A 72,089-nucleotide genomic window follows, 5' to 3' on the forward strand; every position below is an offset into this window, starting at 1 on the left:
ATCGGGCACACATGCAAACACTAAGCATTATGTCTGGCCTAGATGCACATAAGTACAATAAAGAGCCAATCATGGAGCGGTATACCTTATGATCGAAGTCGATACCATTTTCATCAGTGCACAGATGGCCATTTGTGGGCATAGGAATTTTGACGCCTTTGCAATCTTGCATGCCGAATTTCCTCAGTACATCCTTGAGGTATTTCTCCTGAGATATGAATATGCCATTGCGTTGTTGATGAATTTGAAGACCTAAGAAGAATTTCAACTCTCCCATCATAGACATTTGATATTATTCACTCATCATATAGGCAAATTCATCACTATAACGTTGGTCAGTACAGCCAAAGATAATATCATCAACATATACTTGGCACACAAACAATTCACCATCATAAGATTTAGTGAAAAGAGTAGGGTCGAGTGAACCGGGTTTGAAGCCTTTCTTCATGAAGAATTCCTTCAAGGTATCATACCACGCCCGTGGGGCCTGCTTGAGGCCATAGAGGGCCTTGTTGAGTCTGAAGACTTTGTCAGGATTCTTTGGATCTTCAAAACCTGGGGGTTGAGCAACATATACTTCTTCCTCAAGCTTACCATTGAGGAATGCACTTTTCACATCCATTTGATATAAAGTGATATCATGATGGTTAGCATAAGCAAGTAATATGCAAATAGCTTCAAGTCTAGCAACAGGTGCAAAAGTTTCATCGAAATCAATTCCTTCAACCTGTGTGTAGCCTTGAGCTACGAGTCATGCCTTATTCCTCACCACAAGGCCATTTTCATCTTGCTTGTTGCGGTAGATCCACTTTGTGCCAATGATATTGTGCTTGCGAGGATCTGGACGTTTGACCAGTTCCCAGACATTGTTGAGCTCGAACTGATGTAATTCTTCTTGCATGGCCTGAATCCACTCAGGCTCCAGAAATGCTTCATCTACCTTAGTGGGCTCTGTGATAGAGACAAAAGCATAGGGCCCACAAAAGTTAGATAAATGTGAAGCTTTTGAGCGTGTGAGAGGACCTGACGCTTTGATTTCATTGATGATCTTTTCAACTTGCACTTCTTTTGCAATGCGAGGATGAGCTGGTTGTCGTTGAGGAATTTGATCAGCATTCTCTTCAGCACCATTTTCTTCAGTATTTTCTTCAGATGCATTAGCTCGACGTTCTTCATGTTCTGGAATGAATTCTTCAGCAGATTCTTCAGTAGGAATGACATCCTCAGTAGCCTTGAACTTGATAGTTTCCTCAGGTGCTGGTTCATCTATCACAGTAGGTAGGTGCTCTATTTGCGAGCCATTAGTTTCATCGAACCGCACATCTACAGTTTCAACAACCTTGTGAAGAATGTTGTTGAAGACTCTGTAGGTGTGCGAGTCCTTTCCGTAACCAAGCATAAAACCTTCATGTGCTTTCGGTGCAAATTTTGAGTTGTGATGAGGATCTCTAATCCAACATTTAGCACCGAAGACTTTGAAATAACTTACATTGGGTTTCTTATCAGTGAGGAGTTCATAGGCAGTCTTCTTGAAGAATTTCTGAAGATATACTGTGTTGATGATGTGGCACGCAGTATTAATTGCCTCAATCCAGAACCGACGAGACATTTTGTATTCATCAAGCATAGTGCGAGCCATCTAAGAAAGAGTCCTGTTCTTGCGCTCCACGACGCTGTTCTGCTGAGGAGTATAAGGAGCAGATAACTCTCATGAGTAATACCAAGTTCATCAAGATAGTCATCGAGACCAAAATTCTTGAACTCAGTGCCATTGTCACTTCTGATGTGCTTGATCTTCACACCAAAGTTGGTTGAAGCCAGTAACGCCCTCGATGCGGCTATAGCTCCCACGTGTCGAGGCACGACTTAGAGACATAACCGCACTGAAAGCAATGTCGCAAGTCAGGCAATCATTACAACATCCCATGTAATATATCATAAAAGGGGGAGGAACATAGTTGGCTTACACTCGCCACATCACATCAGAGTACATAAATAACATCCATCATACAAACACTCATGGCCCGACTACGGCGCCAAAATAGAAGAAAACCCAACATGCGACAAGGCCCTGAATCAAACCCCAACTAGGCACCACTACTGATCATCAGGAAAAGACACGTAGTAACGCTGAGAGTCCTCGTCGAACTCTCACTTGAGCTCGTACTCGTCACCTGGAGCGGAATCACCTGGACTTGCATCTGGAGTTATAGTATCCGTGAGCCACAGGGACTCAACAATCTTGCACCCTCGCGATCAAGACTATTTAAGCTTATAGGAAGGATAAGGCAAAAGTATGTGGAGCTGCAGCAAGCGACTAGCATTTATGGTGGCTAACTTATACGCAAAAGAGAGCGAGAAGAGGAGGCAAAGCACGAGCGAGAAGCTAGAGGAACAACCTGCGCAAGCATTACTCCAACACCGTGTCCACTTCCCGGACTCCGCCGAGAAGAGGCCATCACGGTAACACACTCAGTTGATTCATTTCAATTAATTAAGGTTCAAGTTACCTACAACCGGACATTAACAAATTCCCATCTGCCCATAACCGCGGGCACGGCTTTGGAAAGTTCAATCCCTGCAGGGGGGTCCCAACTTAGCCCATGACAAGCTCTCACGGTCAACGAAGGAATAGACCTCCACCCGAGACACACCGATCAGACTCGGCAACCCGGTACAACAAGACAATTCGACAGGTTAAAACAAGACCAGCAACACCGCCCGAATGTGCCGACAAATCCCGATAGGAGCTGCACATATCTCTTTCTCAGGGCACACTCACATAAGCAATCCGTACAACTAAAACCAGCCCTCGAGTTTCCTCGAGGTGGTGCTGCAAGGGGCTCTAGTTTGGACCAACACTCAGAGGAGCACTGGGCCGGGGGGGGGGGGGGGTAAAATAAGATGACCCTTGAGTCTGCAGAACCCAAGGGAAAGAAAAGGCTAGGTGGCAAATGGTAAAACCAAGGTTGGGCATTGCTGGACAAGCTTTAATCAAGGCGAAATATCAAGGGGTTCCCATTATAACCCAACCGCGTAAGGAACGCAAAATCCGGGAACATAACACCGATATGACAGAAACTAGGGCGGCAAGAGTGGAACAAAACACTAGGAGAGAGGCCGAGCCTTCCACCCTTTACCAAGTATATAGATGCATTAAGATAACATAGCAATATAATGATATCCCAACAAGTAAATAAATGATGTTCCAACAAGGAACGGCTCCAATCTTCACATGCAACTAGCAACGCTATAAGAGGGGCTGAGCAAAGCGGTAACATAGCCAATCAACGGTTTGCTAGGACAAGGTGGGTTAGAGTTTCAACATGGCAATTGGGAGGCTGACAAGCAAAAGGTAGGCATCATAGCATTGGCATAGCAAGAGCGAGCAAACTAGCATAGCAAAGATAGTAGTGATTTCGAGGGTATGATCATCTTGCCTGCACAGTTGTCAGAGATGACTGGATCCTCACAAGCAAACTCAACGGGCTCCTCGGTAGAGAACTCGTCTCCCGGCTCTACCCAACAAGACAAACAAGCAACAAGGATACAATCAACCACGTGCAAGACCAAGCAATAGGATGAAATGATGATATGCTATGCGGGATGCGATGCGGGATGCAAAATGCAAGATATGACAGGAAATGCAAGAACCTGGCCTCAAATTGGAAAACCAAGTGTGCCACTGGATAGAGGGGATGAAATCGCTTGAAAACGATATAAAGATTATCGAAATCGGAGTTACGGTTTGGAAATGGCAAGCGTTTTAAGATATGACACCGGTCTGTGATTTACAGCAAGTAGGCATCTAAATGCAACGAAATGAACATGCTACAGCCAAAAAACATGACAACAAAATACATGGCAGGGATGCACACAAGATTCTTAACAAAAGACTAGCACTGAGCCATGGCCAATTCATCCATTATGAGGTTCAAACAAGCATGGCAAAAATGCAAATGCAAAACAGATTCCAGACTTAGTGAAATTAACACTTGTCTGAAATTTCAGATCACGAAGGCCACTTCGGAGCAGCAAAACAACATGATACATGATCTGAACATGACAATTAAGAACATGGCATGGAGCTACTCAACAAGCTTAACAAAAGACCCAAAGTGACCTGGGGCCAAAAGGGTTCACAAAATATACTAACGGGCACACGAACATGGCTAAAACACAATCAGTTTTCAGACTTAGTGAAAACTGAGACATGCTGAAATATAACTCACGAAGGCATGTAAACGAGCTCGATGCACTCACTACGGTGCAAGTCATGGCAAGGAAAGAATACATTCATTAAGAAGGCACAAAATACAAGCTAGATATGGCAAGAACAAGGGCATAGCATGCACGGATCAACTACAATAACATCGGCAAAATCGCAAACGAGTTGACGATCTGCCCAGATTCACAACGAAGCAAAAGTAGAGCTCGATTGAATCAAGCTAGGCTGCACCAAACTAGCACGTAAAGACATTGATGGATAGAGCATAACATGATTAACAAAAGTCCTTTACTGATCATGCTCAAAAGAGGCACAGATCATTAGGAAACGAGCTGAACATATGGCATCATGAACTAAAAATCCAGACTTAGTGAAAATCACCAAGTCCCTGAAAACAGATTTCCCGGGTGCCTCTCTTTGCAAGCTTGCAAAAGTCACCACACACATCCTAAAAATGCATGGGTTGCACCTCTGGAAAGAAGACAAAATGCTTAACAAAACATATGAAGGACTCACAGGCATAGCATGCACACAATAAACATGGCAAAAATGACAAAAGTCTAAGATGAACTAGCAGATCTGACAATTAACTCACGAAGCCTACTTCTAACAGCATTTCGGGCATCAAGATGAGCTCAAATGAAAATGATGTAATGGAATGAAACGATGTACTCATCGAGAAGAACATTTTGATATATTATATGCCCAAATCGGAGCTACGGATACGGAGATACGGACGGTCAAAGTATGCACAAAAATTATAAGGGAGAGGGGGAAAGTCAACCGCGTCCAGATCTAGGGTTCCTCGGCACGCGAACCGAGGTCAGATCTAAGTTCGCCGGAGTGCGAGGGAGGCCGGAGGACGGGGGCGGCGGCGCCGGCCGGTGGCGGCGAGACGGCGGCGTGGAGGCGGCGGCCGGGCCGGGCGGTGGAGAGGCGGCCGCGGTGGCGCGGTCCGGCGCGGTGGCGGTGCGGTGGCGCGGGCGGCCGGCGATGGAGGAGAAGGGCGGCGGGCGGCGGCTCGTCTCCTCGGGCCGGGAGGGCTGGCGATGGGCCCCGCAGGCCCTGACGGCGGCGGCGAAGTGGGGCTCGCGGGTGCTGACGTGGCGGCGGCGGGTGGATCCGGACGTTGTCCGGCCTGTGCGGACACGTCCGGCGGCGGCGGAGATGTTTTTTTTAGACTAGGGTTTCGGGGAAGGGAGAGATCCGAAAATGGAGGGGCCTATTTATAGGCATAAGTGGAGCTAGGAGAGTCCAAATGAGGTGCGGTTTTCGGCCACGCGATCGTGATCGAACGCTCTAGGACATGGAGCAGGGTTTGGTGGGTTTTGGGCCAAATTGGAGGGGTGTTGGGCTGCAACACACACGAGGCCTTTTCGATCCCTCGGTTAACCGTTGGAGTATCAAACGAAGTCCAAATGATACGAAACTTGACAGGCGGTCTACCGGTAGTAAACCAAGGCCACTTGGCAAGTCTCGGTCCAATCCGGAAATGTTTAATCCCCACACACGAAAGAAAGCTAGAAATGACCACCGGAGGAGAACGAAGCGCCGGAATGCAAAACGGACAACGGGGAAAATGCTCGAATGCATGAGATGAACACGTATGCAAATGCAATGCACATGATGACATGATATGAGATGCATGAAAACGAAAACAACGCACGGAGGCAAAGACCCGAACCCGAGAAATAAATATAACTTAACGCCGGAAACGGCAAGAGTTGGAGTACAAATAGGGAAAGTTACATCCGGGGTGTTACAACACTCCACCACTACGAAAAGATCTCGTCCCAAGATCTAGGACTGAAAGAACTCCGGGTACTCAGAACGGAGGTGATCCTCGCGTTCCCAGGTAGCTTCACGGTCGGAATGGTGTTACTACTTTACTTTAAGAAATTTGATTGACTTGTTGCGAGTCTTGCGTTCAGTCTCTTCAAGAATAGCAACTGGGTGCTCACGATAAGAGAGATCTTCTTGGAGCTCAATGTCCTCGAAGTTGACGGTGCGGTCAGGAGTCTTGAAGCACTTTCGAAGCTGAGAGACATGGAACACGTCATGAACATTTGCAAAGTTTGAAGGAAGCTCGAGTTGATAGGCGAGGTTGCCTCTCTTGCTGACAATCTTGAAAGGTCCCACGTATCTAGGGGAAAGCTTCCCTTTGATACCGAAGCGACGAGTACCTTTCATAGGAGAGACGCGGAGGTAAAAATGATCTCCGATCTCGAAAGCCAAATCACGGTGCTTACTATCATAGTACCTCTTCTGGCGGGATTGGGCTGCTTTGAGGTTATCACGAATGACTTTGCACATTTCTTCTGTCTCTGTGATTAAGTCATTACCCAGCAGCTGACGTTCACCGGTTTCAGACCAGTTGAGAGGGGTACGACACTTCCTGCCATACAGAATTTCAAAAGGGGCCTTGCCCGAACCTGCTTGAAAACTGTTGTTATAGGAGAATTCAGCATAAGGAAGACAATCCTCCCACTTCATGCCGAAGGAGATCACACAAGCCCTGAGCATATCTTCAGGAATCTGGTTGACACGCTCGACTTGACCGCTTGTTTGAGGATGGAAAGCAGTGCTGAAGCGGATGTTAGTGCCCATGGCCTTCTGAAAAGAATCCCAAAACTTCAAGGTAAAGATGCTGCCACGGTCTAAAGAGATCACTTGAGGAATACCGTGCAAAGAGACAATGCGAGAGGTATAGAGTTCCGCCAATTGAGCTGCGGTGATCGACTCCTTGATAGGCAGAAAGTGAGCCACTTTGGTGAGCTTGTCGATGACAACGAATATAGCATCATTGCCACGCTTGGACATTGGAAACCCAGTCACGAAGTCCATTTCAATGTGGTCAAACTTCCATTCTGGAATGGCAAGAGGTTGGAGGAGACCTGCTGGCCTTTGGTGTTCTGCCTTCACTCTTCTGCAGACATCACATTCATTCACGAATTGAGCGATCTCACGCTTCATTCGAGTCCACCAATAAGCTTGCTTGAGGTCCTGATACATCTTCGTGCTCCCAGGGTGGATGGAGAGGAGAGAATTGTGAGCCTCGTTCATGATCACTTTACGAAGTTCACCTTTGGGCACAACAATACAATCCTCGAAGAAGAGAGTGTCCTTGTCATCAAGGCGGTAGCACTTGTACTTGGACTGACTGTTTGCAATCCCAATCTTCACCTTTTTCACCATAGCATCAAGAAGCTGGGCTTCGCGAATCTGGTCTTCTAAGGTAGGAGAGACTTGAAGGTTGGCGAGGAAACCTTGAGGAACAACTTGCAGATTAAGTTTGCGGAAAGCTTCACAAAGCTCGGGTTGATAAGGCTTAAGAATCAGACTGTTGCAGTAAGCCTTTCTGCTCAAAGCGTCAGCAATCACATTGGCCTTGCCTGGAGTATACTCAATACTCGGATTATACTCTTGAATCATTTCGACCCATCGAGTTTGCCTTAGGTTGAGATTAGGCTGAGTGAAGATGTACTTGAGACTCTTGTGATCAGTGAAAATGTCCACTTTTCTTCCCAATAGAAGATGTCTCCAAGTCAAAAGAGCATGCACAACTGCCGCCAACTCGAGATCATGAGTGGGGTAGTTCTTATCATTAGGCTTCAACTGGCGAGATGTATAAGCAACAACTTTCTTCTCTTGCATCAATACTGCGCCAAGACCTTGGAGAGAGGCATCACAAAAGACCTCGTACGGCTTGGATTCATCAGGTGGAGTCAAAACTGGAGCAGTGATCAAGTTCTCTTTCAAAGTGTTGAAAGCAATATCACACTCCGGAGACCAAACGTACTTGACGTGCTTCTGGAGAAGATTAGAGAGAGGCTTCGCAATCTTGGAAAAGTTTTCAACGAATTTTCGGAAATAGCTTGCGAGACCGAGAAAACTGCGGAGTTGCTTCACATTCTGAGGAGGTTCCCAATTCACAATTGCAGACACCTTCTCAGGATTCACGGAAATGCCCTTGGCAGAGATGATATGGCCAAGATAAAGAACCTCATCGAGCCAAAATTCACACTTGGAGAACTTGGCGTAGAACTGATGTTCCCTGAGCTTATCGAGAACCAAACGCAAGTGCTTGGCATGATCTTCCTTGTTCTTGGAGAAAACCAGAATGTCGTCGAGATAGACCAAAACGAAGTCATTGGTGTAGGCGTTGAAGATGAAATTCATCATGCGGGAGAACGTCGGAGGAGCGTTGGCGAGGCCAAAAGACATGACAGTGTATTCATATGAACCAAAGCTTGTTCTGAATGCTGTCTTGGGAATATCTTCTTCACGAATGCGAATCTGGTGATAACCCATACGGAGATCAAGCTTGGAGAATACTTGGGCACCTTTGAGTTGCTCGAACAGCTCATTGATGTTGGGAAGTGGGTATTTGTTCTTGATGGTCTTCTTGTTCACTGGACGGTAATCAACATAAAGTCGGTCCGTTCCATCCTTCTTCTTCACAAAAAGAACACCACAACCCCACGGAGAAGTACTAGGCCGGATGAGACCCATCCTTTCTTGCTCATCGAGTTGCTTCTTCAGCTCCTTCAACTCTTCAGGTCCGAGCTTGTAAGGACGCTTACACACAGGTTCCGTGCCAGGCTCAAGTTCAATAACGAATTCAACTGGCCGGTGCGGAGGCATTCCTGGGAGCTCTTCTGGAAAGACGTCTTGATATTCGCAAACGACTGGAATTTGCGAAATAGCGTCCAATTCACCCTTCTCATTGAGAGAAAACAGACGGACGGAATTATCCCGAGCGGCAAAGACAATTACATCCTCATTCGAATGAGTCAATTGAATCTGCCTGGCTGCACAATCAAGCTGAGCCTTGTGCTTAGAAAGCCAATCCATCCCGAGAATAAGATCAATATCCGAGTCACCAAGAACATTTGGAGAGGGCAAGAACTTATAGTCACCCAAAGTGATAGTAACATCCGGAACGCATACTCGAGATGTCATTTGACAGGCCGGAGAGACGATAGCCAACGGCTTCGGCAACACTTGAGTAACAAAATCATGCTTAGATGCAAAAGGTCTCGACATGAAACAATGCGATGCACCAGTGTCAAAAAGAACTTTTGCAGGAATATCATTAACAGGAAGGTTACCCATGATCACATCTGACGAGTCCTCTGCCTGAGCTGCATTCATCAAATTGACCTTGGCGTGCTTGGGGTTATGCTTGACCACAGCTGTACTTGCCGATCTGACAGGAGGAGGAGGAGGAAGGCGCCTCTGGTTGAGACACTTGTTGGCATAGTGACCCTTCTGTTGGCACTTGTTGCACGTGACCTCTGAAAGCGGACGGTGATACGGAGCACTCGATCTTGGAGGTTGAGACGAAGTCTTGTTCTGAAAGCCAGGGTTGGGTGGGTGGGAAGAACCACTGCCACCTTTGCTCTTCTGCTGATACGGCTGACGGAACGGAGGAGGAGGAAGCCAAAACTTCTGCTGCTTGGCCACTTGAGTAGAGGAAGAAGGAGTAACATCTCTGACTCGCTTCCTGGAAGCATCACACCTCAACTGAGCAGCCTCTTGCTTCAGTGCCATGTTGTAGAACTCATCGTACCTCAAGGGCTCGAAGAGAACAAGAGCGAGCTGAATATCTTCTCTGAGACCACCCCTGAACTGATATATCATGCTCTTCTCATCAGGCACGTCCTGCTTGGCAAATCGGGCAAGCTTCTGGAACAACTTGTTGTTGTCATAGACAGACAAAGAGCCTTGCTTCAGATTGCAGAATTCCTCACGCTTGCTTTCAACCACACTCTGCGGAATATGATGAGCTCGGAAATCTCGACGGAAATCATCCCAAGTGATAACACATCCACCTCTGGAATCCTTGTACTGCTGGAACCATTCTGCAGCTTGATCTTTGAGTTGGAAGGAAGCGAACTTGACAAAGTCCTCAGGCCTGACGTTGCTGCACTCGAAATGCTTACACAGATCCACAAGCCAATCGTCAGCATCGGTTGCCTCAACACAATTGCTGAAAGTCTTTGGCCCGCTAGCAAGGAACTGGTTGAGTGTAGCAAAGTGACTCTGATTGCTGCCTTGATTCCCTTGACTGCCTTGATTGCGCTCTTGGAGAATTTGCATGATCAGCTGAGTGTTTGCATTGGTTGCGGCCATCACAGCTTGCCATGCCTCTGGAGGAGGTGGAGGCGGTGGCGGATCTTGATTCTGGTTCTGACTGGTGCTCTTAGCGGGAGCCATCCTGAAGAGGTTGACCACCATTAGCACATTGACAGATAAATATTGAAGCTAAATCCAACGGAATGAAAATTGCAACATATAGTCTTCACATCCGAACAAAATGAACGAATGCATTCCTCTTCAAATGGTCACATATCCATAAATTGAGAAGCCATGTAGAATTAAGGTACAGAAATAAATCAACAAGGTACGGATCAAGAACGAATAATCTGTAAGAAATCCCAATCTCAAACCAATATCCGTGGAAGAAGAACTAGAGCTACTAGAATTCCCACCTATGAAACTCCCGAACCTTTCCGGTTATGCAATCAGGTGTTGGGGATATAGGGGAAGCATAATATCTCACCCAAACTAGCAAATCCTACATCCAGCTGTATCCATCCTTCAACACATAACCAAGAAAAACTTCGGAAACCATCTACCTCAACCTTCGAAAAGCATCCGTTATACAAGTTATGGCGATACTCCCAAACTCCCACCCCAGTACTGGGTGGCGTCGAGGTTATCTCACCAACGAACTGCATAAAAGAGATTTTCGATGTCGGCGAACATATCTCAAGTATTCTAGAATTGCAACGATAAAATTATGATGACAAAACCTCAGAGCTCAACTCCCCGGGACACTTCCACTAAACCCCTGACAGGAGGCACCAAGACAGTATTCTCATCATAAGCCATCGGAACAAATCCAAGATACTCGCGTGATCCTAAATTTTTTTTAGTGAAATTTGAGAAGAGAAGAGTCAAAACTCTACGTCAGGATGCCTTACCAGAGCGATGAGGAGACTGGGAAGTAAAAAGAATTCCTAAGCTCTCCGATATATAATTCCTAAAAGACTCAAAACATTTTTCTAGACACAACTCGGCTGCTAAAAACGATCAAGCAATGGGGCTCCTAAGGTCGGGGAAGGCTCTGATTACCAACTTGTAACGCCCTCGATGCGGCTATAGCTCCCACGTAGAGACATAACCGCATTGAAAGCAATGTCGCAAGTTAGGCAATCATTACAACATCCCATGTAATGTATCATAAAAGGGGGAGGAACATAGTTGTCTTACACTCGCCACGTCACATCAGAGTACATAAATAACATCCATCATACAAACACTCATGGCCCGACTACGGCGCCAAAATAGAAGAAAACCCAACATGCGACAAGGCCCTGAATCAAACCCCAACTAGGCACCACTACTGATCATCAGGAAAAGACACGTAGTAACGCTGAGAGTCCTCGTCGAACTCCCACTTGAGCTCGTACTCGTCACCTGGAGCGGAATCACCTGGACCTGCATCTGGAGTTATAGTATCTGTGAGCCACAGGGACTCAGCAATCTCGCACCCTCGCGATCAAGACTATTTAAGCTTATAGGAAGGATAAGGCAAAAGTATGTGGAGCTGCAGCAAGCGACTAGCATTTATGGTGGCTAACTTATACGCAAAAGAGAGCGAGAAGAGGAGGCAAAGCACGAGCGAGAAGCTAGAGGAACAACCTGCGCAAGCATTACTCCAACACCGTGTCCACTTCCCGGACTCCGCCGAGAAGAGGCCATCACGGTAACACACTCAGTTGATTCATTTTAATTAATTAAGGTTCAAGTTACCTACAACCGGACATTAACAAATTCCCATCTGCCCATAACCGTGGGCACGGCTTTCGAAAGTTCAATCCCTGTAAGGGGGTCCCAACTTAGCCCATGACAAGCTCTCACAGTCAACGAAGGAATAGACCTCCACCCGAGACACACCGATCAGACTCGGCAACCCGGTACAACAAGACAATTCGACAGGTTAAAACAAGACCAGCAACACCGCCCGAATGTGCCGACAAATCCCGATAGGAGCTGCACATATCTCTTTCTCAGGGCACACTCAGATAAGCAATCCGTACAACTAAAACCAGCCCTCGAGTTTCCCCGAGGTGGCGCTGCAAGGGGCTCTAGTTTGGACCAACACTCAGAGGAGCACTGGCCCGGGGGGGGGGCGGTAAAATAAGATGACCCTTGAGTCTGCAGAACCTAAGGGAAAGAAAAGGCTAGGTGGCAAATGGTAAAACCAAGGTTGGGCATTGCTGGACAAGCTTTAATCAAGGCGAAATATCAAGGGGTTCCCATTATAACCCAACCGCGTAAGGAACGCAAAATCCGGGAACATAACACCGATATGACGGAAACTAGGGCGGCAAGAGTGGAACAAAACACTAGGCGAGAGGCCGAGCCTTCCACCCTTTACCAAGCATATAGATGCATTAAGATAACATAGCAATATAATGATATCCCAACAAGTAAATAAATGATGTTCCAACAAGGAATGGCTCCAATCTTCACCTGCAACTAGCAACGCTATAAGAGGGGCTGAGCAAAGCGGTAACATAGCCAATCAACGGTTTGCTAGGACAAGGTGGGTTAGAGTTTCAACATGGAAATTGGGAGGCTGACAATCAAAAGGTAGGCATCGTAGCATTGGCATAGCAAGAGCGAGCAAACTAGCATAGCAAAGATAGTAGTGATTTCGAGGGTATGATCATCTTGCCCGCACAGTTGTCAGAGTTGACTGGATCCTCACAAGCAAACTCAACGGGCTCCTCGGTAGCGAAATCATCTCCCGGCTCTACCCAACAAGACAAACAAGCAATAAGGATACAATCAACCACGTGCAAGACCAAGCAATAGGATGAAATGATGATATGCTATGCGGGATGCGATGCGGGATGCAAAATGCAAGATATGACAGGAAATGCAAGAACCTGGCCCCAAATTGGAAAACCAAGTGTGCCACTGGATAGAGGGGATTAAATCGCTTGAAAACGATATAAAGATCATCGAAATCGGAGTTACGGTTTGGAAATGGCAAGCGTTTTAAGATATGACACCGGTCTGCGATTTACAGCAAGTAGGCATCTAAATGCAACGAAATGAACATGCTACAGCCAAAAAACATGACAACAAAATACATGGCAGGGATGCACACAAGATTCTTAACAAAAGACTAGCACTGAGCCACGGCCAATTCATCCATTATGAGGTTCAAACAAGCATGGAAAAAACGCAAATGCAAAACAGATTCCAGACTTAGTGAAATTAACACTTGTCTGAAATTTCAGATCACGAAGGCCACTTCGGAGCAGCAAAACAACATGATACATGATCTGAACATGACAAGTAAGAACATGGAATGGAGCTACTCAACAAGCTTAACAAAAGACCCAAAGTGACCTGGGGCCAAAAGGGTTCACAAAATATACTAACGGGCACATGAACATGGCTAAAACACAATCAGTTTTCAGACTTAGTGAAAACTGAGACATGCTGAAATATAACTCACGAAGGCATGTAAACGAGCTCGATGCACTCACTACGGTGCAAGTCATGGCAAGGCAAGCATACATCCATTAATAAGGCACAAAATACAAGCTAGACATGGCAAGAACAAGGGCATAGCATGCACGGATCAACTACAATAACATTGGCAAAATCGCAAACGAATTGACGATCTGCCCAGATTCACAACGAAGCAAAAGTAGAGCTCGATTGAATCAAGCTAGGCTGCACCAAACTATCAAGTAAAGACATGGATGGATAGAGCATAACATGATTAACAAAAGTCCTTTACTAATCATGCTCAAAAGAGGCACAGATAATTAGGAAACGAGCTGAACATATGGCATCATGAACTAAAAATCCAGACTTAGTGAAAATCACCAAGTCCCTGAAAACAGATTTCCCGGGTGCCTCTCTTTGCAAGCTTGCAAAAGTCACCACACACATCCTAAAAATGCATGGGTTGCACCTCTGGAAAGAAGACAAAATGCTTAACAAAACATATGAAGGACTCACAGGCATAGCATGCACACAATAAACAAAATGACAAAAGTCTAAGATGAACTAGCAGATCTGACAATTAACTCACGAAGCCTACTTCTAACAGCATTTCGGGCATCAAGATGAGCTCAAATGAAAATGATGTAATGGAATGAAACGATGTACTCATCGAGAAGAACATTTTGATATATTATATGCCCAAATCGGAGCTACGGATACGGAGATACGGACGGTCAAAGTATGCACAAAAATTATAAGGGAGAGGGGGAAAGTCAACCGCGTCCAGATCTAGGGTTCCTCGGCACGCGAACCGAGGTCAGATCTAAGTTCGCCGGAATCGTGCTCCTGTTCACCGGCGACGACGGGGGAGGAGGCGGCGGCTTGCCGGAGTGCGAGGGAGGCCGGAGGACGGGGGCGGCGGCGCCGGCCGGTGGCGGCGAGACGGCGGCGTGGAGGCGGCGGCCGGGCCGGGCGGTGGAGAGGCGGAAGCGGCGGCACGGTCCGGCGCGGTGGCGGTGCGGTGGCGCGGGCGGCCGGCGATGGAGGAGAAGGGCGGCGGGCGGTGGCTCGTCTCCTCGGGCCGGGAGGGCTGGCGATGGGCCCCGCGGGCCCTGACGGCGGCGGCGAAGTGGGGCTCGCGGGTGCTGACGTGGCGGCGGCGGGTGGATCCGGACGTTGTCCGGCCTGTGCGGACACGTCCGGCGGCGGCGGAGATGTTTTTTTTAGACTAGGGTTTCGGGGAAGGGAGAGATCCGAAAATGGAGGGGCCTATTTATAGGCATAAGTGGAGCTAGGAGAGTCCAAATGAGGTGCGGTTTTCGGCCACGCGATCGTGATCGAACGCTCTAGGACATGGAGCAGGGTTTGGTGGGTTTTGGGCCAAATTGGAGGGGTGTTGGGCTGCAACACACACGAGGCCTTTTCGGTCCCTCGGTTAACCGTTGGAGTATCAAACGAAGTCCAAATGATACGAAACTTGACAGGCGGTCTACCGGTAGTAAACCAAGGCCGGTTGGCAAGTCTCGGTCCAATCCGGAAATGTTTAATCCCCACACATGAAAGAAATCTAGAAATGACCACCGGAGGAGAACGAAGCGCCGGAATGCAAAACGGACAACGGGGAAAATGCTCGAATGCATGAGATGAACACGTATGCAAATGCAATGCACATGATGACATGATATGAGATGCATGAAAACGAAAACAACGCACGGAGGCAAAGACCCGAACCCGAGAAATAAATATAACTTAACACCGGAAACGGCAAGATTTGGAGTACAAATAGGGAAAGTTACATCCGGGGTGTTACAAAGCCCCCGAGGAAAATCGTTTGAAGACTTCCTGCACTTCATGTTTGTAAGTAACAAGGTGTACCCATGTGTAATGGGAGTAATCATCAATAATAACAAAGCCATATTGAGATGCTTCATTTGAAACAATAGAATAATGATTAGGACCGAAGAGATCCATGTGAAGTAATTCAAATGGACGAGTAGTGGTCATGATAGTCTTCGCTGGATGCTTAGCCTTTGTCATCTTCCCAGCTTCACAGGCTCCGCATAGGTGATCCTTGAGGAATTTGACATTCTCGATGCCAATGACATGCTTCTTCTTTGCAAGCGTGTGCAAATTCCTCATGTCTACATGACCAAGTCGTCGATGCCAGAGCCAGCCTTCTGAAGCTTTTGCAAGTAGGCACACGGCTGGTTGTGGTCCTGTAGAGAAATCGACAATATACAAGTCTCCTCTCCTAAAGCCTTCGAAGACTTTGGAATTGTCAGCTTCCATAACCACAACACAATGGTACTTGCCAAAGAAAACAACCATATCAAGATCACAAAGCATTGAGACAGACATAAGGTTGTATCCTAAGGACTCAACAAGCATGACTTTGTCCATGTGTCGATCCTTTGTGATCGCAACCTTACCTAGACCCAATACCTGACTTTTGCCTTTGTCGGCAAAGATGATATGCTTCAGATGCGACGGAGATAATGGAGCATCCATCAATAGATTCTTGTCACCAGTCATGTGATTTGTACATCCACTATCGAGGACCCACTCGGTGGCTTTGGTTTGATCATCCTGCAGATGAATTAGTGCAACTTACGAACTCATATACTTCATCATGAAGAATATGACATCACTTCATCAGATCAATTTCATCAAGCAAAAGAACAGATAAAGCAGTATGAGGAAATGAGAAATGAAAGTTCATTTCTTCATGATTAGCCTGCGTCCTTTCAGGCAACTCAGGTCTCCAGCAAATTCTTCAGACAATTACGTACGTCTGGAGACCTGACCCTGCAGAAGAGATTAGTTCTTTTTCTTCAGCACCCACATCTGAAGGGGTGGCAAAGAGTTCATCATTCTGCGAGCTCCATATGAGAAGGATGGCATAGAAGCCAGTCCATTTCGTTTCACATAAGAGGGGTTAGAGTAAGCATAAGAGTAAGCAGAGAAATTCTTCGAGGACTTATGGACATAATGATTTGAAGAATAATGCACATATCCATAATCCTTGGGTCTTCCCTGCGAAATAGACGGGTTAGCACGATGATGTTCATATGAGGAGTTTGATCCTTTTGAGGAATAGGATCCATGTGAGGAGTTTGGTCCGTATGAGGACTTGGATCCATATGAAGAATTTGGTCCATATGAAGAATTTGATTTGGGGTTCCTATTCTTCATAGGTGGCGTCATCATGACATTCACCTGAAGATTTTCAAGACATCTTTTGGGAACCCAGATTTTCTTCATAGGGGGACCGTTCCTGCAGTTAGTGCCAACATATCTAGCAAATACTTCACCATTCTGATTTTTGAACAGTTTATAGTTGGAGTCAAATGACTCATCATCAGAACGAGGAGATTCACATGCAAATCTAGATAGGTTAGATGGATCAACTGGAGGTCCCTTTGCAGCAATCCATGTAGTTTTGGGGTACTGCTCAGGCTTCCAATATGTACCATCTGCATTGAGTTTCCTCTCAAAGGCAATACCCTCTTTCCTAGGGTTCCTGTTGAGGATTTGCTTGTTAAGCACATCACAAAGAGTCTGATTCCCTTTGAGGCTTTTGTGCATGCCTGTCATGTACAATTCCTTCAGCCCTGCATCGTCAGTGATACTAGCAATGTCCTCAGATGAGGAATTAGTGGTAACAGAGGCATGTGAAGAATTTGAAACATTAACAGCATTTGAACATTCAGGTGAAGAATTAGCAGATTCACATTCAATGCACTTCAAGCATGGAGGAACAAATTCTTCTTGAGAAGCGCTGATTTGTTGAGCAAGTAATGAATCGCGCTCCTTCTGAAGATCTTCATAACTCACTCTTAGCTTCTCAAGGTCTTGCTTTCTTTGAAGAAATTCATAAGAAAGCTTCTCATGATCAGATAAGAGAGTGTTATGATGACCTTGAAGATTGTCAAACCTAGTCTGAAGTCTTTGAAGATTTTCAGTCAAGGCTTTAGTGCGATCCATTTCTTCACCGAACATATCATCACTTTTGTCTAGCATGTTTTGAACCTTTTCAAAAGCCCTTTGTTGTTTTACAGCAATCTTAGCAAGTTGAGAATAGCTGGGCTTAAGGTTTTCATCAGATTCATTCTCACTTGATTCAGAGGAGGTATATTTGAGTACCTTGGCACCCTTTACCATGAAGCAATAGGTGGGAGCGTAGTCATCATCGTCTTCATCAGCCTTGTTGGTGAGGTCATTTTCTTCAGTGTTGAAGATAGACTTGCTGACGAATGCAGTAGCGAGAGCTAGGCTCGCCACTCCGGATTCAGACTCCTCAGATGTCTCCTCTTCCTCATTTTCTTCAGATTCAGCCTCAGAGTCCATTTCCTTGCCAATGAATGCCCTCGCCTTCTTGGAGCTGCTCTTCTTGTGATATGAAGGCTTTGAGGATTTTGATGATGAAGATTTTATGGATTTCTTCTTTTTCTTCGCATCATCAGAACTGTAATCCTTGTATTTCTTCTTCTTTGATTCCTTTTCCCACAGAGGACAATCTTGAATGTAATGTCCAGGTTTCTTGCACTAGTGATAGAGCCTCCTCTTGTAGTCACTAGATGAGGAATCATTGCTCCTTGAGGGTCTTCCAAAGTGACCACGTCTTGAGAACTTTTGGAACTTCTTTACGAGCAGTGCTAGATCATGGCTTAGTTCTTCAGGATCACCAAGGCTGCTACCAGAGTCTTCATCTTCTGACTCAGATGCTGCCTTAGCCTTCAGTGCACGTGATCTGCCATAGCTCAAACCATAGAGATCTCTTTTTTCAGCAAGTTGGAACTCATGAGTATTTAGCCTCTCGAGAATATCAGCGGGATCAAGTGACTTGTAATCAGCACGTTCTTGTATCATCAATGCCAGAGTGTCAAATGAGGAATCAAGCGATCTCAGCAATTTCTTCACCACATCATGGTCGGCGATGTCAGTGGCACCAAGTGCTTGAAGCTCATTTGAGATGTCAGTGAGGCGATCGAAGGTTTGTTGAACATTTTCATTGTCGAGTCTTTTGAAGCGGTTGAAGAGATTGCGAAGAACATCAACTCGAGAGTCACGCTGTGTTGAGACTCCTTCATTCACTTTGGACAACCTGTCCCAGATAAGCTTCGTTGTCTCCAAAGCACTCACTCTGCCATATTGTCCTTTGCTCAGATGGCCACATATGATATTCTTCGCTTGAGAGTCGAGTTTCTTGAATCTCTTCACATTAGCAGCATTCAGAGAAGGTGTGACTGAGGGAACACCATTTTCCACAACATACCACAGATCGTTATCTATTGCCTCAAGATGCATTCGCATCTTATTCTTCCAGTAGGGGTAGTCCGTCCCATCGAAGGTAGGACACCCTGTAGAGACCTTGGTCATACCTGCGGTCGACATAACTAAACTCCAGGCGGTTAAACCAAAATCACACAGAACAAGGGAGTACCTTGCTCTGATACCAATTGAAAGTGCGTTATATCGACTAGAGGGGGGGGGGTGAATAGGCGATTTTTCCGAATTCTTCACTGAGGAATTTGCGGGTGAGGAAATTCCTTAGCAAAGAACTACTAGCAGCGGAATAAGTACTCAAAAGTAAGCATAACAGAATACAAGCATGGTCATCATGATGAAATGAAGACAAGCACAGAGTACTGAAAGCATAATCACAGGATAACACAAGATGAAGACAAACACACTGAAGAAATTGAACTGAGGAAATTGAGAAAGTATTCAGTCAAAGTCTTCAAACACAGATATAAACAAACACACAACACAGATATGAGGAAATGAAAGATTTGAGGAAATAGAACTAGTTGGCTTGGTGAAGACAATGATTTGGTAGACCAGTGTCGGTGTACAAAAAGAGGGGTACGCTTTTTGTACCCCTATAACTGTGCACGAGCAGTCTGAGCCATGGGCACTACCACACTGAGCAAGGCAAGGGAGGTGAGCCAAGGTAAGGCCGAAGCTCAGGAGAAGCAGAACGATGCCAAGACCAAGACCACAAAGAGCAAAGGGAACAAAGTGGACTCCCCCGGCAAGATCCTTGCCGGGAGGCGGTTTTAGCAAACCCGGCAAGACCCTTGCCGTGGCAGCTCGCCCCACACCTACGGAGTGGGTCACCCTTGAGTCCACTGCCCCCATGGGGCAAGGATTCGGGAGACATCCCCGTGGTGGCATGCAGATCTTTGTGAAGACATTCGAGATCAGATACACCCTTCAGGAGATGATGATCCTTGGCGGGATCCCAGCCAAGGAGGACCACAAGGCCCCCGGCAAGAGCCTTGCCGGGGATGACAGCAGGGGCTCTTGCCGGGGATGACAGCAGGCACCACGGCAAGACCCTTGCCGGGGCCCCGGCAAGGCCCTTGCCAAGAATACCTGTTGGGCCACCATCAGGCCCACGCCAGTCAAACCTCCACCGCCGTTCGCATGCAGCTGTCGACCCAACCAGCTGGGCAGGCACCTGCATGGCGGAATGCAGATCTTTGTGGAGACCCACCACTACGCCACCTCAGCTGCCTGCCTGCATACATGGCACCGCGGGCGCCGCTGGCCAGGGCGCGTGTCGACGCGAGAGGGAGCAGCGACGGACGAGACATGGCTCTCCCCCGCCCCCGATAAAGCAAGGACACCTGGGCAAGACGCATTAAATGCGCCTTGTCATGTAATGCGAGGGATAACCTCACACCACTGTTCCCTTTCCACCTCCTGCGTGCTACTGTGGCACCCCCTTTCCTATAAAAGGAGGCCCGAGGCGACCAGGAGGAGGATTCGGCTTTTTGGAGCTCCTCACGCCCCATAGCTAGCTCAAGAACACAGATATACAATCAACCAAAGCAGGAGTAGGGTTTTACGCATCCCCGTAGCCCGAACCTGGATAAACGAACCGTGTGCTATCTGTTTGATCCGCTCTTCTCACGACCCCGCGCCCCGCAACCATAGTAGGGATTCTTGTGATCCCATAGGTGTTGTTCCCACCGATATCTTTAGCGCGCCAGGTAGGGGGCGCAATTGTGAGAATCGGCTCTAGCAGTTAGCCCGGCACTCCTTCATCTTCGTGACCCTTGAAGAAGAAAGGAGGCCAGAAGATCAACACTCGAGCGATCGCAAACAGAAGCTAAGTTGCACTGAACCCTTATTTGTGCTACCCTTCTTATTTGAGGTTATTCTCCCCCGGAGATATTTGCTTTGTATGATAAACCTGCACGCCAGGGGGCTCTACCACGATCGGCAACGCCCTTGCCCTATTTCGAGTCCGCTCAACAGCTCAAGCGGCTGCGTCAAGAATGGCAGAGTAGCCTTCCGCGATCTGCAACGCCCCCGATTCTGACTCGAGTCAAGCTCGACAGTTCGAGCGACCGCGTTCAGAACGGAAAGGTGGCTCGTCCGGAAGCACGCATACCCGGCTGGCCATGGGGATCCGTCCCCAAAACGCCGCTAGGGGCTTCCGCGTCGGCAAGCCTTCCCGATCGACGTAGGGCACGCATACAAAGAGGAATCAAACGGGGAAATAACATGCATGAAAATTATGAGTACTTCAAAGTTATATTACATCACATCATAGCTGCGGTTCTAACTAAAGATAAAATTTGTCTTGGTCGGGAATCCGCAGCGGCGAAGAAGAACGGGATTCCTAATCCCGGCGCTGGCCTTCCACCCTCTTGATTTCGTCGATGCAGTCGGTGATGGGCTTGATGCGCTCCTTGAGCACCGTGAGGTCAGCACCATCCGGCAAGCTCTTCATCACGGCCGCGAAGTCAAGATCGGGATTCCAGTACGCCGTCTTGGTGAGGACCTTGGTCACGACCCTCCGGCAAACTCGCCGGGCCTCCTCGGCCAGCGTGGCCGTCCTGTTGGAGTGAAGATACGCCAAGGCTCCGAGGACGCCCTCTAAGAACAGGGTCAACTTGGTGTTGATGGTCCCGCTGCGCTCAGGGGCGTACCTCACGTGTGGCATCCCCATGGTGGTCAACTGCGAGGTGACCCTGCCGGCGACCTCCTCCAGGCGGCTGATCCATCTTTCTCGCCCGCCACATAATCCTGGTGGGAGGCGGCCTCGTTCGCCCGCAGCTGCTTCTCCTCCTCCAGGCTCCTGGTCAAGGTCTCCTCCCGAGCCCTGCTCTCCGACAGCATCTTCTCGAGATCCTCCAGCTTCAGCTTGAGGTCTCTGACGGAGTTTTGCGCTTCGGAGAGCCCCCAGCCCTGCTGATGACCGCTCCTTGCGCCTCCACCAAGGTGTTGTTGAGCGTGCTCTTCTCGTTGGACAGCTTGAGGGCCTGCTCCTTCAGCTCGTCCTGCGCCACCTCCAATTCCCTTACCTTGCCGGCATGGGCCAGAGCCTGGGCATCGAGTGCCTCCTTGTGCCTCAGCTCCAGCTCGCGAGTTCGCCACGCGACAAGGGCCTCGAGCTCCTCATCCTTGCCACAGAGCACTGCGGCAAGCTTCGCCTCACGCGCGGTGAGGTCCTCTTCCTGGGAATCCAAGGTGGCTTGATGCTGGATCCGGGCGGCCTCGGCCGCAGCAGCCAAGTTCGCCGCCTTTTCCTGGGCCTTCTCGATGTCGGCCATCTTCATGGTGTGCTCCACATCACGCTCGGCCAATTTCTCCTGAAAGGCCCTCTGCTCCTCGCGAGCCTGGTGGAACCAGGTCTGCGTCTCGGGAACGCGCGCCTTGAAGTCCACCTCCGCGTTGTCCACCGTTGCCATCCTGGACTTGACCTTGTCCAGGCGAGCACGGTAGAGTACTTGGAGCTTCCGGAAATTGGCCCCCATGGCGCGGAAAAGCTGCTCTTCTGGAGAACCGTCGCCACCAACGCCCGGCTCATCAACAACCTCGAGCCCGGTGGCGGCAAGCACCTCGCCGTCGAAAACTTCCCCTTCGGCAGGCGCCCGGCTTGAAGCCCCTGGGAGGTGGACGAAGAGATCGTCGCCCACCTTCAGATACCTGCCGGGGCTCGAGGTTGAGGAGGAGGGAGGCTGGTCACCCACCACCTCTTCCTCGGCGGAGGCCTTGCCGGCCCCACTGGCAGGTCCACCGCTGGTGCCCTCGGCAGAAGCCTCGTCGGTCACCTTGGCGGCCCCCGCCGCGGTGTCCTCGACAGCATCCTTGGCGGCCTCCTCAGCAATGTTCCCAACAACGGTATCCACGTCCTCCATACCTGTTGAAGGAGGGCCTGGGCAGCAACGGGAGCAATGAAGCCAAGAAAAGAATAAGGGAAAAACAGAGACGAAGGACAGGCAACTCACCAGTGCCAGGCTGTGAAGTAGAAGTCCCCTCTCCCCCAGCATTTGGCGCCGTGGCAGAGCCACCATCGCCCAAGTTTCCCTCTTCCTCCATGGGTGTGGGCTCCGTGCCTGATGCCCTTGCCGGGGATGCCCCCCGCGGCGGCGTAGTCGATGGGGGTAGTGTGTTAGGAGTAGCCCTCTGTGGCTCCTCCTACTGCCGCTCCCCTCCTGCAAACCCGGCTGAGGGAGTCCTGGATTAGGGGGTGTCCGGATACCCGGACTATACCTTCGGCTGGACTCCTGGACTATGAAGATACAAGATTGAAGACTTCGTCCCGTGTCCGGAAGGGACTTTCCTTGGCGTGGAAGGCAAGCTTGGCGAAGCGGATATTCAGGATCTCCTACTATTGTAAACCGACTCTGTGTAACCCTAACCCTATCCGGTGTCTATATAAACCGGAGGGTTGTAGTCCGTAGGGGGGGATCAACTCCATACACAACAATCATACCATAGGCTAGCTTCTAGGGTTTAGCCTCCTTGATCTCGTGGTAGATCTACTCTTGTACTACCCATATCATCAATATTAATCAAGCAGGAGTAGGGTTTTACCTCCATCGAGAGGGCCCGAACCTGGGTAAAACAAAGTGTCCCCTGTTTCCTGTTACCATCCGGCCTAGACGCACAGTTCGGGACCCCCTACCCGAGATCCGCCGGTTTTGACACCGACATTGGTGCTTTCATTGAGAGTTCCTCTGTGCCGTCACGATCAGGAAGGATGCCTTCTCCCGTCTTCAAAGACGGCGCCGTTGCTAAGGGAGCCTTGGCTGTCGGCCAAACCCTCCGGCTAGGTGGTTTTCTCATGACCGCCTATTCGGCTGTTGTGCCGACGGTGACCTCTCGGGTCATCAAAAGCAACCTACACGTCAGCTCGGAGCTCGTCAAGCAGCTAGATCCAATGGAGCTCTCTTCCATGAACGATCTCTTGGATCGCATCGCCGCCCTGGGGGTCACTACGGATTACGACCAGGTTGGGCCTAAACCCGATCTAAGAGAAATCAACTCTCCCCAAGTCACCCACCACGTTACCGTGGTAGAGGCGCAGTGCGGCGACCCTTCATCTATTTTAAGGACTAGTTGCATCCGAATCCCTGATCCCTCCAAGCCGGATACCCGCGGAGGGGAGGATATAACTCAAGACCTGAGCTTAGGATTAGGCAACAGGCCGGATTCGTTGGATAACGTCCAAGAATCCGAACTTCCGAGTTCGGAAACTCTTCGGCCTCTGAATCTTGGATTGGGTAAGGTTTCAGGTTCAACGACACCCGCCCACCCGAACATAAGCGATCTCTCCCAAGTTAGGCAGAGGCCCGATGAAACAGTACATCATTACTGGGCCAGATTCCTCCTGGTTATGAATAGGACAAAGGATTGCCGCGAGGGAGACACAATATCAACCTTCTGCAGTAATTGCACGGACGAAGGAATCCTTAACGCCATAAGTCGTCGTGATATTACACGCTTCGCTGACTTGGCATCCATAGTACAAAAGTACTGTGCGATAGAAAGTGCCTGGAAAACCGAAATAAAATTTTGGGATAATCCGGCCTTGAATAGTAATCTCGTCCGAACTAAGAGGGCGCATCATCATAAGACACCCGGGATAAATAGCAAAAAGCCAAAACCCTTTACAGGGCATGGAACCGTACTGGAAAAATGGCTTGATGGACCCTGTAAAATTCACAGTACAAAGGGCGCCACTCCAACTCACAGCCTTAGATCATGTTGGATACTCCGGCAGGTGGCCAAAATTGGCGAGGACCTCTTAAATCGGGAGGCCGCGGAAAGCCAGCCCGAGGACACCAGTACCGTTCTCACAGTCTTCGAGACTTTCGCATCAAACAATATGCGAAAAAGAACACTCCGCAACCTCACAGAAGTCTATCAAGTTGCAACAATAGATCCATGGAGTGACACTGCCATTACCTTCAACGCAAGTGACGAACCTAGATTCCGAACAGCCCGAGCACCAGCCGCATTGGTCCTCAGTCCCATAGTGGACGACTTTTGCCTCACCAAAGTGCTCATGGATGGAGGCAGTGGACTGAACCTCATTTATGAGGAAACCCTTCAAAAAATGGAAATAGACTGGAACCGCGTCGAGCGAAGCAGCACAACCTTTAGAGGAATAATCCCCAGTCGAGAAGCGTGCTGCACAGGAAAAGTCACACTAGATGTGGTGTTCGGCACGCCGGATAATTATAGGTCCGAAGAAGTCACGTTTCAGGTGGCCCCATTCAAGAGCGGACATCACGCCCTACTAGGGCGGGAAGCATTCACAATCTTCCAAGCGATACCCCATTACGGGTACATGAAGCTTAAGATGCCCGGGCCGAACAGAATTATCACTCTAGCTAGTGATCCGGACATAGCACTCCGCGCCGATAACAAGACGGCCGCATTAGCCCTTGAGGCACTATCCGAAGCCTTAGCGGCCGAGGAACTGACTGCGCTGCGCTCCACGGTTAACAGGGATGATGTGATACTCGACAAAAGATCCAAATCCACATCCTTCAAGCCAGCTGACGAAATAGTCAAATTCCAGGTCCATCCAACGGACCCCAATAAAACAGCTTCCATCGGGGCACGACTGATCCCCGATGTAGATGCCGCACTGCGAGAGTTCCTACGAGAGAATTGGGACATTTTCGCCTGGCACCCTTCAGACATGCCAGGGATCCCATGCAGGCTGGCCGAACACAGCTTAAATATCCTAAAAGGATTCAAACCTGTCAAACAAGCCCTTCGACGTTTTTCCGAACCCAAGAGACAGGCTATGGGAGAAGAGCTAGCCAAGCTATTGGAGGCCGGATTCATTAGAGACATAAAACATCCGGACTGGCTAGCAAACCTGGTGATGGTACCAAAGGACAAATCCTGGCGCCTGTGTGTCGACTTTAAAGACCTTAACAAGGCTTGCCCAAAGGATCCCTTCCCCCTCCCCCGTATTGATCAAATTATCGATGCCACCGCAGGACACGATTCATTGTGCTTCCTCGACGCATACTCCGGTTACCATCAAATCAAGATGGCAGAATCATACCAAGCTGCAATAGCATTCATCACACCATACGGCCCATTCTGCTTCAACACAATGCCATTCGGGCTAAAAAACGCCCGCGCAACATATCATCGCATGATCCAGACATGTCTGGCAAATCAGATCGGCAAAACAGTGGAGGCATATGTGGATTACATGGTCATCAAATCAAGACATGTCGAATCTCTAGTAGACGACTTGAGGCTCACATTCGATAACCTCCAAAAATACGACATCAAGCTCAACCCGGAAAAATGCGTCTTCGGCGTTCCAGCCGGAAAGCTCTTGGGCTTCATTGTATCCGGTAGAGGAATTGAAGCAAATCCAGCCAAGATCCAAGCTTTGTCACAATTGGATATCCCAAAAGACCTCAAACAAATACAAAAATTAACCGGATGCGTGGCGGCTCTAAGCCGCTTCATCTCCCGCTTGGGAGAAAAGGCACTGCCCCTTTATCGCCTACTCTGGCGCACCGAACACTTCGAGTGGACGGAGGCCGCCACGGCCGGACTCGATGAAATAAAAGCCATATTGGCAAAAAAACCCAGTCCTGGCCGCGCCGAACACCGGTGAACCAATGCTATTGTACATTGCAGCAACACATCAAGTTGTCAGCGCAGTGCTCGTTGTCGAGCGGGAAACGGACGGACACAAATTCCCCCTTCAAAGGCCGGTCTACTACGTGTCCACTGTCCTTACTCCATGCAAATCACGGTACCCACATTATCAAAAAATTGCATACGCGGTATTCATGGCATCCAGAAAGCTACGACACTACTTTCAAGAGTGTTCCATAACAGTAGCCTCGGAAGTACCACTTAACGATATTATCAACAACCGCGATGCAATGGGCCGGATCGCAAAATGGGCCATGGAGCTCCTCCCGTTTGATATAACCTATAAGCCACGGCGAGCTATAAAATCGCAAGTTTTGGCCGACTTCGTCGCAGAATGGACAGAGGCCGAACTCCCTAAAGAGTACGGCACATACTCAAACTGGATCATGCATTTTGACGGCTCCAAAATGTTGGCCGGACTGGGGGCTGGCGTCGTTTTGACATCCCCCATAGGAGACACAGTCCAATATGTACTCCAAATTATGTACACGGACTCCAACAACGCAGCCGAATACGAGGCCCTTTTACATGGCCTCCGGATGGCAGTGTCCATGGGCATTCAACGCCTAGAGGTACGCGGGGACTCGAACCTCACGATATCCCAAATAAATGGCGACTTCGACGCCAAGGACTCAAAAATGGCAGCTTACCGCAATGCCGTCCTAAAAATGTCAGCTCGGTTCAAAGGGCTGGAGTTTCACCATATAGCCCGAGAAAACAATCAAGTAGCGGACGTCCTGGCACGCATCGGAGCAAAACGCGATGCAGTCCCCCCCAACATCTTTTTGGAAAGATTGTTCAAGCCATCTGTAGCATGGGAGGGGGAACCCACAAATAACAGCCCAGACCCAGCCGCACCATTCGACGCCGAACAATCTGACACAATCGGAAGCTCTGCCAATGAAATTACACCTTCAGCCCACGTAATAATGGCGGTCATCGCCCCGTGGACAGAACCATTCCTAGCCTACCTTACTAGGCAGGAACTCCCGGAGGACCAAAACGAGGCCCGCTGCATAGTGCGGCGATCTAAAGCCTACAGAGTCCATGAGGGAGAGCTTTATAAGAAAAGCACTACCGGAGTCCTTCAAAGGTGCATCTTCGAAGAGGAAGGGCGGAACCTTCTGGCTGAAATTCATGCCGGACTCAGTGGTCACCATGCCGCTGCTCGGTCCCTTGTTAGCAAGGCTTTCCGTACAGGCTTTTATTGGCTGACGGCCCGGGCAGACGCTCATGACTTAGTCCAACGATGCGCTGGTTGCCAACTTTTTGACAACCAAAGCCATATGCCACCCACCGCACTCCAAACTATACCAATCACCTGGCCTTTTGCGGTCTGGGGGCTTGACATGGTCGGACCCCTTAAAGGCGGGACCGATAGAAAAAAATACTTACTGGTCATGGTGGATAAATTCACCAAATGGATAGAAGCCAAGCCTGTTAAAACGGCCGAATCCGGACCTGTGATAGACTTCATATCCGGGGTCGTACACCATTATGGCGTCCCCCACAGCTTCATAACCGATAACGGTACAAACTTTACCGCCGACGAGGTAAAACTCTGGTGCAAAAAAATGGGCATCAAGCTCGACTATGCTTCCGTCTATCACCCACAAACCAACGGCCAGGTCGAACATGCAAATGGTCTTATCATGAGCGGCATTAAACCCAAACTAGTGCGGTCCCTTAAGGAATCTAATACGCACTGGGTAGAGGAGCTCGACTCCGTACTCTGGGGGCTACGGACCATGCCGAATCGCACCACCGGATACACAACGTTTTTCATGGTGTACGGCGCAGAGGCAGTTCTGCCCTGCGACATAATTCATGACTCACCTCGAGTGCGCATGTACGAAGAAAGAGAAGCCGAGCTCGATCGGCAGGACATTTTGGACGCTTTGGAGGAGGGGCGCGACGTGGCAAAAGCCTGTTCCGCATTCTATCAACAGCAGGCTCGAAGATATCAAAGCAGAGAAGTACGGGCCAAAAATTACAATGTCGGCGAACTAGTTCTACGCCTGCCGGACAAGAAAAAGGACAAACTCAAGCCCAAATGGGAAGGTCCATTCATAATCAACCAAGTCCTGACTGGTGGGGTGTACCGCCTGCGAGATGCGTCGGATAACCTACTCGAGCCGAACCCATGGAACGCCACCCGTCTCCGAAGATTCTACGCCTAGCGCCGGACTCTGTGTTCGTCTCCTTCCTCTGTCCATTTTTTGCATTTTTCTGTCTTACATTTCTCTCCTTCCCCTCTTTTCTTTTATAGCCCTTAAAGGCTCATCTAAGTGACTCGCTACTCGCGCTCATTATACCTGGGGGCTTCTTTCACAGAAGCTTATTCATACGGGCTTCACGCCCAACACACGCGTCAAACTTCCGCATGTACCTTTTTCTCCACCATTATATGCATCGATATGACTTAAGTTTTGGCCAAGCTGGGTTGCCTGGCTCCTGTGCTTACCCCTACGTTCCCGATTGTTCGGCTAGGTGGTAAAGGGAGCACCTCTGTGATTGTTACTACCGGGTCAGCCGGATGTGTACATCAGACTGGGTGAAGTCGAAAGCTAGCGTTCTTAAGGGAATATTCGGTCGGTGAGATAAAAGATGATCTTTTTACTCATTTTATGCGCCCCCAGATGCTTTTTTCTGCGTCTTTTTACGCAGTCCGGACATGCACTTTAGGGCATGCCTCCCAGCGAAAGGAACCCCTAACGGAAATATTCTCTCTGGAAGATGTTTCTTACTAACCATGTAATATAACATAACTAGTTGGGCACTTGTCTGATAAAGCACTAATGACCCCTACGCCTGGTCTCCACGCATACCACGGTTCTTCTATAACCGCTATGGTATTCGGACACGCTCCGGACCGTCAGGTCCCGAGGTTGAAGCGGAAAGGTCGGCAACGACAAACGATCTACAATCCGGCTAGAAGGCATTACACATGTCAATTCAAACTTACATAGTCATTCTGACTGATTGTATTCCTCTTCTATACCATCTAACAGGCTGTCTAATTTACAGTCCTGCTGGGAATACTTTGCGGCCAACTCTACTTGGCCGTATACTAAGCTCACAGGGATCTCCTTCCCGTCAGGCCCCACTGGTCCGACCTCGGCCATGTGGTTCGGGTCAGACTTCGTAAAACGGGTCTTCACCATGGCCCAGGCTTCCCTAGCGCCTTGTCGGCAGGCCGATATCTTCCACAGCCGAACGCGCCGCCGAGCTCCCTTCAGCTTCTCCACAAGCTCTCCAAGGCCCTCGGGCACGGAGTGGGCAGGCCACAAGGCTTGGGTAACACCTCGCATCGCTTGCCGAATTCGCTTGTGCAGTTGCATGAGTTCGGGAAGAAGGTCACCTGTAGAACCGGGCATCTCCTCTGCAGGACGACCTATGAGCATACCTACAGACATTACTCTGTTAGTCGACTTCCTCGCCGAACTCTTTTTTTCCAAAGTTCGTTCAAGCACTTACTAAAAATGCCGCGTCGAAGCCGCTGATTCTCCTTTGTGGAGTCCAACAGCTGGCCACGAACATCTTTTAGTTTGATGTCCAACCTGGTGTTGGCATCCTGAAGATCATTCTTCTCTCACCTCACCCTTGTCAACATACTCTCACCAGCCTTTAGCTGGCGTAAGAGTTGTTGCTTATCCGGATCGAATCCGGCGCCATCTGCAATTTGATTTATCAGATTTGCACCCACACCGCACAATACTAATCCTTCAAAGTATATTTTACCTGAGGGGGTCTCTTTGGGCTCTCCCGCTGCGGCTAGTGCGGCCTCTAGTTGGGCCTTGCACTTTTCCAGCTCCTGGGACAGTACAGTGTTCTTCTTTGTAAGAACCTGCATATTAAATGATCCTTAAATCAGTTGCTCTAACTGTTTCAAGTCTCGGGGGCTACTGGCATATATATATATATATATATATATATATATATATATTTAACCAAAATTTTCTTACCCGTATGTCTTTCACATACTGCTCCGTGGCTCTAGCTAAACCATTTTGAGCGGCACGGAGGTACGCATCTCCCGAATTAAAGGCATCTAAAGCCTCTTGGGAGAAACAAGAGTCGCGTAGAATTGTCCGGCGACGCCTGTGGTTCATGGCACTCTCCACTTCTAAATTTGTGGCGGACCGCCTATCCGCATCCTCTGTCGGAGGAACGTCCGGTGCGCGCCTTGTACTCGCCTCCGCTTCCTGGCCAGACGTTGGAGCCTGGCTGGTGGAGGCGCGATTGGCAACCTCTTCGGATGTAGTCCGGCGAGGTCTCTTCGTCCTGAAGATAGCACGAACGTTAATATGCCCTGAGAAAATAACTCCAGGGAAACAGAAGGTGCACTATACCTTTGCGCCGACATTTCAGTCCGGACTTCATTCCTTTTTGCCCTACGGGGCCCTGCGGCCCCTCGTTGGCTAGCCGCAGTAAGTTCGGCCTCCTGCCTCGGGAATCTCCCCTGCAAAACACGGTTGTCGTCAGAGACACCGAAATACGTGAGAGCGGAATCCCTTTCAAGGGAATGAGACTCCGGTTTCCGTCACCTGGGAGGCCGGGATTAACCCTGGGTAATCAGCCGTGATGGCTACCAAGGTATTGTCCTTGCTTAGCTGATAGAACACCCTGTCGATAAGCTCTACCGATATGTCCGGATCCTCTTCGGAGTCCGGATCAAGGGAAAGTTCTGGGTCCTCGGGCTATGGAGGGCGGCTGCTTATATTCTTTACCTCCTGTCGCAGTTCCTGCATTAAAATCTTTTAGACTACCTATCTAACCACGGGAGTATGAAACAAACGGACAAGCGCAATTGTTCACTTACCCAACTTGGAGGATCGTACATGCTGAATCCGGCCTGCGGGTTGATGCGGAGGAATTCCTCCTTTTCTCCCTTGTACAAAGAGGATAAGATCTTTTCCAGAGCGGCAGCTGAGTCCGGCCCTTTACGACCGTAAAGGGTGGCGTCATCCTCCCGATTGAATTCCCACATTGGGTGGCCTCTGTATTGAAGCGGCTGCACCCCCCACATAATGCATGCAGCCATGACTCCAATCATGGTTAGTCCGGAATGAGCCAACAGTCTTATCCAGCCCATCAGGTAGATGACGTCTCTGTCGCTTTCTCTCTGAGAGCTCCGCGCACGCCAGCTCAAGCGTTTCTTCAATGGAGCATTGTTGAACTCGGGGAGATCGACCCAGATAGGGTCCGGTAGTGGGACGTCATCTATGTAAATCATTCGGAAGGCCAGTCCTCGGACGCTTCCTTTGGGGTTCCGGATAGGTATCCGGTCCCGGCGATGCACCATACTTCGGCTCCGCCCACTTGATATATGGACCCCTTTTGAGAACGGGGCACCAGACAGAATAACCTCTTCCATAGTGCGAAATGAGCCTCGACGCCTAAAAATAGCTCGCAAAGGGCGACGAAACCCGCAATATGCAATACGGAGGAGGGCGTGAGATTGTGCAGTTGGAGGCCGTAAAACTCCAGAAGCCCGCGGAGAAATGGGTGAATTGGAAATCCCAGTCCCCTTAATAGATAGGGGACGAGGCACACCCGCTCTCCTTTAGAAGGATTGGGGGTGCTCTCCGCTTGTCTTCCGCCATTATAGGTAGCGAGACCGGCTCGGACCGGGACCATGCATGCCTGAGGGAGGAATCCCTGGGCCTGAAGAGACGCTAATTTGCTATGCAGGATGGTGCAACTCTCACAGTCCCCGGGTTTGGGACCGGAGGGGCGAGGGGAGGAGCTGCGACGGCTGGTCATGTTGGAATAGACCTTTGCTGGATGCGCTCTGATGATCACTCGCGGAAAGGAGAAGGTGTGGTTTGGATCTAAATCCCCATCCCGTTAAATAGGAGGCTCGTTTATACGGCTAGGGGGGTGAATGTAAAAATGCCCCGGCTTTTCGCATTTGCTTTACACATGGAAAACGGCCATATTTGGGCATGGAAGCCGAGGAGCACTACATTACAAGAATCAGACATTATTCCTACAGGTGCACAAGATTTGGAGAAGAACCCGCCTTGCAATGCCGAACAATTTGCGTGCCGGACTCGTCGTCATTGAAGCCTGGTTCGGGGGCTACTGAGGGAGTCCTGGATTAGGGGGTGTCCGGATAGCCGGACTATACCTTCGGCTGGACTCCTGGACTATGAAGATACAAGATTGAAGACTTCGTCCTGTGTCCGGAAGGGACTTTCCTTGGCGTGGAAGGCAAGCTTGGCGATGCGGATATTCAGGATCTCCTACTATTGTAAACCGACTCTGTGTAACCCTAACCCTATCCGGTGTCTATATAAACCAGAGGGTTGTAGTCCGTAGGGGGGGATCAACTCCATACACAACAATCATACCATAGGCTAGCTTCTAGGGTTTAGCCTCCTTGATCTCGTGGTAGATCTACTCTTGTACTACCCATATCATCAATATTAATCAAGCAGGAGTAGGGTTTTACCTCCATCGAGAGGGCCCGAACCTGGGTAAAACAAAGTGTCCCCTGTCTCCTATTACCATCCGGCCTAGACGCACAGTTCGGGACCCCCTATCCGAGATCCACCGGTTTTGACACCGACACTGGCAAGGTTAGCATCATGGCATCGAGCACCTACCACATGTCGAGTAAGAAGAGGGTGACGAACTTACGCTGGGGGCTGCGCCGGGGGCTGCTGTCCGGGCTGCTTAGCACCACCGGTGGTGTCTTTGAAGCCCCAGCCGGGGGCTGGCTGCTCGCCGAGGTCCTCGCCCTCTTCACCCTCTGGGCCAACGTCTCTGTCTCCCTACGGAAGCAAAAATGGATCAAGACAAGCGACCCAATTCAAGGAAATGGAAATGATAGTATGGAACGGAGAACTTACTCGTCATCCGTCTCCTCCTCTTCCACCAGTTTCCTTTTCCTCTCCGGGCTGAGAGGCCCGAGATCAAAAGGGAGCTCCGCATCATCATCTGACTCGACGCCTGCCGGAGGAGGCGAAGGAGGCGGCGGGGTTTGTGTGTGCCCGGATGAGGAAGGGGCTGTTGTCTTCTTCTTCTCAGCGGCCTTCGTCAGCCTCTTGGCTGCCGTGACCCTCGTGTGGCGCCCAGACCCCTCCAGGGTCAATTGAGGCCACGCAGCCCTGCCGGGCCGGACCGGCTCACCGGAGCCAGCCCGCCGCGGGACTCGCCCTCTTCCCCTGGTTGGCGCCGAGCCCGCCGCCGCGTCCTCCTCCTCCCCCGATGACTCGTCAGCCGCGTCTTCGACGAGCGGAGATCCAGTGTTGGCGCTACTGACCTCCCCGGAGGCCGCCGCCCACCGGGAGAGCTCCTCTTCCTCCGCCGCCATTGCGGCCATGTCCTCCACGCCCCCGGCGCTGCCGGCCTCCATGGCAAGCTGTGCCTCCCTCGCCCTAGTGGCGATGTAGTCCAGCTCTTCCTGGGTGGTGTCCATGATAAGCCACTGTCGGCATCGGCATTGACGCACACCTCGATCAGGGTGTCGAAGAATTTCTGCACATCCTCGTTCTTCGGCTCCTTCCAGCTCGGGACAGGGCCGTGTGCATTACAGTCCGGCATCATGGCGATGATCTCGGACCGACGTGAATTGTTGCACAACGGGACCACCCCCGCTGGCAGCTTGAAAAATGGCCTTAGAGGGCCTTGCCAACCTTTGCGGCAGCCCTCGCGGCCTTGCCGGTCCGCTCGACCTCGCCATCACGACACACATCAAGCTGGAAAAGCCGCTGGCAGAAGTGGGCGTGCACCAGCACTGTGAAGTTGTGATCGAGGCCGGGGCGGAGTCGCATAATTTCAGCCGAGTTCATAAAGAGCCAAGCTGGCCTCCCCTTGCTATGCAACGGGGCGATCCGGCGGCGAATGAAGTCCGCCCCGATCATCTCAAGGGTGAGTCCGGCCTGGGTGAGCCGGAGAATCCTGGTGGTGGCGACGGTGAGCCTCCCATCGGCGGCGTCGACATCGCTCCAATCGCTGCCGCGGACCGGCGGCACTCGGCGGACCTTGCAGAATTCCGGTGGGTTTTCATCTTCAATCCAGCACCACCGGCCACGCCATTCTTCCCACCTCTCCTTCACGGCACCGTCCGGGTACGCCCCCTTGGATCTTGGGATCCAGGTGACGCAACCGGAGACGGCTCCTCCCGGCTGGATTCGAGGGAAGAAGTAATGGCGAAAGAGCGCCGTGTTGGGCTGCACCCCGGCAAAGCCTTCGCAAAGATGCGCGAAGAAAGCCATGCACGCCACCGCATTCGGAGTAAAATCCAAGAGCGAAAGCCGAAGGTGCGCATAACATCGCAGAAGAAATCGGAGAAAGGAGGGCATAACCCGCAAGAAAAGTAATCAATGAAGAAGGGGTACCGATTTGAGGCAGGATCAGCGCAAGCAGCAGGAATGATGCGCGTCGCCGGGTGTCCCGAATCCTCTCCCCCCGTCTTCACTCCCCATAGGGGCTTGAAGGAGGCCCGGAGCTCTTGAACATCAACCGTCGAGGGGAAGAAGAAGGCGGACTTCGTTCGGTCCCCCGATAGCGCGCTCTCCGGCGGCTCCACCGTCCCGGCGCCCTTAGCCACCCCCTTGCCCTTGGCGAATTTGGGAGCCATGGTGACCAAGAAGTTCAGAGGGCTGAGGAAGGGGGATGGAAAAGCAATGGCGGCGGGCGACATCGAAAGCTTAGGAAGGAAGGAAGAAAGGGAACGACGGCTCTGAGATCGGAAAAGGCACAAGGGAAGAGGAGGAAGTGAGCAGCGCGCCCACGGTTATTCCTTCTTATGGGGGAAAACGTGGGCCGCCTCCTTTCACATTAACTGTGATGTGACGCATGCCCGCGGGAAGCGACCCCACGCATGCCGGCCACGTCACACACGCCTCCCCACGCCGCGCCACGCGCGGGAAGCATGGGAAGCACAACGCGCGAAGAGACTTACTGCGGTAAAAACCGCCCCGCCTGCCCGCGCACCGTTTTTGGGTCTAGCCCAACGACGCGATTGCGCTTACATGTGGCCCAGGCCCGGGGGCTCCTGTCAGTGTACAAAAAGAGGGGTACGCTTTTTGTACCCCTATAACTGTGCACGGGCAGTCTAAGCCACGGGCACCACCACACTGAGCAAGGAAAGGGAGGTCAGGAGAAGCAGAACGACGCCAAGACCAAGACCAGAAAGAGCAAAGGGGACAAAGCGGACCCCCTGGGAAGATCCTTGCCGGGAGGCGGTTTTAGCAAACCCGGTAAGACCCTTGCCGTGGCAGCTCGCCCCACACCTACAGAGTGAGTCACCCTTGAGTCCACTGCCCCCATGGGGCAAGGATTCGGGAGACATCCCCGTGGTGGCATGCAGACATTTGTGAAGACATTCGAGATCAGATACACCCTTCAGAAGATGATGATCCTTGGAGGGATCCCAGCCAAGGAGGACCACAAGGCCCCCGGCAAGAGCCTTGCCGGGGATGACAGCAGGCGCCACGACAAGACCCTTGCCGGGGCCCCGGCAAGGCCCTTGCGAAGAATACCCGTTGGGCCACCATCAGGCCCACGCCAGTCAAACCTCCACCGCCGTTCGCATGCAGCTGCCGACCCAACCAGCTGGGCAGGCACCTGCGTGGCGGCATGCAGATCTTCGTGGAGACCCACCACTGCGCCACCTCAGCAGCCTGCCTGCCTACATGGCACCGCGGGCGCCGCTGGCCAGGGCGCGTGTCGACGCGAGAGGGAGCGGCGATAGACGAGACAGGGCTCTCCCCCGTCCCCGATAAAGCAAGGACACCTGGGCAAGACGCATTAAATGCGCCTTGTCATGTAATGCGAGGGATAACCTCACATCACTGTTCCCTTTCCACCTCCTGTGTGCTACTGTGGCACCCCCTTTCCTATAAAAGGAGGCCCGAGGCGACCAGGAGGAGGATTCGGCTTTTTGGAGCTCCTCACGCCCCATAGCTAGCTCAAGAACACAGATATACAATCCACCAAAGCAGGAGTAGGGTTTTACGCATCCCCGCGGCCCGAACCTGGATAAACGAACCGTGTGCTATATATTTGATCCGCTCTTCTCACGACCCCGCGCCCCGCAACCGTAGTAGGGATTCTTGTGATCCCATAGGTGTCGTTCCCACCGACAACCAGTTCCAACTACTTTCTCAGTTGTACATCTGGTTGGAGCGGCTGAGTATTTGAACTCGAGGACACACAGTCCCGGACACCCAGTCCTGAACACGCAGCTCAGGACACCAAGTCCTTACCGTATTCTCCTTGAACTAAGGTCACACAGACCTCGTCCAATCACTCGTCGTAAATCTTCAGGTGACTTCCGAACCTTCACAAACTCGGTCACTTGGTGATCCACAATTCCTCTTGGATGCTCTAGACCATGACGCCTAACCGTCTGGAAGAAGCACAGTCTTCAAAGGTAACAAGCGTCGGATCCACGCAGGATCAATCTCTTCAGTGATACTCAATCACTTGGGTTTTGTAGGTGTTTGGGTTTGGGTTTTTCCTCACTTGATGATTTTCGCTCAAAGTCCTCGGAGGATGGGTTGCTCTCAAATGACAAGTGTCGGTGTCTCTCAGAGCAGCCAACCAGCTAGTGGTTGTAGGGGGCGGCTATTTATAGCCTAGGGAGCAGCCCGACATGATAAGACATAAATGCCCTTCAATGATATGACCGTTAGGTGGATAGATATTTTGGGACAGCTGGCGCATAGCACAACAACGGTTGGAATTTTGAGTAGCAAAATCCTCAGGGCTATCATGTTCCTCATTGTGTAGGCAATCCGCACTGGCGAATTCCTAACTCCTCAGTCAGAACAAATTCTTCAGTGACCAGAAGAACTTCGTCTCTGTCATGGAAGAATATGACTGAACTGTATGAGATTTCCAATGGCTTCACTCGAAGGGATTGGTAGGTGTAGGATTTTGAGTTGAGCATCACATGGAAATTTTTCCTTAGTATTTCCTCGACCCCCTTTAACAGTAGGGTGTTTCCTATGACTTCAAGAAAGAGAAAATGAAACTACAAAAACAAAAAGTCTTCACACTTCATATTCCTCAAATGAATACCAAGTCTTAAAGGTCACACCAATTTCTTCACTTTCAAAGTCTTCAGAAAGTCTTCAGAGATTCAAAGTCTTCAGTCGAAGAACTTCATTTTTAGGGGTCGACTTTCTCTGTAAATATCAAAATCTTCATAGACTTATAGACCTGTGTATGCTCACAAACTCATTAGTCCCTTAACCTATAAGTCTTCAATACACCAAAATCACTAAGGGGCACTAGATGCACTTACAGTAGCGAGCTGGGGAAGTAGAGCTAAGGCGGTTTCGAATGAAGATATACCTGAAGGTCGCCGGGATGTGGATAGGTGGGTGGCGGGAGGCCGGATCCTCCCACAGGCAACGACGAAGGGATCGGAGGACCTCCCGCGCCGGTGCTCGGCCAGAGATAACGGTGCGACCGGCAGTGGGTCTCCTCCTTCGCTGTCGACGACGGCCTAAATGCTGCCCCTCCTCCCCTTCACCGGCGGAGGGGGATACGTCCGGATCTGTAACCAGCGGTGAGGATAGAAAGCTAGTGTTTTTTGAAGGGAGAAAGACATTGTTACTACCCCTATCTTGTTTAGATCTGGAGAGTATGAGAGTGTGTGAATAGAGCAACCCCAGCAAGCAAGCGCGGAGGCTCCGACCTATATATACGTAGTGGGGTAGTTTTCCTTTTTCACTCCATCAAAACAATCGTTTAAAATTGTGTACTACTACATGCCAGGTCGCGTTTTTTAGTTGTTGATTGTTTTTTGAGATAGTACCCGCTTGTTCCAAGTGGTATTACGGTGTGCCAGGTCGCACTTTGTATCGTTCAAGTCTGGTACTACAAGTCCCTCCATTAAATGAACAACCACCCCTTGTAAAAATTGTGAACAAGCCCACGGCTAAAATTAGCGGAAACGTGGGTTTCCCCAACATGCGTTATTGTTTATATTTTCTACTCCCTCAGTTCCTAAATATAAGTCTTTTTTATTAGCCACACCTAAGATAAGAATTTTTTTTATTAGCAGTGAACCCCACATGTCATAGACACAAAAATTGTGGCAAGATTCCCTTAGGCAAGCGAAAGTGTGTCTAACAATTTGAGCAACTCAGGTTAGGCAAGTGTGGCAAGTGTGGGAAAAATAATGTGGCAACATAAGACAAACATAGTCACAATCCAAACAGCCCCGTAATTTTTTGTGACATGCATGAAAATTTGGTTAGTTAAATTTATAGTCAAAATTTGGCAAGGTGCATCAAATCAACACATGCAAGTATCAAAAGGAAAGTCACTGCATGCATGCATGCGTTGTACTCCCTCCGTTTCCAAATATAAGTCTTTTTAGAGATTGCAACAAGTGACTACATACGAAGCAGAATATGTCTACTCCTACATACGAAGTAGCCCATTTGAAATGTGTAAAAAGACTTATATCGAGTGCAGTGCTTTGATGTGTCGTGTCAACTCGTACAAGACCGAGATATTTGATTACTACAACACCCTCTCCCTCGTGGACTGAGCTCTGGTGCCTTAACTGCACCTGCCTTTGACTGCAAGACAGGAGGGCCAACCACCTGTTGGGCCCACCTGTCATAGACGCAAAGGCAGGAGCAGTAAGTAGAAGCTTTCGCTACATGCTATCCCTCCTGCACGAGGTGGACGGACATGCAGCAATGGATTCGATACTGTAGAAGTAGGAGTAACATCATTGTTCGTCTTCTCGAAGAGGCGAAGAGCCAAGCGCAACCCGAACGTGGCAGTTGCGAACGCTCGCGTGGTGCGGTTCCTTGGAGTACTAGCCAGGCTCTTGCATGAGACAAAGTTGCTATTGTTTAACAATTAAACTCCATTATCCATTGGTTGATACTCATTCTGCATAGGTCCACGCGCTTAGCACCGTTTCCTCTTGGGGTCACCAATGTTTATTTGCTAATTAATAGCATTGCATACAATGAACTAGCCATTGCAAGTCATTAAAGCATGCACACCTCTCATCTCTTATTGGTTGATATGTCAAGAAACAAGAAACAAGGTAGAAGTTAATGCACCGCACCTAAGTGTTTTGGGACTATTTGGTTTTCGTAAGATGACTTACACACCTAGACGGAGGGAGTAGTATAGCCCTGTAAACCGGAAAGGAGTATTTGCCTTTCTAGAGATTTCGACAAGTGACTAGACTACACCGTGTGCAGTACTCCCTCCCTTCCGGTTTATAGGGCTCAAATCTCATGAACCAAGGCATTTTGTGATTGGAGGAATGTATCGCGTGCTTTACAAAACTACCCTAATTAAACTCATGCATTAATTACGTAGTACTCTCATTTTCCTCTCCGCCTTGGTCGCGGTGCACAATATTGAGCACTCATATATGACTAGCCGCTCTATCTACATGCGGGACATTTCAAAGCATTCGGGCCCACGTGCTGTCCACCAAATCATAGCGAGGTGCTATAGTCAAGACCCACCTGTCACCCCGGTGTGGCTGTCATGACCCCTCATATCACAAAACGCACACCTTTACCAGCAGTGGTAAGGTGGCCTCCAAGTTGGATTGGACGAAGCAACCATCATTTCACTGGAACGCTCGTTCAAGCCCTTTCTTCCCTTTCTTGAAGAAAATCTCACTCCAGGCTACTCACTTCTGCCATTTTCTTCTCTACCGACGAAGGAAAGGTGGGCGAATCAGTTATGCTACTATATTTTCATTCCAAGAATCTTCTTTTTGCGAAGCACCGACCGATTCTCACATCCTATTCTTTTCCCGTTTTCATTGTGATTGTGGTTTCCTTTCGATTGCTTTTTGTTTGTCAGTTCATTGATGGAACCTGGAACACTAGGCAAAGAGTTGCCGGCGGACAACCCACTGGAGACAGTGATCTCCAGGAAGCGAGCACCGACCAACGAGTTGACCATGTTGGCGGGCCAACCCATGGAGACGAAGAACTCCAAGAAACAAGCACTGGCCAAAGAGTTGAGGACGTTGGCGGACAAACTCCTCAAAGGAAGTTGGACAAACTCCGTTCCTAATTATTTGTCTTTTTAGGGATTTCAAATAAACTACCACATACGGATGTATATAGACATATTTTAAAGTGTAGATTCACTCATTTTGCTCCGTATGTAGTCACTTGTTGAAATCTCTAGAAAGACAAATATTTAGGAACGGAGGAAGTACTTGCTATGCATGCATGCGGCGGGCAGCTGGCGTATAGAGGGGCCAGGGCGGTGAGAGCGGGCTCCGGAAGCGGTCCGGACTCCAGCATGGCTGTCACAGCCCTAGCTTTGGCCTTTGCTTGTCATTGCATATGCATCCATGCATCATCTTAAATTCAAGGCAATTGAATTGAGGGAATTCTCAAGCCTCAGAAATCTTTTAAAAATGATCAACATTGAAATATTTTCAAATGAGCCCAACAAAATGTTCCTGCTAATCTCTGAAAATATTGGCAAGAGCTAAAACTCAAACCAATATTTTTGGAATCACAGAAATAATTATTCTTGGGCCTTTGAATTAATTCACTAGCTATTTGAATTGGGTTTATATTTACTATAAAATAGATATAAGCCCAATAATTTTGAAAGTTTGCATGTGGCTCTGAACTAGTTTCCTAAGTCCACATAATAATTTTCAGAAGCATAAAATAATTGGTTTGGTTTGAAAACCAAACTCAAAACAAACTTCAAACAAAATAGAAAAAAGGGGAGAGAGGATTACCTGAGCCACTTACCTGGCCTTCACTATGTTGGCCCAACACTGTTGGCCCAGCCCATCTCTCTCCCTTGTCTTCTTCCAGCTCACGCCAGAAGGACTGGAGCGCGCGTGGCCGACGCCCGCCGGCACACGCCCGGCCACCTCCAGCATGCCTGCTCGCTCTGGACGGCTCTAGATGATGCCACGCGACCCCCCGACCCTTCTCTCACTCTCCTCGCTCCTTTCCCCTCCTCTGCCTCTCTCCGTCGCACGCGCTGAGCGCAACCATCGCCGCCGCTCACTGCCACCGCGGCCACTGCCTAGCATCGCCACCGTGTTCCAGAGATCTGCCACCGTCTCCTATGCCTCCCCGAAGACCCACGTGCCGCCGGACGCCCCCGAGTGCTCTCCCCGTCGTCTTCTTCAACCCTGGACACTGGAGATCCCCATCGCCGCTCCGCTCTCTTCGGTGCTTCCCCGACCTCACCGACGACGCCATCGAGTTCACCGTGAGCTCCTGCCCGTTCTCCCCCCTTTGTTTTTCTCGTTCCCGTGCCGTAGCACCCTCGTCGACGAGCTCCGAGCTTCGAGCGCCGCCATGGCCGATGAGCTCCATGCTCCTGCGCTCTCCCGCTCGCCCCAGCACCATCAACATGCTCACCGCGTCCCCGGGAAGTTAACGCACCGTGCCGTTTGCTCCAGCTCTCACTGAAACCCCGCACCCGCTCGAGGCCGAGCTCCACCGCTGCTAAACCTCGACGCCGACGACACACCTGGCCACCCCAGGACTGCCCGACGCCACCAAGCTACGCGCCCCGTTGCGCCAGTTCCAACAAGCCCAGCCGCACGACCCCTTATCGCCGGAGTTGGCCGGACGGGAAACTCCGACGTGCCCCGCTTACGCCGGCGATTAGCCGCCGGCTAATCCCTGTTTAAGCTGCTAAGTAACCCTCCCCGTGCGACTAACATTTAGGCCCCACACCCTAATTAAACCCCGGGTTAAAATAGTCTAGTTTAATTAACCCTTGTTAACCAGTGTGTCTATGACATGCGGGACCCACTTGTCCGTTTTGACTGTGTTGACTTGCCGACGCAAGCCTGGCGCGGTGCTGACATCATAAACACATTTCCTAGTATTTTCTTATTTAGAAACAAATCTGAAAATTCCAGAAAATGCCCAAAACTTCTAAAATTCATGGAAAATTATCTATAACTCCAAATAAGATAAATTATATATGAAAAATGATCAGAAAAATCCAAAGAATTTGTTTATGGCATTTGCATGCATGTTAGAGCAACTTATGTCCTTTGTTTAGGACAATTCAATTAAATGGCATTTAAGAAAGCACATATGGAGTTTGAATTTGAACCTAGTGTTCAAACCAACTCCATTTAACTTGTTGCTAGTTGCATTAGCCCAATCAACAGCATATTGACATGTCACATTCATGCGTCATATTGTTGCATGGCATTGATTGTGTTTCTTCTTTGTTCGCCAGTATTTGTCCCCTCTCGGTAGACGATGTTTCCAACGACGTGATCGATGACACCGATGAAGAGCTATACTATCTTCAGAAGTGCTAGGCAAGCAAAAACCCCTTGTTCATTCCGATATAATCCCACTCTCTCGCTCCTGCTCTCTTTTACTGCATTAGGACAACAACGATTCAACTGTTAGATGCTGCGGTAGTTGAACCCCTTTCCTCTGCATGACCTGTCATTGCCACAGTAAATAGATGAAACCCACTAACATGAGTAGGAGTTGTTTGAGCCCTGATGTGCCTACTCATTCATGCTTGTTTGTCATGCCTGCTACTGCTTAGAGTTGAGTCAGGTCTGATTCATCAGGGATGAATTGGAATGTGGTGAACATGTCCTACTGTTGAGAGCGAAGTGTGTGAACATGATTTGGTAAAGGTAGCGGTGAGAGGCTATGTAGGAGTACATGGTGGGTTGTCTCATTGCAGCCGTTCTCAGGAACTGAGTTCTGTGTTTGTGATCCATGAACAGTTACTACCATGCATTGGAATGCTTAAGTGCCCCTCTCGACTTATTAATCAACTTGATCTCTGTCCAGGAGTTGCAACTAGTTTCTGGTGTTTGTAGGTAGTGTTAGTAGTCTAGCAAGTGGCACCCGGTACAGGTGGGCTTGGGACAGACTAGGCACAGTGGCACGGTGTACCAAGTGGCACCCGGATGGTGGGCTTGGGAACTCTGCACACATCGTTTGGGGCCGTGAGCGACACCCCAGCCGGATCTCCTTGCGGATGGAACCCGAATAGGCGATAAACCTGGACGAGAGACTTGTGTGGTTAGTCAGGTCGTGGCCGACTCCCTCGCCCGGCTTCTGCTTGAAGGTTTCGAGGTACATGACGTGTACATGGAGATAAGTGGCGAGAGCGTGTGTGAAGAAGTACACCCCTGCAGGGTTATCATTATCTATTCGAATAGCCGGATTCCTCGGATATGGAAACTTGGACCCCTTGCATAGTTCATAGACAAGTGAAAGTGGATACTCTAAAACTCACAAGATAAGCGTGAGTGCTATGGATGGCCTTCTCATAGGGAGACGAGAGCGGATCCATAGTGGTGTATTGATATGGTGAATATGTGGACTCGTGTGTGCCACCTCAAAAGAGTTACCAGCAGTCGTAGTTCAGGATAGCCACCGCGTCAAAGCTGGCTTGCTGCAGTCAAACTCCACCACCCCCTTTATTGATACTGATGCATATGTAGCTAGTTCTGATGTAAGTCTTGTTGGGTACATTTGTACTCACGTTTGCCTATTTTATGTTTTGCAGAGAGACATCAGTCTCGCTAGTAGTTCCACGTGGACTTCGATGTTTAGCTTGTTACCTCAGCTACGATCTTGTACCCTTGGGAGGGTCTTGTAGATAGTCAGGCTCCTCAGCTTTCTTCATTTTTAGTTGTCTGTACTCACACAAGTTAAGCTTCTGCATGTGCTTTGACTTGTATGCTCTGAATGTTGGGTCATGAGACCCATGTTTGTAATATCTCGCTCCTCGGAGCCTAATGAATAAATACTTGAGTCGTAGAGTTATGTTGTGATGCCATGTTGTATTTACACATATCGAGCATATTGTGTGTATGATTGAAATGCTTGGTATGTGTGGGATCCGACAACCTAGTTGCTTATCCTTGGTAGCCTCTCTTATGGGGAAATGTAGTCTTGTGCTTCCATGAGCCATAGTAGTCCGCTACAGCCCGGTTCACCGGAGTCCTGCTAGCCCAGCACTACTGCTCCGGAACACTTGACTGGCCGACATGTGATTCACTTCGTTCCTGTGTCTGTCCCTTCGGGGAAATGTCACGCGGTGACATCCAGAGTCCTGCCTAGCCTGCTACAGCTCGGGTTCCCGGAGTCCTGTTAGCCCAGTGCTACAGCCCGGATTCACACGCTGCTGACCGACATGCTCGATGTTGATTCATGTATGCCTATCCCCGTAAGTTAGTGCCACTTTCGGTTCACGACTAGTCATGTTGGCCTGGGTTCTCTGTCATATGGATGCTAGCGACACTATCATATACGTGAGCCAAAAGGCGCAAACGGTCCCGGGCCATGGTAAGGCGACACCCGTGGGAATACCGTGCTTGAGGCCGCAAAGTGATACGAGGTGTTACAGGCTAGATCGGTGTGACTTAGAATCGGGATCCTGACAACTTTGGTATCAGAGCCTGACTGCCTGTAGGATTACCAAGCCAAACTGGTCGAAGTCGTGTCTAGAAATGCTTTAGTTATGTAGGGGAATTGATTGTGGGAAGGAACGTAAGGCTCTTTTTACTCCTTCTACATCATGGCCTTCTGATCTGAGCCAACCTGTTCTTTTCTACGGGGATTAAGAACTAAGCCTTCTCATCTATCTATCAGGATGACGTGTTACTAATCCGTAGACTTATAGGATTGTTGGTTTCAAGTCTCAGTTCAGTTTCTACTACTTCTGTATGTTCATAGCTGGCCTCAGAACCTTGATATTGTAATGGTGAGCGGTCATGCCACCATTTTTGCAGGATGTCTCAAATCTTTTTGAGCATTTACAGCCGTTATGCTGTCCGAGTCATCCCAGGTTTCTAAACAGTCTGATGCATTTGCAAATCCCTTCTTTCTGTTCCCGATGTCCCTTTGGGCCAGTTCAACCACACCAATCGGTGAGTTGATGTACTCTATTGCCTCGACATATATGTTGGAGCTATTATTATGACCCTAGGTGTCTTAGGGAGTCACCTAGTAATCTAGCAATGTTTTGTGTTCCCGGTGTGATGATTCTGGCCACCATTCTCGAAAGCATCCCGTGACGCCATTTAGTAGTAGGTATTCTACTCCTGGGTTCTTGATCCAAGTTTCACTCTACTTACCTCGTGTTGATAGTGTTGCTCGTACCTTTAGGATATTAGTAACCTTTGCGATAGTCCTCGAGGTCCTTGGTATTTCCTTCTTCCAAATACTGTGAACCACTTATGGCAGAAGTTTGTTGGATCAAAAGATCACAACAGGAGTGCTCTCGATGAGTTCTCCATTCAAATTGTGAATCTGCCAGTCCTTGTTCTTCTGCATGGGTTATCCGGAAGAAATATGTTGAACTTGTTCGACATACTAATCCATGCGTCCATAACTCAGGAAGTTATATGCTCCTTGGGTTGTCCATTTTCAGTTGTATTCCGACCATCATCTATCAGTTGATAGTCAAGAGTATGTGTGCAATTGTGTTCATCGATGCCTATTATTCTTGTGGTCCGTCAAGCCGTTCTATTTCAGAATGACTAGGAGAAACAAACTCCAGTACCTCATCCATTCCTAGGATTGGGTCAAAGTAGTTGTACTCCGCAGATTAAAATGCTAATCCAGCTTTTGTTCTGCTCTACCTTGGAGTGTTGCCCTCTTTATGTCAGGAATCTCATGAGGATTGCACCAACCCTAATGAATTCTTGTTGAAGTGATACTTCTCGCCATCATCGTTCATTCCTCGGTCTTCGTGTTATTGTAACCGGAATACTGACAAGTGAATTGTGATGTGTGAAATCAATACTCCTAGCAACCACGTTTCTTGGTAGTTAATGGACAACAATCTCATTCTTAGCGTGCTGGTTATTCAATCATCATCCTGAGATTGATCGTGTTACCTAGTCCATTTTTCCTGGTGCACTCTTCGGTCAACGAGTTAGGATTGTATCAATCCCTCGCTCTTCTTGATCATATCATCTTGCCCTGAAAAGCAAGATTGTTCTCGAGCTTAGTAACATATCAGTGGTTCATGATTTTCCAATTGTCTTCTCGGAAGTATCACCAGGTTGTCCCCTGACTGTTATGTTGAGCTCATGGTCAAGTTGGTTTCTTGTAACCACCCCTTCTCCAAGAATCTGTGTTGGATACCCCTGAGCTAGTTGGTTAAGCCAAACAACAACTTGGAGATTTGGAAGATAAAAGCTTGTCTTGCTTAGTTCGTGTTAAGGGACATCTTTTGTGTGTGTGTGTGTTGAAGAAAGATGATATCTTCATCGATTGGTCCTTGTGATCAGTTATTGGATCTATTGTCTTGTCCAAACTTTGATTTGAGTGTGGGCTATCCTCAAATCAAATCAGAACCAACGATGTTCGTAATGTTGTCCTACTCGAGGTTGATTCCTCGGGCATACACCATTACATCCTTTGGTCTGACTAATGCTACCACCTTGTTCACATAGTCGTGGAATTCCATCTTCATGGGAACCTGGATGAATTGTTGTTGAGCCCATCGACGACATCCTTATCTTGTCCATGATTCATGTCGAACATCTAAGCAATGTTGGAAACTTTTATAAGCATTATATTCATGTCCCGTCCATGGAGCATATGTTTGGATGAAAGAAGTGACCTCCTCGAATACATGTGCATTTGATGCAAGTTGCCGCCATGAATTCGAGAAAGTCAATGTTGCTTCCTCTGGAACTAGCCCAAGTCAGTCATGCGTACGTGCGAAGTATTATGTGGTTTGGAGACTTGCAACCTTCATTCTATATGTATCCCTAGCACACCAAGCCACTGATTGATTGTTCAAGGAGAAGAAGTCTATTCTTAAGAGCAAGACTTATGCAAAGACTTCGAAACCCTTGATGATGGTTCCCTACCAGAACTCGATAGTGTTCTATTATAAGACTACTATGTGGTCATTCTTGTCTTGGACAACATGCTCACATGTGCGTAGCAGAACCAGCTCATGTGTTGGAGCTTGCTATCGTAGTTCATCTCCCGAGAGTCTCACAACGTTATCTCATCGACTTGTGTTGCAACCTTTCTTTTCTAGACATGTTGTCTAAAAAAAATCATGTTACCAGTCAGATCTGAATCTCAGGCAGATATGATGGCTGGAACATCTCCAAGATCTATGATGTAGGTCCCGACGAGGTTGATGCTCTGGCCGACACACCTAGTCGGAAGATCTATTACGGTAGTATCTTGAATGAGCAATTCGACCATCTTCTCCATGAGGATTTGGTATGACTTATTCCACAAGTTGTTCCTTATGGATTTTTGTGCTCCCGAAGTATGACCTTTACTTGATGGCCATGTTGACGATGCTTTTAAGCATTGATCGTGGTACCTAGAGCGTCAAGGAGAACATTAGAAGCGGAGTGCTAAATGTCTCTCAGTCGATCCTCCAGATTTTGTTTCCTTGGCGTCGTCAAGGTAAAATATGAGAAAGTGATGTCCTCCTTTGCATCTGCATCCTCCATCACCGTTTACCATGGTAGTATGATTTGTTGCCAGGATCCTCGGCACGGATGTTGGTAAAACCTTGATGAATACGGAAATGCTCAAGTTCTTGAGAGCACACTCAGTCATTGTGTTATATCCTCGGTATCAATTGGAATGTGCCTTCCATTGCCAAGTTGTCCTATAACTCTAGTTTCCTCTCCAAACTGAGTATGCCATTCTTTCGAATTCATTCAAATGATCAATTGTGATTTTCTTTAGGCTGGTATAGAGAGTTTCAATGATCTCTGTATCAAAAATAATTCTTTTGCCACTTAAGGGAATAATTCTACGAGTCACCTTCCCCGAGGTGTCCCGTTATGGTATCATGGGCAACTTAACTCCTCTCTACTTTGAAACCCCCCTCACCATCTATTTAAGCGTCGAATTGTTGCCTATCAATTTGAACCCTTGTCATATGTTTCTCATCCATCATCTCTGATGTGTGTTTTGCGTCTCAGCTCAAGGGATGTTTCTACGTCTCATTTCGTGAGTTGATCTTGTGTTCATTAAGATCGATGATCCATTCTTGTGAGGTTGTCTTGCTCTCTTGTCGCCATGTTGGATGAAGTTCTCGAAGGAAAGGATGTCATAATCAATATGATGTAGCGGATCAACATCTCCGAGAAGGGCAGTTGGATCATGAAGATCGTGTTATTAGCTTTGTGTTCCCTCTGTCTTTTTACCTCACGTCTTGAATCTCGGGACGAGATTATTGTTTAGTGGGGGTGAGTTGTCACAACCCTATCTTTGGCCTTTGCTTGTCATTGCATATGCATCCATGCATCATCTTAAATTCAAGGAAATTGAATTAAGGGAATTCTCAAGCCTCAGAAATCTTTTAAAAATGATCAACATTAAAATATTTTCAAATGAGCCCAACAAAATGTTCCTGGTAATCTCTGAAAATATTGGCAAGAGCTAAAACTCAAACCAATATTTTTGGAATCACAGAAATAATTATTCTTGGGCCTTTGAATTAATTCACTAGCTATTTGAATTGGGTTTATATTTACTATAAAATAGATATAAGCCCAATAATTTTGAAAGTTTGCATGTGGCTCTGAAATAGTTTCCTAAGTCCACATAATAATTTTCAGAAGCATAAAATAATTGGTTTGGTTTGAAAACCAAACTCAAAACAAACTTCAAACGAAATAGAAAAAAAGGGGAGAGAGGATTACCTGAGCCACTTACCTGGCCTGCACTGTGTTGGCCCAACACTGTTGGCCCAACCCATCTCTCTCCCTTGTCTTCTTCCAGCTCACGCCAGAAGGACTGGAGCGCGCATGGCCGATGCCCGCCGGCACACGCCCGGCCACCTCCAGCATGCCTGCTCGCTCTGGACGGCTCTGGACGATGCCACGCGACCCCCCGACCCTTCTCTCACTCTCCTCGTTCCTTTCCCCTCCTCTGCCTCTCTCCCTCGCACGCGCTGAGCGCAGCCATCGCCGCCGCTAACTGTCACCGTGGCCACTGCCACTGCCTAGCGTCGCCACCGTGTTCCAGAGATCCGCTACCGTCTCCTATGCCTTCCCGACGACCCACGTGCCGCCGGATGCTCCCGAGTGCTCTCCCCGTCGTCTTCTTCAACCCCGGACGCCGGAGATCCCTATCGCCGCTTCGCTCTCCCCGGACGCCCCCGAGTGCTCCCACCGACGCCACCAAGCTACGCGCCTCATTGCGCCAGTTCCAACAAGCCCAGCCGCACGACCCCTCGTCGCCGGAGTTGGCCAGATGGGAAACTCTGATGTGCCCCGCTTACACCGGCGATTAGCTGCTGGCTAATCCCTGTTTAAGCTGCTAAGTAACCCTCCCCGTGCGACTGACATTTAGGCCCCACACCCTAATTAAACCCCGGGTTAAAATAGTCTAGTTTAATTAACCCCTGTTAACCAGTGTGTCTATGACATGCGGGACCCACTTGTCCGTTTTGACTGTGTTGACTTGCCAACGCAAGCCTGACGCGGTGCTGACGTCATAAACACATTTCCTGGTATTTTCTTATTTAGAAACAAATCTGAAAATTCTAGAAAATGCCCAAAACTTCTAAAAGTCATAGAAAATTATCTATAACTCCAAATAAGATAAATTATATATGAAAAATGATCAGAAAAATCCAAAAATTCTGTTTATGGCATTTGCATGCATGTTAGAGCAACTTACGTCCTCTGTTTAGGATAATTCAATTAAATGGCATTTAAGAAAGCACATATGGAGTTTGAATTTGAACCTAGTGTTCAAACCAACTCCATTTATCTTGTTGCTAGTTGCATTAGCCCAATCAACAGCATATTGACATGTCACATTCATGCGTCATATTGTTGCATGGCATTGATTGTGTTTCTTCTTTGTTCGCCGGTATTTGTCCCCTCTCGGTAGACGATGTTTCCGATGATGTGATCGATGACACCGATGAAGAGCTATACTATCTTCAGAAGTGCTAGGCAAGAAAAACCCCCTTATTCATTCTGATATAATCCCAATCTCTCACTCCTACTCTCTTTTACTGCATTAGGACAACAACGATTCAACTGTTACATGCTGCGGTAGTTGAACCCCTTTCCTCTGCATGACCTGTCATTGCCACAGTAAATAGATGAAACCCACTAACATGAGTAGGAGTTGGTTGAGCCCTGATGTGCCTACTCATTCATGCTTGTTTGTCATGCCTGCTACTGCTTAGAGTTGAGTCAGGTCTGATTCATCAGGGATGAATTGGAATGTGGTGAACATGTCCTACTGTTGAGAGCTAAGTGTGTGAACACGATTTGGTAAAGGTAGCGGTGAGAGGCCATGTAGGAGTACATGGTGGGTTGTCTCATTGCAGCCGTTCTCAGGAACTAAGTTCTGTGTTTGTGATCCATGAACAGTTACTACCATGCATTGGAATGCTTAAGTGCCCCTCTCGGCTTATTAATCAACTTGATCTCTGTCCAGGAGTTGCAACTAGTTTCTGGTGTTTGTAGGTAGTGTTAGTAGTCTAGCAAGTGGCACCCGGTACAGGTGGGCTTGGGACAGACTAGGCACAGTGGCACGGTGTACCAAGTGGCACCCGGATGGTGGGCTTGGGAACCCTGCACACATCGTTTGGGGCCGTGAGCGACACCCCGGCCGGATCTCCTTGCGGATGGAACCCGAATAGGCGATAAACCTGGACGAGAGACTTGTGTGGTTAGTCAGGTCATGGCCGACTCCCTCGCCTGGCTTCCGCTTGAAGGTTCTGAGGTACATGACGTGTACAGGGAGATAAGTGGCGAGAGCGTGTGTGAAGAAGTACACCCCTGCAGGGTTATCATTATCTATTCGAATAGCCGGATTCCTCGGATATGGAAACTTGGACCCCTTGCATAGTTCATAGACAAGTGAAAGTGGATACTCTAAAACTCGCAAGATAAGCGTGAGTGCTATGGATGGCCTTCTCGTAGGGAGACGGGAGCGGATCCATAGTGGTGTATTGATATGGTGAATATGTGGACTCGTGTGGGCCACCTCAAAAGAGTTACCAGCAGTCGTAGTTCAGGATAGCCACCGCGTCAAAGCTGGCTTGCTGCAGTCAAACTCCACCACCCCCTTTATTGATACTGATGCATATGTAGCTAGTTCTGATGTAAGTCTTGCTGGGTACATTTGTACTCACGTTTGCCTATTTTATGTTTTGCAGAGAGACGTCAGTCTCGCTAGTAGTTCCACGTGGAATTTGGCGTTTAGCTTGTTACCTCAGCTACGATCTTGTATCCTTGGGAGGGTCTTGTAGATAGTCAGGCTCCTCAGCTTTGTTCATTTTTAGTTATCTGTACTCAGACAAGTTAAGCTTCCGCATGTGCTTTGACTTGTATGCTCTGAATGTTGGGTCATGAGACCCATGTTTGTAATATCTCGCTCCTCGGAGCCTAATGAATAAATACTCCAGTCGTAGAGTTATGTTGTGATGCCATGTTGTATTTACACATATCGAGCATATTGTGTGTATGATTGAAATGCATGGTATGTGTGGGATCCGACAACCTAGTTGTTTATCCTTGGTAGCCTCTCTTATGGGGAAATGTAGTCTTGTGCTTCCATGAGCCATGGTAGTCCGCTATAGCCCGGTTCACCGGAGTCCTGCTAGCCCAGCACTACTGCTCCGGAACACTTGACTGGCCGGCATGTGATTCACTTCATTCCTGTGTCTGTCCCTTCGGGGAAATGTCACGCGGTGACATCCGGAGTCCTGCCTAGCCTGCTACAGCCCAGGTTCCCGGAGTCCTGTTAGCCCAGTGCTACAGCCCGGATTCACACGCTGCTGACCGACATGCTCGATGTTGATTCATGTATGCCTGTCCCCGTAAGTTAGTGCCACTTTGGGTTCACAACTAGTCATATCGGCCTGGGTTCTCTGTCATATGGATGCTAGCGACACTATCATATACGTGAGCCAAAAGGCACAAACGGTCCCGGGCCATGGTAAGGCGACACCTGTGGGAATACCGTGCGTGAGGCCGCAAAGTGATATGAGGTGTTACAGGCTAGATCGGTGTGACTTAGAATCGGGGTCCTGACAATGGCCCACCTCACATTATCACCATATATTTCTTGGAGTCCGTGCGTGGCAGGTGGGCGATCTCTTCTCCCTCCCCCGTTTCTCTCTTCTCAGCCGACGCCCGCCGAGCGATTAGATTTCGGCTATCAATGGTTTATTCAATTATGGTCCCACATGTCAGTGAAGTATTTCATTTTCATTTGGCTGACGAGGGTGTGTTGCAGCGACGAGTCCGTGGTTTGATTCCCCACATACGCATAATTTTGGTTTTTACAGTATTTCTTTCTCTATTGACAGGTAGGCCCGCGTAGATAGATAAAGAACACGAGCTGATGAGGCGCATGCGGACTGTTTGACTGGTCAATCAGACAAATACGGAGCTATACGCTGAGCCAGTGACTGTATAATCACCATATCTCATATACAATGATGAAAGTGAGCTATCAAGACAAGTTTGATGACCGCCAATGCATTTTACTCGGTAATAAATGACCAGGATTGAAGAGGAATCCAAATTTTCTTCGTCTTTTGTCCTTGAGCTCTTGACAAACCTATGCACTATACGGTTGTCCGACCACTCCACCCCAGAGCTCTCACCAAGCGTCGTTCATGCCACCGCGCCGCACACTAACCGGTAAGGCAACGCCGGCATCCGGCCGCGCCGAGTTCCTCATCGCCGATGACTGCATACAAAATGGTAGGGAAGCGATGGCATCCCTCCGTGCCGAGTTCATCACCACTCGCGACCTCACAACTATGTGGGAGGAATTTGAAGATGCCAAGGCCGAATGGGCGGTAGAGCAAGAGGCGGCCAAAGCCACACAGAGGGAGCGGAAAAGTCAGAAAGCACTCAAGAAAATAGAGGCCCGCCGCCACAAGAAAGAAAAGGACGCACGCGTTGCTGCGGAGAGGTTGGCGGAGATCCAAGCACGGTGGGGTGTCGCCGACAAAGCCGGGAAGGAGAACGACGGTGTCTTGCCAGCATGTGAGAAGTAGTATTACTAGTAGTTAGTGTGTGTGTGTGTCTGAGTACGAGCATGTACCAATACTACTAGTTACTACTGTAGTTTTTAGAGCAAATTACCAGTACATTAGCCTAGACTAAATGAAAAAATTCCTATCCTAAGCATCAAATGGCATCTCTTTCTCTATAGGAATTGAGATGCATGTCATCTCACTTCCTATGATTTTCATATTCCTATCCTATGAATGAAAGGAGGCCTCTGTTGGAGTAACTACTATAGCAAGCAGTACTGCTGGTACAGTAGTTTTCTTCAAGAAGTAGAATTCAACGAAGTCATGATGGTTCCTTCGTCTGAACAACTTCAAAGTGGGAAGTGGGCCTGTGATTTGACGGCTCATTAGTCATTGTTACTGCGGCGCGACGACCTGGGTGACTCTCCCTTGGAGTTCTGCGTGCATGGCAAGTGGACCAGGATGGTCGACGTCCCACATGTTGGCGAACGGAAGTATTCTTTCCGATATCGAGGAGCAAGGAAACCGCATGGTATAGTATCACTGCTGATTGGTTTGCAAAAAAATAGTATCATTGCCGATTTATAATTATTATTTATTTCTGATGAATGCTAGCGTTTCAACTCTTACGATGAAGGGTGCCAAACACGGCACGTGCTGGATGTCCCACACGTCAGCGAAAGGAGTGGGACATGAACAGCGTGGTAGAGCCCAGCGTAAAAAAACAGCGTGGTAGAGCGTCTCCACTTCTTCCACTTCTGGGTTGGAGACCACACGTAGTAGTACTTAGTGGTATGAACGATACAAAGTGCGACCTGGAGAGAAAGACATGTCTAGTTGGAAGGTCTCGGGGCATACACGTAAACAAATATAAAAGTTAATGTGTGCCTCCAACTAATATAGTAGTAGTAGAGTACTTAGGCACGTACTCCATAACATCACCGTGCATCGCACGTACAACATTTAGTGGTAGTACATAGTAAGAGACAAATGCCGCCCAAGAGTTCCCTTCTCGACCTACTTTTGGGTGTTTGGTAGAGTGTATGGAGGGTGCATGAGTCCACACTAGTTTAGCACAAATACACTAGAAGCATGCATGAAGAGGGGTGTTGAGTTGAGCAAGCATGAAGAGGCAACAACTATGCTGAGACGAGAACGTAACCAAACACACCCTATATGCCACGCATGTTCATACCATTTGTGCCTTTCTACTTCACTTACTGCGCTACATTACTCAGGTTCGTACGTCCACTCCTGGGTACATGTCCTTCTCGTAGTTCCAGTCCCACGTGTTCTTCATATAGATGGAACGATCCTTGCATAACACGTGCACCTTGATGCTAGATGTCTCACGTGTTGGCAAAAGGATGAACAAGGCTCACGTAAAAAATAGAGTGGAAGAACATAGATTCCGGACGACCGCGAAGGAGCAAGGAACCTCGTGGTGGAGCGTATGCACTCATAATATTTAATATTATTCAACGATATAAAATTAACCAATCATCTCCACATTGGACTGGAAGAGTACGAAACACGGCAGCCCAGTGTAGTTACATCATACTAGTACATGGCTAACCCACACTATCACCATATTTCTTGGCTTTCGTGCGACACCTATCTCTAGTAATCCAGCAGCCTATATCGCTTCTCCCTCCTCGCCTCTATCAAAGTGCGGCGGGCTGGCGTTTCTGCTATCTATTAAGGTCGGTTAACTATCACATGTTAGCGACATGCCAAGAGCATTCTAAAAAAATTCCTTTCACATTCCGTTTTCAAAAAGAAAAAAATCCTTTCACGTACGAATTTACCTGTATGCTTTGAGCAACTTGCATGTCCTATACTGCTCCTATTTGATACTCTAACTTAGCTAGAGGTTAGACTAACTCATGACTAACCCTAAACTAACTGTAGCCAAAGAGGTGTTTCGGTGACAGGGTTAGATTGACAATAAATGCACTTCATGGTGAGAGAAAAGTGAATTTTCAGTGGTCCCAATGAGAACTATCTCTAGTTAGCACCTCTTGGGTGGGATAGTTTTTTTGGTGGGTTCGGTGCAACTTGCTCCAATTTAAACCCTCATGCTTGGATACTTTAGGGCTATTTGAGCCCCAACTAGCTCAAACTAACTCTAACCCATGGATCCAAATAGGGCCTATGGCCAGTCTCGACGCGGAGCAGTCGCGTGCACCGGGAAGCGGTGCTCTCTCGACCATCGTGCCACTTCAAAGCCTGCGCCAGTGAGAGGTCGCCTCCGCTCAGGCCGAGCATTAATGCGGCACTGACGCTCGAGGGCGACGCTGACCGTTTCACACGGGAAGCGCGCGCTGGCAAGGGAGTATAGGTTTTGAACCATTTCAGGTGTAGTACTGGTAGTTTGCAAAACTACTAAATTATTGCACTCAGTTTCCTAAGAAATTGTGGTAAAAAACGTTACTCCACAGCCCGCTTCCCTTCTCCTTCCTCTTCCACCGCCCGCGCACGTCCGCGGGAAGCGACCGGTCAACCCTTATATAGGAGTGCTAGCACAAAAAGATGCATGCATGACCACTAAAATTTCCATATTAAAGCGCCGCTTTGGCGGGAGTATGGCATATGTTGTTACCTTCGACCGGTCCATGGCTACTGGGCGACGGCGACCAGAGAAGAGGCGGTGGGAGGGGAATGAATGCACCTACTATTTGGGTTCGCCTTCCAGCTTAAATAAATGCGCAGCATCACGTGTACCCGCGGGTGCACAAATTGTAACATGCGTGTCTGCTTAAGTGGCCGTCACGTAACTGGTGTGTGTGTGAGAGAGATTCTGAGAGACAGAGTGCGTGTGTGCGACTCTACTCTTCGAACATGTACTCAACCTTTTGCATCGAGATATAAGTATAATGGTATTTACTTTAGCTAGTGATTTACGTGGCCATGTTAACGTGGTTGTGTCAAAAAATGTCACTTCCTGCTCGTGATTTACGTTATATAATTACAAGCAAGATTCTCGTGCATTGCACGGAACATCAATATGCATTTTTTTTACAAAACACCTGTTGTGATTGACCCATGCAGGAGTAATCCCATGTGTAAAAACTAATGATATCTCAAGAATTTTATCGAAAAACTGGTATCTCGAGAATGTCATCGAAAAATGAAAGATGAGAGATAAGGCGAGGAGGTGACTGGTGGTCGGAATGGGCGGAGGCATGGGGATGGGCGGCGCCGGTAGGCGGCAGCGGCCACCATGCATGCTAGATTATTCCAGAGACTTATTCCTTTTTTAATTGCTGAGCAATGAGGTTGCGGGAGATAATGATGTGGAGAGAGGTGCGGGTATCTTTTGTAAAATTATCATAGTTTGCTTTCTATCCTCAGATATAGATCATACGGTCTGTATTACAAGATGGCAGGCACACCATCACCGCCAAATCATTTTTTTATAAGGGTACAGATGATAAGTTTGCTGACTACTAAAGTAAAGTGGAATTTGTCCATGTTATGCAAGTAAATAAAGGTGATTGTTTATCATACAGGTAAGGTTGGATGAAGGGTGGTAGGAACAAATGCTCCGCCTAGAGCATGTGTGTGTGAGATGGAGTCTTAGTGTGTGTGTGGGGTGTGTGAGAGAGAGAGAGAGGAGAGAGAGATGGAGTCTTAGTTTGTGTGTGTGTGTGTGAGAGAGAGAGAGATGGGGGTCTTAGTGTGTGTATGTGGGGGGGGGGGAGTGCGTGCGTGCGTGTGCTTGTGTGTGTTTGTGTGTGTGTGAGAGAGAGAGAGAGATGGAGTCTTAGTGTGTGTGGGGTGTGCGTGCGTGTGTGTGTGTGTGTCGCGGGGTCCTTTGTGGCGGATGTAATTTAAGTGTGCAAGGCTTCATCATAGAGAGGTGATGTGTATGTCAGAGGCCACCAACGATGGGGTGCGAGAGAGAAAATGCCCGTAGAGAGGGAAGAGAAGGTGTGTGCGCGTGAGAGGAGTCGACATCGAGAGAATGTGTTTGTTTGAGAGACACCGAGGAAGACTACTATATATCGATGGTGCATGTAGGCGGGAATTAAACAAAGGGATGGTCTTATTGGTTTCAGGGATATAGGGAAGAGTGAGAGGCGGGGGGGGGGCTAGCTAGAAGGAGATTGTTAAGTGTGAGTGTGTGTTTTACCCATCCAGGCGGAAGTTATGTGTACAAAAGAGGAGAACGATTCGATGTGGCGTTAGGATTGAGGGTAATTAACTACGTATGGAGACATAGAGACCTTGAACGTGCATGTGTGAGAGGTATATATGTATACGTGGGATGTGTGTGTGTGCGCGCGCATGATCGAGATAAAAGAAAGAAGACATAAGTCATAAGATCAACGACACGGGAGAGACGGATCGGTATGACAATATGCATGCATGTGAGAATGCAGGGAAGAAGGCCCGACAATTGAGCATGTGTTTTTGTCTTTAAGAGATAGTGGCGTGGGCTGGAGCATGCATCTATGGCGAGCAGAGGGAGTGAGGCGCAATGATTGTGCAAAAGAGATCAACCTATAAATGCATATGTATGGAGAGACATATATAGTGTGTGGGTGATAGGGAGCAAGACTCCGTGCGAGAAAGAAATGTTGACGGAGAAACTACAAATAGAAACAGAGATGTAGATGCTAGCTAGAGGGACATCTACTAGTTTGGGTGTTGGAGATGACCATCGGGTGGTTCAAAGGGTGAAGTTATATATGTGTGTGAGAGGGCACTTGACTGCATGTAGAGAGAAACATATGTAGTGTGCGTGATAGGAATCAAGAGTGAGGGCGAGAAAGAAGGTTGATGGAGAAACAGATAAGTAGAAAGATAAAGATGCTAGCTAGTGTGCGTTAGAGATAGGAGTCGAGTGGATCAGAAGGCTGGGTTATGTGTGTGGGTGTGAGACAGATAGAGAGAGGGTGCATGTGAGTCACATACAAACAGATATCAAAGAGAAATGAGATCCAGAGAGACGGAGTTTAGTGTCTGCGAGACAGAAAGATATTTCACAACGAGAGTGATAGCTAGAGAGGCATATGAGGGAATGCAAGATATCTCTAGGGAGAGAGGGTGTGTGTGAGCGACATAGAAGAGAACAATGGAGAAATATGAGACCCTGGGAGACAGACTTTGTGTTTGTGTGTGAGAAAGAGATATTGAAGAGGAAGAGTCGTAGGATCTCATATCTAAGGAGCGAAAGACATCTCTGTATGAGGGGTGTGCGAGTGGCACACATGGGAATAGTAGAGAGAAATGAGACACCAGAGACAAAGTTTTGTGTTTGTGTGAGAGAAAGAGATTCCACATGGAGAATCATAGTTATAGACACATAGCAGGGAGCGAGATATACTGAGAGAGAGATAGAGTGATGAAGGTCGAGGGAGAGAGTACCTTTAGTGTGTTACGAAGATAAAAGATCATTGTCGACATACAGGTAGCACGAGAGATACCTGAGAGACGATGAACGCGTATAGGTCCAGAGAGATAGTCCTATATAAGCATGAGTGATAGCTATATGAGACGAATATCTGGATTAAAGGGTATTCAAATATTTAAATTGGAGATCACGACATCGATAATATCATAACGCAAATTGGTGTATCAAACATGCATATTCATTTGAATTTGGGCACACGTGTAATGTTATATAGTTTATCAATATTAGTGATCCATAGATTCTTCAATTACAAACAATGCATGGTTTATATGCAATTAATGTCTAAACGGGATTACACTATATGTTGCGTGTGTGAAACACATTATACATGTTTGAGAAGTAAAAAAACCTGCATGAAACACACATTAATTGGAGACAGTTAGCGAGGAATGCATACATCGGATTTCAACATAAAGTGGTTTCAAATATTTGAAAATCCAAATTGATGGATACAACCTTATGAATCTGAGATCATGCCATTTGTAAACCATATTTATGTATAAATGGTGTTGTGCTTTTGAAAGTATATATAAAAAATGATGTATATAGAATGTAATTCCAATTGAAAATGGATCCCGCCCGAAAAAATAGAATACAAACGGGATTCGAATTGAGTTGGCACGGTAAACGTGCACTCTGCAAAATTTGAACGAAGCAGGGAAAGTCGCAGTAACCGCCCGAAACCAAAATCTGCGAGATGGAAATCACTACTGCCTATCCCTGCCACGCAAAGCCTATCTGTTGGATTTCTATAGGTTTTGATAGGGGTAGGTTTGTAATTTCACCCAAACGTGACGTAACCGCCTCTCACCCGGATTCATACACGGTGGGCGTCAAAACACAGTGTGTCCTCGGCCGAAATCGACTCCCTCCCCGATTCATATTCACACACGGTGGGCGCCAAAAACAAACTCTCGTCGGCAAATATTCGGTGTATGCGAGATTACCGTCCTATCCCCAAGCAACTAATGTTGCTGTGATGTAGTAGTAGAAATTTGAAATGCGGGCTAAGTTTGTAAATTTCCTCGCATTTGAGACAAGCACGCCCTGAATACATGGTTCCCCCTTCCTCTCTACCTCCCTTTTCCCCATTCGTACTCTGTGGGCGCCAAAACACCCTCTCCACCCCACCCTCCTCCGTCCGCCACCCAATCCATCGCCGTCCTCCTCCACCATGCCGGAGCTGATACCCCGACGCCTCCATCCATTACAAGAGATCGACCTCCCTCATCCACGGCTTCGGACCGGGATCCTTGCATCTCGTCCTCTCGCTTCATCCCCGCCGTCGTCCACCTTGTCGGCGCCGCTCCTACAACCGTCTCGTCCACCGCGCCCCGCCGCCACCGTCTACCCTCCTAGATCTGCTTCCACGCCGCCGATAGCCATCGCTACCGCAGCACCGTCAAATTCTCAGCAGATGCGTACACGGCTCCGCACCAGAGGCGGTACTCTTTCGTATCTGCTCAACTTATTTATCGCAGCAAGAAAATAGATCGCAACTGCTTTACTTTGATTTCTTGTCTTGGTTGCGAAGTTGCCTTTGTCCGGTTTGCACCTTCAGATCCGCCATGGCACGCTCAAAACTATACTCCCAATGCTTATGATTTTCCCCTTTTATAATCCACACTAGTTAAATCACATCAGACTAAATTTCAAAATTGGGTCAGTCAATTTTTAAGAGCTCGTCGGAGTTCGCTGGTGCAATCGAAGGGGCTCGGGTGGTTGTGGGGCCTCGCCGAACAAAGAAAACTCGACGCGGGTGGGGGTTGGGGTGGCGGTGGGGGGTGGGGGTGGCGGCGGAACACAGGCGGTGGGGGCCGGTGGTCCGGCCGGCGGCCCGTGCGGTGTTCTGTATGGGAAGAACCAGAGACGAGGAAGAAGAAGGGTTAGGAGACGTAGGATCTTCATCCAACCGCCTGAAATGGTCGAGAGACAGCTGGGAGTTGCATTCTTAATGCGCTCTGGTTCATCATGTGTGGGCACTGTGCAACCAACATTTTATTATCCAAAATCTGCTTGCTCTTCTTTACCATGTTCCTCTTTCGTTCTTCTTTAATATGTACTCTCTCCGTTCCTAAATACAAGTCTTTGTATAGATTCCACCATGGACTATATATAGAGGAAAATGAGTGAATCTACACTCTAAAATGTATCTGGATACATCTGTATGTGATTCATAGTGGAAATCTCTACCAAGACATATATTTTGGAACGGAGGGAGTATGATAGTACTACAGTATGTTCCTTGTACTGAAGATGAGCAGGGACATTTGCAGTGTAGGGGTCTATACGGTCAGTTGTGATGGACACTTTGAGCCTCTTTGATTCGTAGGATCTTGTAAACATAGGAATGGGATTTGTAGTGGCCTGCCCAGTTGAATCCTATAAGAATAGCAAGGAAATGCAGGGAGCTACGTCGCCTTTGAGAGTTACATTGATATTAACAGTACCGCACCTTCACTTGAAGAGAGCTGGTATCCGAAGCCTTTCTAGCCGTACCGGCAATACTAGCACATATATTCCAGCAAGTTCCACTTTGCTGATTTTACTCTGATGCTTAAGGTTTTCCCGTTATATCTACACTATGATCTGTGTAGCTACTTTGTGTCGCACTAGCAGCAGTCCACTCTTGAAGCTAAACACTGCAATGACTTACAAAATTGGCACCAAGGCATTGAGTGCCATTCTGGATGCAATGAAACTCATACGCTCCCCACATGTTGATTCTTGTTCAGAATATGATCCTAATGACTATTCTAACCTCGAGGAGTCAAAGGCAGATGGCCTGTCCTGTTCACCCATCAAGGTGCCTGTTCTAATTTGGCAATGTTTTATTGATTGCGGGTATCTTGAATATGTTGTCTTGCATTTCTCTACTTTGTTGCACCGCCATCTGCTTAGTTTACTCATCATATATGTCGAGATGCCATGCCCATCCATTATCAATACATATTCCATCTGTCATCATACCATGTTTTTCCACTCAAATGCTGTTCTTGTTCATCAGACATCAAAAAGGAAGAGGGTGATTGCCGAATCTGAAGGAGCACCAGCAAAGTCCTTGAAAAATGTGGTGGTGTCGGAGAAATCAGACAGCACCCCACTTATATTGGCTGTACAACAAGTGACACAAAACATAGGACCGGCTCCAGCAGACTGTACCCACTAGCCCCACACCACTAGCCCCACAACACAGGACCTGCACTCCAGCAAAAGGTATACCGATTTCATTTGCCATAGCACCAGCTATACCACAGAAAAATCCCACTCCAGCAAAAAGTACAGCAAGTCCACCGACCGAAGACCTATCCCAACTGCCAAGACGGCCAATTCCTGCAGATTTGAACCCCATTCCATTTATTCCCAGTTTAAAAGACAATGCTTTCAATGTTGTTAGGGACTACGTGCATATATTCCCATCATGGGAAGATTATTGTGAAGACAAACACCATTTTCACATCTTCCTGTCCAACTTACGTGTAAGTGCTATTATTCATGGTTATTATTTTCCTGTTTTCTGCTGATTGAACACATCAATGATTTATATTACATTGTTGTAACTAGGCGAGGGTCAATCTGGATAGTCATGACGAGCAAAGCTTGCTTGTGCTTTTCAAGGAAGCATTGCAACAGTATCGGTGTTACCTGAGGAAATCACACTTTGATGGCAAGTCTATAAACGAATTTCCGATGAAGTCTCCTGTGCTAAATTTAGAAGACATTGAATGGAAAAACCTTGTTATGCACTGCTCTCGTTCCCAGGATGAGGTACTGTCAATGAAATCACATGACAATTTGAACTTCTACTTTTCCGCATGTGCCTTACGGATCTTTTTTGCAGGAAATCTGCTCGAAGAAGAATTCCGGTTTGACAAGAACGACAGGATATCACAAATATGCTGCCTGCTGCTTTGCTCTTGTTAGTACCTGTTGTCCTGTATCATTGTACTTGCATACATACCTGGTTCATTATGTGACAACAATATGCATGATAGCTTTCTTATCAATTGTTCGCTCCAAATTATCTGATCTGTATGAATGGTTACATTAGTGTAGAATATATCCAATGCCAATGTTTTTTAGCTCTGCATTGTTCTTGTAAGTACACGCTGTCCTTTATCAGTGTACTTATAATGACAGGTAGTTGTTCATGTACCATCACTCTGTAGCTTATTTTCCTTTGCCCTCCATTTTCTACACATCAGATCTATATTTACTCTTACCATAAGGTTGGTACTGAAGAAGTTTAGCTGTGCATTGCTCTTGGCCATACCTTTTTCCTGTATCGCTGCACTTACATTTATAGCTACTTGGTTATGTAGCATCACTCTTCATCTTATCTTAAATATTCTCCATTTTTCCTATATTATCACATCTGTATTTACTCTTAACAAAATGTAGAATAAAGGCAATGCTTTTGAAGAAGATTCTGTGGTAAACTTCTTGAATTTCCCCCCCCCATCAGCACGGACAAGGCCTTTATAGAGCCTGTCTTCACCAATAATGTAAGTTTGTTCATCTCAAGCCTTCAAACTTTGTTGTATATATTTGGTTAGGCATGACTGCAACTTGCTGTTTATTTTTGGTGTTTGCATCAAATTGTTTGTTTGAAGTTTATTATGTAGTTCATAAACAAAAGTTTGTCCTTCTCAATTTAAGTTTTCAGTTGTACAACCAAGTTCCTACTTCATACCATGTAAATTAAACTATACAGAGCAAGTGATCTTCTTTTGCACTGCATGTATGCTTCTGTTCTTCATCCGTAATCCAGTGGTGTGGTGAACCTACCCACTACAGCACAATGTCATATTCTGCAATGTCTTAACTATGAACAATGTCATATCATTCTACTATTATTTAAACCGTCTCTTTATTTGCCAATCTGAAATGGTATAAATTGACAGCACACTAACCATTTATACTTATGAGTTCTTGATCTGTAATCCAGTGGTGTCGTGAAGCTGCCAACTCCTTCACAATGTCATTTCCTGCCATGTCTTGACCTGAATAATACCATATTGTGTTAATGCAATTTTAAACTGTGTCACTTTATTCGTCAGTAAGAAATGTGATGAATTGTCAGCACTGATACTTTTATGTGCAAAACCTATCATCTGTCTGCTTGTTTATCTTTCAGAGTGAGGAAGATATAAGTGTTGAACAAGCGCAGTCTCATCATCTTGCTCAGCTGCTTGCGCTGCAGCTCCCCAGCAGGGCTAACCATTCTTGAACTCTATTGAAGTGCTGTCGGTTTTGTATATTATTTTGTCGGCGTGTTTATTTGCACTGGTAGCGATCTTTGATGCCCAGTGTATGTAATCTGTTGTCTGCTTGTGCTCTATTATCATAGTGGCAAACTTTGATGCCTAGTGGATGTAATATGCCGTAATTTCTTTATTGTATAGTCTAGGTTTTTTCTTATTCACGATGCTGCAGTTATTTTACTGTATATATATCTTGTCTTCGCAGTAAACCGGCCAAACTGTAAAATTACGGTACATAATCGGGCCGTCATGCAATCACGATGTAGGTTGGGCCTGAAACGTGCCGAACAGCTCACGGGCTGGCAGCAGCCCAAAATGAACCCCGACCCATGATTGTGCGTATCAAATCACGGGCTTTTAACAGGCCAAAATTGTCTCGGTCCTTATTTGGCCCAATCAGATATCGGCTACGAGCAGGCCGGATGCAAACCGGGCCGTAGTTAGGGCCAACTATATGACGGGCTTTTAACAGGCCGAAATTAATATGGGGCCAAAATGTTAAATGGGCCCTTAACAGGCCAAAACTAATATCAGGCCGAATTACTAAGTGTGCCTTTAGCAAGTGGGCCCAAAAGCATAGTGTCCAGTTGACGGGCCGAATCTGATATGGGCCATAATTGAGCCCAAAGCCTCTTAAAGGGCCATAATTTGGCCCAGAACATGGTAGGCTTTTAACGGGCCGGATCTCATATGGGCCACTATTAGGCCCGAAGCGTGGCAGGCCATTAATGGACCGGATCAAATATGGGCCGGCATTTGGCCCAAAACATGGCAGCCAGTTAATGGGCCAACCTACTAGGGTCCTCAAAATCTTGTGGGCCTACAGCTAGGCCGACCCATTAATGTCGGCGAAATCTCATGGGCCTTTAGCTGGGCCGGCCCACTATGATTCGCAAGAATCTTGTGGGCCTTTACCTAGGCCGGCCCATTATGGCACACAAAAATCTTGTGGGCCTTTACCTGGGTCGGCCCATTATGGCCCAAAAAATCTTGTGGGCCTTTAGCTAGGCCAGCCCACTATGGTCCGCAAAATCTCGTGGGCCTTTAGCTGGGCCGGCCCATTATGGTCCGCAAAATCTTATGGGCCTTCAGTTGGGCCGGCCCATTTATACTTGATGGGCCGGTCCACATGTCAACATATCATAGGCGCGTCTTGCCATTGGATGAGTGACACCTGTGCCAACGCGGACCTGACACGTGTCTCCTCCAGCCAATGATGATTTTACACATGGAAAATCCCCATTGGTCGGGGCTGTTAACGGGTTATCGGATCCCAAACTCGAACCGATAGCTTAACGGCGTTCCATTACGGTGGATGCCACGTGTCGGTCGCCCTTGACGAAAGCACTTCTGTGACGCACGATTTATCGTCATGGAAGTGGACACTTCCGTGATGATAATTTTGGTAATGTCATGGAACACTTCTAGGACAGCACAGGTATGACTATCTTGATTCTGTCATAAATTTGTCATGGATGTACATGCATGAAAAAAAGGCGACCTACTATGACAAACACGTATCATCATGGAAGTGTATTTTTTGTAGTGGATGCCACATCCCATCTAAATACGTTCATTTAGTTGTGCGATATGCAAAAGAAGAAAGATGTGGATAATGATATTGTTAAATTGAAACTATTTCCATTCTCACTACGAGATCTTACTAAAACTTAGTTTTCGTCTTCGCCTAAAAATAGTATTGATTCATGGAACAAGTGAAAAGATGATTTTATATCCAAGTACTTTCCTCCCGATAAGATCATCTCTCTTAGGAACTATATAATGAATTTTAAGCAACTTGATCATGAACATGTTGCACAATCTTGGGAGAGGATGAAATTGATGATAAGAAATTGCCCTACTCATGGTTTAAGTTTATGGATGATCATACAATTTTTTTATGCCGGATTGAATTTTGCATCTAAAAATCTTTTAGATTCCGCCGCAGGAGATACTTCTATGGAAATCACATTAGGAGAAGCTACTAAACTCCTAGATAATATTATGGCTAATTACTCTCAATGGCATACCGAAAGATCTTCTACTAGTAAAAAAGTAAATGCGATTGAAGAAATTAATACTTTGAGTGGAAAGATGGACGAACTTATGAAATTGATTGCTAGTAAGAGTGCTCCTATTGATCCTAATGATATGCCTTTGTACACTTTGATTGATAATAATAATGAATCTATGGATGTGAATTTTGTTGGTAGGAATAATTTTGGTAATAACGCATATAGAGGGAATTTCAACCCTATGCCTTTTCCTAGTAATTCCTCTAATAATTATGGTAATTCCTACAGCAATTCTTATGGAAATTATAATAAAATACCCTCTGATATTGAGAACAATATTGAAGATTTCATTAGTTCTCAAAATGATTTCAATGCTATGGTTGAAGAAAAATTGCTTAAGATTGATGATTTGGCTAGGAACGTTGATAGAATTTATCTTGAGATTGATTCTTTAAAGATTAGATCTATTCCACCAAAGCATGATATTAATGAATCTATAAAGGCTATTAAAATTTGTATTGATGAAAGTAAAGAAAGAACCTCTAGGATGCGTGCTAAACGAGATTGGTTTGTAAAAGCGTCTTCTTCTATTTCTTGTGAAAATAATGATGAAGATCTTAAAGTGATTGATGTGACGTATCACACACCGATATAGCATGTAACACATCATATCACTTTGCGGCCTCACGCACGGTATTCCACGGTTGTAGCCTTACCTTGGCTGGGACCATTTGCGCCTTTTGGCTCATGTATATGATTGTGTCACTAGCATCCATATGACATAGAATTCAGGCTGACATGACTAGTCATAAACCAAGGTGGCACAAACTAACAGGGATAGGCATACATGACGCAGCAATGCACGTGTCGGTCAGCAGCGAGTGTGATCGAGTAATAGCGAGCCTACAAAGGACTCCAGTAAACATTGCGTGACATTTCCCCGTAGGGACAGACATAGGAGCAAAGAAGGACACATGCCGGGCAATCCATATGTTCCAGATGGAAACACTAGGAGGCATTTCTCCATAAGGAAGGCTACTAAGAATAAACAACTAGGTGTCGGATCCCACACGTACCAAAGCCTTTCAATAAACATACACACAATATGCTCGATATGTGTAGATACAACATGGCATCACAACATAACTCTCTAACTCAAAGTATTTATTTTAAAGGCTCCGAGGAGCCATACATAACATGATATTACAAACATGGGTCACATGACCCATCATACAAAGCATACAAGCAACATAATAACATGTTTGAGTACAGACAACTACAAATGAAAAAGGCTTTGAAGCCTGACTATTTAAAAGACCCTCCAAAGGATACAAGGTCGTAGCTGGGATGCAAGCTACCCATCAAAGTCCATGTAGAACTACTAATGAGAATGAAGTCTCCTCTACAAAAATGTAAATTAAGCAATCGTGACTACAAATATACTCAGCAAGACTTACATCGGAACTAACTATATATGCATCAATTTCAAAAGGGAGTGGTGGAGTTTAACTGCAGTAAGCCAGCTTTGACTCGGTGGCTATCCTGTACTATGACTACCAATAATTTCTTTGAGGTGAGAAAGCGCACACAAGTCCACTAATCACCACCACAATGCACCACTCTAGATTCTCTCCCGTGTCCCTATGAGAAGGCCATCCATAGAACTCACATTTATCTTGCGCATTTTAGAGTATCCACTTTGAGTTGTCTATGACCATATAAGTCTCCAAGTAGTCCATATCTGAGGGTACGGCTATTCAAACAGATTATATTACTATGCAGGGATGTACTTCTTCACACATGCTCTCACCACTTACCACCATATACATGTCATGTACCTTGGCAACCTTCAAGCGGAAGGCTGGCGAGTGTGTCGGCCACAACCTGACTAACCACGCAAGACTCTAGTCCAGGTTTATCGCCTATCTGAGGCTGAACCCGCAAGGGAAGTTCGGCTGAAGTTTCCATTATGGACCCAAACAATGTGCGCAGGGTTCCCAAGTCCACCTTGCCGGGTGTAACTATGCTTGGTACACCGTGCCACTGTGCCTAGTCTGCCCCAAGCCCACCGGTACCAGGTGCCAGTTGGTAGAAAAATAGCACGACCTACAAACACCAGAAACTAGTTGTAACTCCTGGACATAGATCAAGGCGATTAATAAGCTTAGAGAGTCAATTAAGGACCCCAGTGTGTGCTAGTAGCTAGCCTTGGATAACATACACATGACTCAGTTCTTATGGAGAGTCTCAATGAGACAACCCACATGTACTCCTAAAAGCCTCTCATCGCTACCTTTACCAAATCATGTTCACACACTTAGATCTCATCATCAGAACACCATCGATTCACTCCAATCCATCACCTAGGTGAACCAAACCTGACACAACTCTAAGCATAGCAAGCAGAACAGACTTAGCATGGTAAAGATCATGATACGTCTCCAATGTATCTAGAATTTTTTATTGTTCCATGCTATTATTTTATCTATTTGGATGTTTTATATGCATTAATATGCTATTTTATATTGTTTTTGGGACTAACTTATAAACCTAGAGCCCAGTGCCAGTTTCTGTTTTTCCTTGTTTTGAGTTTCGTAGAAAAGGAATACCAAATGGAGTCCAAACGAAATAAAACCTTCGCGATGATTTTTCTTGGACTAGAGGACACCCAGGAGACTTGGAGTTCAAGTCAAAGGAGCCACGAGGTGGACACAAGGGTGGAGGGCGCGCCCCCTGCCTTGTGCCCCCCCCCCCCCCCCCGTGACTCCCCTGACTTAATTCTTTTGCCTATATATTCACATATATTCCCAAACCACCAGAAGCATCCACGAAAACACTTCTCCACCGCCGCAACCTTCTGTTACCGTGAGATCCCATCTGGGGGCCTTTTCCGGCATCTTGTCGTAGGGGGATTCGATCATGGAGGGCTTCTACATCAACTCTATTACCCTTCCGTTGAAGCATGAGTAGTTTACCACACACCTATGGGTCCATAGCTAGTATCTAGATGGCTTCTTCTCTATCTTTGATTCTCAATACCATGTTCTCCTCGATGTTCTTGGAGATCTATCTGACGTAATATTCTTTTGCGGTGTGTTTGTCGAGATCTGATAAATTGTGGATTTATGATCAACTTATCTATGAATATTATTTGAATCTTCTCTGAATTCTTATATGCATGATTTGATATCTTTGTAATTCTCTTAAAATTATCGGGTTGGTTTGGCCAACTAGATTGGTTTTTCTTGCAATGGGAGAAGTGCTTAGCTTTGGGTTCAATCTTGAAGTGTTCCCAGTGACAGTAGGGGCAGCAAGGCACGTATTGTACTGTTGCTATCGAGGATAAAACGATGGGGTTTACATCTTATTGCTTGAGTTTATTACTCTACATCATGTCATCTTACTTAATGTGTTACTCTGTTCTTCATGAACTTAATACTCTAGATGCAGGAAGGAGTCGGTCGATGTGTGGAGTAATATTAGTAGATGCAGAATCATTTCGGTCTACTTGACATGGATGTGATGCCTATATTTCATAATCATTGCCTTAGATATCATCATAACTTTGCGCTTTTCTATCAATTGCTCGACAGTAATTTGTTCACCCACCATATTATTTGCGATCTTGAGAGAAGCCTCTAGTGAAACCTATGGCCCCCGGGTCTATTTTCCATCATATAAGTTTCCAATCTACAATATAAGTTTTTGATCTACTATTTTGCAATCTTTTACTTTCCGATCTATAAACCAAAAATACCAAAATATTTACTTTATCCTTTGTTTAGTTTCATCTATCTTTATCAGATCTCACTTTTGCAAGTAACTGTGAAGGGATTGACAACCCCTTTATCGCGTTGGGTGCAAGTTGTTTGATTGTTTGTGCAGGTATTAGGTGATTTGTGCGATGTCCCCTACTAGATTGATACCTTGGTTCTCAAACTGAGGGAAATACTTATCTCTACTTTGTTGCATCACCCTTTCCTCTCAAGGGAAAAACCAACGCAAGATCAAGAAGTAGCAGGAATAATTTCTGGCGCCGTTGCCGGGGAGATCTACGCCAAGTCAAGACATACAAAGTACCCATCATAAACTCTCATCTCTTGCATTACATTATTCACCATTTGCCTCTCGTTTTCCTCTCCCCCAATTCTAAAATGATTTTCGAAAAGATTTGCCTTTTCTTCACCCCTCTTCCGTTCGTCTTCTTCATTCGCTTTTGGTTTGCTCATTTGCTAGATTGGTTTTTGTTACCATGTCTGAATCTAGGGAGGTTATCATTGAAAATCTCGAGGAAAAACTTTGAATCTTGTTCTTTGAATCATGAAGCTGAAACTCTGATACGTCTCCAATGTATATATAATTTTTGATTGTTCCATGTTGTTATATTATCATTCTTGGATGTTTTACAATCATTTTATAGTCATTTTATATCATTTTTTGGTACTAACGTATTGACATAGTGCCAAGTGCCAGTTGTTGTTTTCTGCATGCTTTTTACACCGCAGGAAATCAATACCAAACGGAGTCCAAATGCAGTGAAACTTTTTGTGGATTTTTTGGACCAGAAGATATCCACTAGGCCGGAGAAGCGCCTGGGTGGTGCTTTGAGGGGAGCACAACCTACCAGGGCACACCTGGAGGCCCAGGCGCACCCTGGTGGGTTGTGCCCACCTCGGGTGCCTCCCAAACCGAATCTTTGCTCTATAAATACCCCAATATTCCAAAAACCCTAGGGGACTTGACGAAAATCAATTCTAGCCGCCACAGAGTCCAGAACCACCAGATCCAATCTAGACACCATCACGGAGGGGTTCATCATGCCCATTGGTGCCTCTCCGATGATGCGTGAGTAGTTCTTTGTAGACCTATGGGTCCGGAGTTAGTAGCTAGATGGCTTCCTCTCTCTCTCTCTCTCTCTCGTTCGATTCTCAATACAATGGTCTCTTGGAGATCCATATGATGTAACTCTTTTTGCGGTGCGTTTGTTGGGATCGGATGAACTTTGAGTTTATGAACAGATCTATCTTTTTATCCATGAAAGTTATTTGAGTCTTCTTTGATCTCTGATATGCATGATTGCTTTAGCCTCGTATTTCTTCTCCGATATTTGGGTTTTGTTTGCCAACTTGATCTATTCATCTTGCAATGGGAAGAGGTGCTTTGTGATGGGTTCGATCTTACGGTGCTTGATCCCAGTGACAAAAGGGGAACCAACACATATGTATCATTGCCATTAAGGATAACAAGATGGGGTCTATTTCTACATAAATAGATCTTGTCTACACTTATTGCATTACTCCGTTTCTCCATGAACTTAATACACTAGATGCATGCTGGATAGCGGTCGATGTGTGGAGTAATAGTAGTAGATGCAGGCAGGAGTCGGTCTACTAATCTTGGACGTGATGCGTGTATAATGATCATTGCCTGGATATCGTCATGATTATTTGAAGTTCTATCAATTGCCCAACAGTAATTTGTTTACCCACCGTTTGCTATTTTTCTCGAGAGAAGCCACTAGTGAAATCTACGACCCCCGAGTCTCTTCTTTAATATATTTGCCTTTGCGATCTATTTTCCTTTGCTTTTATTTTCAGATCTATTAAACCAAAAATACAAAAATACCTTGTTGCACTTTATTTTATTTGGCGTTCTATCTATCAAATTGTTACAACTCTCTCATGCCCGTTTGCCAATTTCTGGCGCCATTACCCGAAAGGGATTGACAACCCCTTTAACATGTCGGG

The sequence above is a fragment of the Triticum urartu genome, chromosome 6A, assembly GCF_056163025.1.
Source record: "Triticum urartu cultivar PI428250 chromosome 6A, HENAU_Tu73, whole genome shotgun sequence".
Taxonomy (NCBI): Eukaryota; Viridiplantae; Streptophyta; class Magnoliopsida; order Poales; family Poaceae; genus Triticum; species Triticum urartu.